The sequence below is a fragment of the Dipteris shenzhenensis genome, chromosome 31 (genome assembly GCF_047967505.1).
Source record: "Dipteris shenzhenensis isolate YYH24624 ecotype China chromosome 31, Dip_SZ_1.0, whole genome shotgun sequence".
NCBI classification, from domain to species: domain Eukaryota; kingdom Viridiplantae; phylum Streptophyta; class Polypodiopsida; order Gleicheniales; family Dipteridaceae; genus Dipteris; species Dipteris shenzhenensis.
This window is the reverse complement of record NC_141626.1, coordinates 35,636,402-35,708,490: the sequence shown is the minus strand read 5'-3', so window position 1 is coordinate 35,708,490 and position 72,089 is coordinate 35,636,402. Positions and strand designations below refer to the sequence as shown.

At 42.6% G+C, this 72,089-nt stretch overlaps 1 protein-coding gene across 1 annotated transcript; it reads left to right on the top strand.

The window, feature by feature from the left end:
- The first annotated feature begins 44,120 nt into the window (after positions 1–44,120).
- Positions 44,121–67,389, top strand: LOC147881396 (ADP-ribosylation factor 1-like). Its single transcript, XM_087370228.1, has 6 exons — positions 44,121–44,315; positions 47,109–47,179; positions 65,752–65,871; positions 66,559–66,677; positions 66,810–66,891; positions 66,989–67,389. The coding sequence occupies exons 1-6, from the start codon at positions 44,168–44,170 to the stop codon at positions 66,992–66,994; spliced, it is 546 nt and encodes a 181-aa protein (XP_087226354.1). The 5' UTR covers positions 44,121–44,167; the 3' UTR covers positions 66,995–67,389.
- The last annotated feature ends 4,700 nt before the right edge of the window (positions 67,390–72,089 follow it).

Below are 72,089 nucleotides of genomic sequence, written 5' to 3'. Positions count from 1 at the left end.
AAAGGAAAAGAAACTTTGCAAGTAGAGAAAAGAAGTCAACTAGCTAGTGCTTCAAGAAGCAAATCCAAAGCATTAGGGGAGAAATGGGGTCTCAAAGCGCCCCATAAGGAATGGACTAAGAAATGGATTAGTCCTAATGAAAGGGCCATGGTAGGGCCCAAAAATTCCTAACCCGCCCTCACCTAGGTAGGTTAAGCCCACAAGTGACCACACCTCTTACACAACCCTTACTCCTAGGTGGGAGCCAGCAAATTCAAAATTCAAATTTTGAATTTTGAATTCCCTCCCTCCTTCTCTCTCCTCCCTCCCTCCCTCCCCCTCCCTCCTCCTCCATGCTTGCTCCTCCAAGTCAGGTATGATTCCCCCCTCCCTCCTGTTCCTCCCTCTTCCTCCACACCTTCTCCTCCTCTGTCAAAATACTGATTGTGCTAAACCTAGTATACAAAAGATCATTGGAAGAACTAAGGATGCTTAAAGAACACTAAAAAGACATGAGAGGGAGATAGTCGTAGGCACACTCAATCTATTGCAATATATGTACTTGAACAATACATGGAGGCTTCTTACAGAGAGAGGCTTTTAGAATAGCCAAACCATGTGGGATCCTATGATCCACATATCATCTAGTGGTAGTCCTTTCACATCATGTAGTCCCCATCCTGGGGTGGCTACTTTAATTCTTTCTACACCATACCTTAGCATCTAATTTATGTGCACATGGCACCATATCTCTGTTCAGATACCAAGCTCCACTCGTGATATGCCAGGGTGACCGTTGTGCATTTATGTCACCAACTTGTTAGCTACAGATGCGGTTGGTACACCACCCATGAATAATAGCTAGATGACAGCTATCTTTATGTACTCTAATTAGTGGCTTAATTAGTATGCCACCTTAGTTAGCTGAGTTTGGTTTGAGACCCACATATAGGGTTCACCTATTCTTTTGTACTTAGAATTCTTTTGGCTTTCACAACTAAGAAAAGGAAAACTATTTTTAGCCTCCACCTTTGTGTATATTCCCCCGTTGTGTATGTGAGAAAGTTGCAAGTGAGACTCCTTCCTTCTCACCCACTCTCTTCACATGGTATCAGATCTCGGTTCATGGTAAGGAGCTCAAGAAAGCAAACCAAGTTTGCAGTGTCCTAGTAAGAGGATCAGTGTTGCTTTCCTTTTTTATCGAGTTTGGGTGCAAATCTCTGCAGGTAGCATAGCCGGAAAGTGCAAGAGTGCACTGTCTCAGATTGGAATGCCCTTTGACATGTGGCGAGAGGGCAGTATATGCTACGAGAGAGGGCGAAGCCTTTGGTGAAATTATTTTTTTGATTCGAGGCCATTTCGAGGCCCATTTTGGTGGCGGAAGTTTTCCATAGGCACTCATGAAAGTGCCATGTTTTTGCTGTGTGACCACTGTTCTGTAGGTCATTGAAAAGTTATCGCAGAAATTACATCGTATGCCTGTGCGCAAAGATATTGGGAGTGACATAATCATTCTTATTGCCTGTTGATGCATAATCATCACTAGGAAGTGACTCTATGGTCAAATACCACTCTCGTCAGTTTTGCAGGTTTGCCCTTGTGAGGCAGAAGTTGTGTTTTGTTTTGCAGTGACAGAATATTTTGCAGTGTTCTGTAATGGCGTCTGATGCTCTTTCATAGATTGTCACTGAAAAGCTTGACAAGAACAACTTCCAAGCATGGAAGTTTAGAATGACGAATTTCCTTAAGGGAAAAGGCTATTGGGAGTTCATTACTAGAGCTGAACAAGAACCAGTTATTCCTAATGTTCCCAATCAATAGGAGTTGCAGGCATTTAAAGGTTGGCATGAGAGAGCCAGCAAAGTTATAAACTGGCTACCTATCAATATTTCAGATTTTATGATTGATGCACACAGGAGTTGCATAATGTGCAGAGAGAAAATATGAGCATTAATGACTACCACATGAAGGTGAAGAAGATTGCAGATGCACTTACTTCTATTGGGTCACTAGTGGAAGATGATGATTTAGTTTCTATGACCTTGAATGGTCTAGGAAAGGATTATGCACAATTCTGGACATCCATTGCCGTCCGTGAGAATTTTCATGATTTTGAGGAGTTGATTGCTCTTCTAATTTCTGAAGAGCAGAGAAATGGTGGTGCATCTTCTTCAGGAGAAACTTCAAAAGAAGCTATCTTCTACTCAAATGCCAGAAGAGGTAGAGCAAGTCGATTTGGAGGCCGTGGTAGAAATCAGAATATGCAACAAATTCAAGAAGACCAGTCCTATGGAGGAGGACATGGTAACTTTAGAGGCAAGGGGAGCCAAAGAGGTCGTGGTGGATGGCAGAGAGGCCAAAATGCAAACAGCAATGTTGAATGCTACTACTGTGGTAAAATGGGTCATATGGTTAAAGACTGCTATAAAAAGCAGAATGACATCATGACTGGAAAATTGCAGCAAGGCAATTATGCATCCTCTAATAGGCAGGGTGATGACAAAAATGAGCATCTGTTTATGGTGCAGCACATGACCAATTCTGTGACAAGTGCAGAAAAAAGCAATGATGTGTGGTATGCTGACTCAGGCGCATCAAACCACATGACAGGTCATGCAGAATGGATGCAAGATGCAAGGAAAATGGAAAGACCAGGATTTGTAGAGACTGGTGATGATACTGCACATCCTATTGTGCAGATTGGTAAAATTCCTTTGTCTATGCAAGATGGAAAAAAGAAATACCTGTCTGATGTATTTCATGTCCCAAATATCACCAAGAGTCTGGTTACTATTGGTCAAATGGTTAAGCAAGGCTTGCAAGTCAGATTTAATCCTCATGGATGCTTTGTTGAGGATATGAAAAATAAAGGTCACTTGATAGCAAAAGGGAAGAAGAAGGGCAGGATGTTTACATTGGATGCGAACATGCCTGAATTGAGTGTAGCAATGTTTGCACATGGGACCGGTATAGTTGCAGATATTGATATCTGGCGAGGTGAACATGGGAAGGTGACATAGGAGTGAATAGGGGTGAACTAGGGGTGAACAGGGGTGAACTAGAGGTGAATAAGGGTGACAGAGAGGTGAACATGGGGGGGTGGCATAGGAGTGAACAAGGGTGAACTGGGGATAACTAGGGGTGAAAGGGGTGACCTAGAGGTGAACATGGGTGAGAGAGAGGTGAACATGGGGAGGTGACATAGGATTTCCAGGTGACCTCCCATGGGTGAACAGGGGGTTCAGGTTTTCACCCCTGTTCACCTCTCAGTCACCTCCCCATGTTCACGTCTCTATCACCCATGTTCACCTCTTGTCACCTCCCCATGTTCACCTCTCTTGGAGGTTGTCATTATTTTGTCACTTTTATTGATGACTACAACAGAAAAGTTTGGGTGTATTTTATGAAAAAGAAAAGTGAAGTGTTTGGGCATTTCAAATCTTTTAAAGCTATGGTTGAAAAAGAAATAGGCCTGCAAATAAAATGCCTGAGGTCAGATGGAGGCGGAGAGTACCTCTCAAATGAGTTTGTAAGTTTCCTGCAGGAGCATGGCATAAAGCAGCAATATTCATGCAGTCATACCCCACAGCAAAATGAACTTGCAAAAAGGAAAAATAGGCATATTGGAGAGGTATCTCGTGCCATGCTCAACGAAAAAGACCTGCCAGATTATTATTGGGCTGAAGCAGTTGCTACAACAGTCTACATAATGAACAGGACTCCCACTGGAGCGATACATGGCATGACGCCAGAAGAGAGGTACACTGGTAGGAAACCAAATATTTCTCATTTAAAAGTTTTTTGTTGCATTTACTATGTTCATGTGCCAGATGAGTTAAGATCCAAGTTGGATCCAAAAGTTGAGAAGTGCATCTTTATTGGTTATTTTCTGTAGCAGAAAGGGTATAGATGCTATAACCCTTCTACTCCTAAGTTTACAATGAGTAGAGATGTTGTTTTTGATGAGATGAGCAGCTGGTATAAACCAGTAAATCTGATTAATGATGTAGATGCATAAAATGGTAATGCTGCACAGAATTCACAACAGCAATCACAAAATATTAGTGGATCTATAGTGTCCTTTAGCAGTGGTTCACATACTTCGCCATGGACAAGCAGATTCAGGAGGATCTCCTCAAAGCAATGTAGGTAGTGGTATGAAAGTATCACAAAAAGGGAAAGAGAAAGTAGATCAGCCCATGGTTGATGTGAATGCAGGTCACTCTTATGTTGATGGTGAATCCAGTGGCTCAGAACAGAGCCTTGATGATGAGTTGGGTATTCCTTCTGTTGTTACACCTGGAGTAAGGAAGACAAGGGATGTTTTGAGAGCACTTGGTAGTGAGCCTGTTTTGTGCAGGTCTACCAGAGCTAGGTATCCTATGGATAGGCGAAAATATGATGGATTTACAGCCATTCACTATGCCTATATGATCAAAGTGATACATGAACTAGAACCCACTTCTTTTGAGCAAGCCATGGGAAAAGACAAATGGGAGAAAGCCATGGATGAAGAAATGGATGCCTTGGAAGCAAATGCTACATTGGAATTGGTGCCTTTGCCTAAAGATAAGAATGCAATTGGCTGCAAGTGGGTTTATAAGGTGAAGCACAATGCAGATGGTTGTGTGAACCAATACAAGGCAAGATTAGTTGTCAAGGGGTATGCACAGACATATGGCATCGATTATGAAGAAACATTCAGTCCGGCTACAAGGATGGCAATCGTTAGAGCATTCATTACTATGGCTGCATCCAAAGGATGGTCTTTACATCAGATGGATGTAAAGAATGCTTTTTTGCATGGTGTTTACAAGAAGAGGTCTATATGGACCAGCCACCAGGTTATGTTCATGCTGTTCATCCTGAGTTTGTTTGTAGGTTGAAGAAAGCCTTGTATGGCTTGAAGCAAGCACCCAGAGCATGGTATCTTGTATGGCTTGAAGCAAGCACCCAAAGCCTTGTATGGCTTGAAGCAAGCACCCAGAGCATGGTCGGACAGGATAGGACAGTATCTTGTCACTATTGGCTTTCAGATTTCCAAGGCAGATTTCTCACTTTATGTGAGAAAAACAGAGAAAGGCATTATGTTGCTTGTCATTTATTTTGATTATTTGATCATCACAGGTGATAGTGATGAAGATATCCTTCATGTGAAAATGCTATTGAAGTAGAAGTTTGAGATGAAGGATTTGGGAGATCTGTGTTACTTCTTGGGCATTGAGGTGATTAGATCCACAAGTGGGATATGGCTCTTACACAGGCAGTATGGATTGGACCTCCTATCCAAATATGGGATGACAGGCTATAAGCCTATTTCAGTTCCTTTGGAGCAGAATGTGAAGTTGAGGACAGATGCAGGTGAGCCTCTAGAAGACCCTACTATGTATAGACGCATAGTAGGAAGTTTTATTTATATGACTATTACCAGGCCATATTTGAGCTATGTTGTTGGGTTGGTAAGTCAGTTTATGCAGGCTCCAAGCAAACTGCATTTGGATGCGGCTAGATGCATACTGAGGTATGTGAAGTCCACATTGTAGTATGCACTATTTTATGAGACTAGGGTTCAGATACAGTTGCATGGTTACACTGATTTTGATTGGGCAAGTAGTATTTCTGATAGATGATCTACCAATGGATATGTGTTCTCTTTTGGGAGTGCTGCAGTCACTTGGAGCAACAAGAAACAACCTACAGTTGCCTTGTTAAGCACAGAGGCTGAGTATAGGGGTGCAGCAATGGTTGCATGTGAGGCAGCTTGGTTGCATAAGCTACTTTATGATATGCATCAGGGGCCAGTTGTCATTTATTGTGACAACATGAGCAGTATACACTTGGCAAATAACCCAGTCTATCATGCTAGAATAAAGAACATTGAGGTGCATTATCACTATGTGCGAGAGAAGGTTCTAGTAGGTTTTATTGATCTAGTTTATCACGTAGCTGACATTTTCACAAAGGCATTGGGTGCAGAGAAGCTGCACAAGTTCAGAGACCTGCTTGGTGTGCAAGAATTGGGATTGAGCTCGAGGGGGAGTTTGGATATCGAGCTTCACTCGTGATATGCCAAGGTGACCGTTGTGCATTTATGTCATCGACTTGTTAGCTACAGATGCCGTTGGTACACCGCCCATGAATAATAGCTAGATGACAGCTATCTTTATGTACTCTATTTAGTGGCTCAAATAGTATGCCACCTTAGTTAGCTAAGTTTGGTTTGAGACCCACATATAGGGTTCACCTATTCTTTCGTACTTAGAGTTCTTTTGGCTTTCACAACTAAGAAGAGGAAAACTGTTTTCAGCCTCCACCTTTGTGTATATTCCCCCATTATGTATGTGAGAAAGCTGCAAGTGAGACTCCTTCCTTCTCTCCCACTCTCTTCATAATCTCAACACCTCCCCTTGGTGCCATGATCCATTGGTTACTACAAGGTGGTCAAATATCACTTACAAATCCATCACCTCCCGTTAGTGCATACCTTGCTACTTAAGGTGATCAAGTGTGGATTTTACATGTCAATACCTCCCCTGAGTGCTTACATGGCTACTTGCAAGTGGTCAGGTTTGATTGTAGTAAGAATATAGGCTAAAAGTGGCAAGGTTTGGATATTGGTACATTTTGTTGTTGTTGCCATTCTGCTTGAAAAGGTGCAAGCTCAAGTAAGCTATGAGAGGAGGATTTGCAACATGGAGAAGAGCGGCACAAGAAGTTTAAAATAGATAAGAGGCCATGGAGCCATGTTCGAGCACCTGTACAGCCTCCACCAAGAGTCAAGAAGCCATACAGAGAGCGAGGGTTGTAAGGGAGATTAGACAGCTACACAAGAGCACCAGCAACTTGATCTTGCATGCTCCCTTTCAATATGTGATATGAGAGATAGCACAGGGGTACAAGGACGATGTGTGCTTTAGTACAAAAGCTATCTAGGGGCTCTCCAAGAGGCTATGGATCAAGTCACCCCCTCTTTTTTTGAGGATGCCAACTTGTCTACCATTCACACAAAGCACATCATGGTCATGGACAAGGACATGGCTCTGGTGAAGCAGCTAAGCATGGACCCAAGCTTCAAGCCCTAGAATATCTTGGAGCCCACCCTTAGGAGTTACACTACCCCTTCCCTTGAAGGCACATTGTTGTATCCGAGTCTCAGAGGGAGACCTTTTTTAATAAAATATATCTAGATTTTGTACATTATCACATTGTTGAGTATATTCACCTTGTTTATGATTGACTTTACTGTTCATTTCAATGTTTATTTTGAGTTCAAAATGGCCAAATTCATGTCACAGTGCATCTTGGGCATTTTGGGCTCCTTGTGACATCCTAGACACTTTTTCCTTCTGCACCACGGTGAAATTCCTCCAAGATTTGATAGAAATGATCATTAGAACACACAAAATTGGTGAAAATCATACGAAATTGGCTAGAAATGCATCAAACTAACACAATTTAAAGGATGGAACAAATATACCAAACCGTAACATCAATGAATTAAAAAAAATACAACGGAATAAATATTATAAATTCATCAAGAGCATCGATGACTTAAAACAAATAAGAAAGACATGTACCCATTAAAGTCATGTATCCATTGAAATATATGTTTATCTTTTAGAATATATTACAAGAGGCCTCATAGGCTATCTTTCTTCTTAGCTAGTTCTATTACATTGAGAATAGGGGTCTTTGAATCCCCTAGTAAGCTCATAGATGCAAACCTAGTTTCAATAGCACTAAGATCCTCCTCTCCTACTGCTAATGATATAGTTGTTGCAGTCAATTCCCTGCCATGAATGTTTGATCCAAAAGCATTGATAGAAGCCAGGCGATGTACCAAAATGACCTTGTTGGCATTCCAGGTAATTTTGGAGTACCCGATAGCACGTGACAATGCCTTGCATTTCACCAGGTCTATAGGCCCTTGAGGAGAAATTTCGGTGTGGAAGACCATGAGGAGTTCTACAACTTTGCCGAGGTCATGAGCCAAATGCACTACAAACATTACCCCGCCGAGATGAGACTCCATCAACCTCAAATTCCTCCTAAACAATTCAACAAACATTATAAGACCAACAAACAAATTATACCGAAGACCATCAAAATTCAAAACATTGTTTTAAATTTACCACTACAGCGTTGTCGACCTTTATCCCTTCCTCATTTGCAATGTTGATGGATCCAAGTGTTGTGTGATGCTCCATCTGAGAGGTGGAAGCTTTCTCCTATCCTATCTTCAAGATGGAAGCTTTCACATGAGAGGGTTGTGCATCATATATAGACATGTCTGCATCCCTCAATGAAACCAACATCATCAGGAGAAGGCCTTCCATTGTCTGGTCTTTGGAACCTAAAACACGCATCAACATCGAGCCCAAATAGAACTTCAAGTGCCTTCAATAGTCTCTAACATCAGATTCTTGCTCTACTCTTACTAGGGGCTCTTGGAGTAGTCCCAATGCTTCAGCTGCTTCTCTCTTGCATGGTCAATACTCTCTTCCGTGTACATGTCAAAGTCTAGTCTAGGGATGACGATATCAACAGTTCTGCTAGAGGGGGTGCTAGACGATGAGTCTTTTTCCTCTAAAGAGAAGAAATATGAATGTCATCTCCCATAAGAGGAATTTAGTGCCTGTATTTCCCATGATCCCTACTTCTAGGAGGTCATTCACTTCTACCATCCTAAACCCTTCCTCTATAAGATTATCACAAAAGCGGGCCAAGTGTTTCACAAACTTGGGTTTGTCTAGGAATAGATACTTGATGTAATCTATCGGAACCCATCTCTTTGAAGAGTCATCAAGTGTATATGCAAAATCATTGAATTTCTCTTGCATGTAGTTGATGGAATTCATACTTGACTCGCATATATGTTCCTAGGACATCTAAACTCCTATCAAACACAAAAAATAGCTCTTCCTCACAACTTGCTAATGCAGTTTGTGAGATGAAATCATGGAACAAAACTCTTACTAAATCTATGGCAAATGGCAACTATGGAGTGACTTAGTTTTGAGGGTGGGAGTTTCTATGGCTCTTTAAAAGTGAAAGTGAGAATGTAATGTAAAAATGGCTCTTACCCCTTTAATTTGAATGTCCATCATCTTTTGAAACAAGAACTAGGATTTGGCAAAAATGTAATGCTGCATTAGTCAAACACATTGTTAACAATCTTCAAAGTTGCAGGGGAAATGAAATTGGCATAATGCATGCACTTCTCTACACGTCGACTAGTCTTTCCACCATTTAAGGTGAAGTTGAAGGACTCTCACATGCCATCCTCCATGACCAATAAGTGTTCTCGCACATCCCTTAGAGTCCATTACAATGTGATATTCACATTCTTGACATCTCCCTCATCAACATCAATAGACAAACTTACCCCCATATTGTCTTCATCGTTAGAGTCAAGGGGAAGCCACCGACTATTTGTTTTCAGCCAGTGCCTTAACTAGAAAGATAAATACAACATTTGGCATGATATATAGTATATAATAACCACATTGTCCTTACATGCATGACATTGAAACATATCACCCTTTTTGAAAATAAGAAGGAATAATGTGTGGAGGCATAAACCAAGATAACCTTGCTTATTTGGATCCAAATGTGAACTTCATGGCCATGCCCATATCCTTTGCAATCTTGTCCGTGTATAGTTGCAATGTCTACAATCCACTATAATCCATGGTGGTGCAATCACATTGAACTTGCCTATGAATGAATCAACTGGTTTCCACTCCTCAAAGTTTGAAGAAGGGAAAACATCTGCCATGAATAAGAGCTCTTAGAAACCAAACAAAAAATTTCCAAATGGACTCATTACACTTACAAATGAAAAACGTACATAGATAGAAAGGCTCACAATGTGATGGTATGCTAGATTTATTGAATGATGGAGGCAGCTACATATCTTCTCCCATGTAGACATGTTGCACTTTTGCAAGCCATCCTTTCTTCCCAAACTTGAACTTCAAGATGCGGCCCTTCCACTCATGCAAGATATCACCTCTCTTGCTCTTGGGAAGATCATGTGGACGTTTGACAAATCCTTTCATTGCTATCCAGTCATTCAATCTATAGGTGTAAAGGATCTACTCATCCAACACATTTTTGGTGTTGTGAAAGACACAAGAGGTTATAGCATTGCATGGTCTTGTATCCTTGATCTTCACCATGCTTGCAGAGGTTGCAACACCAAGAATTGGACTCCTACAGAGGGCAATGTGGCTCCAATAGAGGCACAAAAGAGGGAGAGGGACAGAGCAGCACCAATAGAGGCACGGGAGAGAGAGAGAGAGAGAGAGAGAGAGAAAGAAGAGAGAGAAGAGAGAGAGAGAGAGGACAGAGGGGAGGTACACAGTAGCAGCAAAAATTGGAGAGAGAGGGAGAGAGAGAGAGATAGGAGCTGCAGTAACCAAGCCAGAGCAAGAGGGAGTAGATAAAGAGGGGGAAGAGGGAAAATGTAGGCAAGAAGCCTCAAAATTCAAAAATGGACAGAATGGAAGCAGCAGAGGACCTAGAAAGAGGGGGTAGAAGAAAAACTTGCCACAAAAAGCCCACAAGATCATTCAAACCAGATTTAGGCTCATGTGGGAGAGGTGCACATTGGAGGAGAGTCAAACGTAAATTAAGGGGGGGGGAGATGTTTTGGGTGATCCCTAGTGTAATGGGAACAAATAATAGGGGCTCTTTGTAGGCCTGCCCACCCTCCACCTCAACGTACCATTGCCCACACCTTCTAGCACTCACAATGGTACACCTCAAATCCCTTTATAATCCCTTAAAATTACAAAACACTAACTGGAGGCCCTTTTGAGACCCCATTTCTCCCTTAATGACCCAATCCCTAGTGAGAGAGAAAATAGGAGCATGTTGATAGGTTTTGCTCTTTCCCCTCGGGTCATTTTGATGAACTTTAAGAAGAAAAGAAATAAAAATACTTCCTAGTGATGCAAAGTATATCAACACACTATTCAAAAAAGTGGACTTGTGAAAAGTCCAATTTTAAAAATGGACTTTTAAAAACTCCAAAAAATATGAATACACTTGTAATGCTATTTTTAAAGCTAGAACATTAATACATGACCAATTCTCTTAGAAAGGTGGTGTATGCATACACCTTCTTGGTGTAGAAATACGCCTCCTTAGGGGAGAGAGAGAGAGAGAGAGAGAGAGAGAGAGAGAGAGAGAGAGAGGTGTGTGTGTGTGTGTGAGAGAGAGAGAGAGAGAATTTTCCCTTCCCCCCTAACATATTGCATATGCAATAAGTTGGTGGGGGATGGGTGGAGGGGGAGGGGGTGGGGTGGCAGCAATCCCCCACTTTCCTTCCCTCCCCAAACGTATTGTGTATGCAATAGATTGGAAGTGGGGGGGGGCAGCAATCCCCCCCCCCAACCTATTGTGTACACAATAGCTTGGGCGGGGGGGAGGTAGCAATTTTTCCCCATCCTATTGTCTATAGAATAGGTTGGGGAGGGGGTTGGAAATACCCCCTCCTCTATCCCTCCTCCCCTACCTCCCCTCCTCCTCTATCTTTCCACCACATCCCCCTCCACCTCCTAACCTCTACGTCCTCAAGATCGGCAACACCAAAGAGAGAGAGAGGGGGTGGGGGGAGGTAGCAATTTTTCCCCAACCTATTGTCTACAGAATAGGTTGGGGAGAAGGGGGATGGCAATAACCCCTCCTCCATCCCTCCTCCCATGCCTCCCCTCCTCCTCTTTCTTTGCACCACCTCCCCCTCCACCTCCTAACCTCTACCTCCTCAAAATCGACAACACCAAGGGGGGGAACGGGGGGGGAGGGGGGGGAGGGGGAGGAGAAGAGAGGAGAAGAGAGAAAGAGAGAGAGAGAGAGAGAGAGAGAGAGAGAGAATAGACTTCATTGGATATCAATAAAGAAATTCAAAAAACTTAATAGTTGGATCTTGTCGTGTATGCAATAGTTTTGAAAGCAATTCGTCCATGTAATTTTTTGAAAACTTTTCCAATTTGTGCAATAGGTTGAGTTGAGGAGAGAACCAAGACTATTGAAGAATAAAGGAGGGACCAAAGGTTATGCTACTTATACTTATCTAAAGTAAAAAGCTACCCTAGACCTAATTTTTTGTGCCTCCCATAAAATCCCTACTCCCTCCTCATTTTCAAATCTTCCTCCTCCATCACTCTTAACTCCTCCTCCTCTCCTTTCTCTCATATCTGTCCACCTTCTCCATCTCCCTTTTGTGCCTCTCTCTCTCTCTCTCTCTCTCTCTCTCTCTCTCTCTCTCTTAGGGGTTAACTAGGCACCTATAGTTAGCTCTAGTGCTAAATAATACCTAGAGGGGTTGATTGTCATGGTCAACATCCTAAAGCAGTTATTCAGTTACATGCATGTAGCTACTAGACTCGTACATGAGAGCCTTGTAAATGGAATAGAACTCGGAGATAAATAGGATTACAATGATGTTTTATCTATCAGTTTTACTGTAACCTTTTACTGTAATCTGACAATGATGAATGAATGGAGATCATTTTCTACTTTGTCTCTACTATCTACAATACATTTCTGAATTGTGATTAGTTTCAACTTGTATCTGATTGTATTCCAATTCTATGTTAAAGCTTTGGATGGAAGTATTTGTTTAAGGTCTGATGTAGAAGTGCTCTAGGTAAAACCACCCTAAACACATTTGATAGGCTTGCATCCCATAAGGGAATGGGCAAGTAGAAAGTATGAATCAAGTGTTGGTGAAGACCTTGATTCAATTTTCGAAGGAGAATGATGATGTAAGAAAGACGGCTGGGCATGGCTAAAGGAGGAAGAAGTCATTTCCATACTAGAAGAAGATGATCAAAAGCAAGAAGCCTACCTATGGTCGTAAAGTACAAAATAATCTACAAGCAAGTAATGTGAAAGATAGTACATAAAGAAGATCATAAGTTCCTCGATCGAGGGTGTGATCTTTCCCTTCATGGAGGATTGGGTAGCAAATGTCGAACACATGAGAACAGGAGACTCCTACCCGAAGAGGTCACACTTATTTTACCATGGCGAGAGTCAAGTCTGAAGCCTCGAGTCAAACCGATATCCAACAACAATAACAAGCTGGAGAAAGCAGTGAGGATGTCACCTATGTTTTGAATAGGGAAGGATCCTCTATAGATTCTACTTGGAGTTCAGAGTATTTAGAAGTGGAGGAATCAAATCCAAGCCTGTCACCATCAAAAGTTTTCATCAAAATGACCTATGGATCATATATAGCAGCACAAGTTTGTGTTGCAGCCCGAAGAAATTTGTTCAATCCATTGCCACCTTAAGTAAGAAGGAGACAAACTGGTCAAACACCTATCATAATGGCAAATCCAAATCCACTGGTAAAAGCTACAAAGTTCGAAGGGAAAAAGGGACAACACCCTGACAGATATGTAGGGCAGTTCGAAACCTAATGGATTGCAAGCGGTTTCTAGGGATTAGCAAATGCAATAAAGAAGGAGCTATTTGCACCCACTATGGAAGGGAGAGCAATGATCTGGTTCATGCAATATGGACCACACTTTGCTACATATGAACAATCTTTCTTGGGAAGATTTCACCAGGAAAAAACACTGACCAACTTGTTGGAGCAAATGATTTCAATAACCTGGTGGAAGCTTCTCGAAGGGCAGAAAAAAGATTTGGAGCATCAAAGAACGAAGAAAAGAAGGTAAAGAAGAAAAAACACAATGACTCTGATTCTGAATCAAAAGAAGAGGAAGACTCTGACTCAGATAGTGAGGAGAGTGATAGTTCAGAAGGTTCCAACGAAGCTTCGGATGAGAAAGGAGAAGGAAAGAAGAGGAAGAAAAACGGAAAAGACAAGAAGTCTAAAACAAAGGGTAAAACGAAGAAAAAAGAGGAAAGGGATCCTAAAGAAGACTCTAAACTTGAGAAGATAATTAATGAACAACTGGAGAGTATGGAAGTAGAATCAAAGAAAGAAAATGTACCATGTGACTACTGTGGGAAAGATAATCATGATAAAGAAAAGTGTTGGTATAATCCAAGTCATAGGGGGAGGTTATGTCCTCATCTGTAGCCAGCAACACAAGCTACCCAAAAAGTAGTTGGTTCGAGAGTTGGTTAACCAAGTGGGAGCACTAGCTAACCCAAGATATAACATGTCTGCATTTGAGAGAGAGGTTGGTTTTAGAAGAGGAGGGAAGGGAGAGAATGTTGAGAGCAAGCACAACCTAACCCAAGATATAACAATGCAACACCTAAAAGACAACAGGACCAGAACTGGAATACGCACCAAAGACAAAACAGTCAAGCATGCACTTATTGTGGCTTGAGGATGGACATCCTCAAGGCCTTGAGTGTGAACTGTGGTGTAAACACAAAAATGAAAGAGGCATATCCATTGTGAATTTTCCCCCCAGACTTAATGTAAAGCCTCCACCACAACCACTGGCAGGGGTAAATGTGGTCATTTTGGAGACAATTGTGGAGTCCAAAGAGACCTCCCAGGAGAAGACTACAAGAATAGTCACAAAGGTTCATAGTAAACATGATATTCAGTATCTTGAATGTGAGTGTTATTATTTAGAGTGTTGGAAGGAAGCTAAGGTGTCCATGGTTCAACCGAATACTGAGGCGTTAATCATCACAAGAGCGGGATCTAAGGCTCAAGGTCAAGCAAAACACCCATTGGCATTTGATCCGAAACAATTGGTGGATTGGGAGGAATAGCAAGAAGTCAGGGATGCAGCCTAAAGGGCTATATACAAAGCAAATGAAGCAAGAAAGATAGAGGAGAGGAGTCCAGTAAAGGATACGAGGATCCGACACAGTTCCGACAGTCATTGGAGAACAGTCAAACAGTCTAACAGTAGTTGAATGTAGCAACTATTACTGAACCATTCCTTTTACCTTTTTGTGATACTATGTTGGATGTTGTGGTAGGCCATGAGTTTTATAGCTCTTTGGATGGATTCAGTGGTTAGAATCAAATAAGAATGGCTCAGGAGGATAAATAAAAAAATGCATTTGTCATGGAATGGGGAGTATTTGCAAGCAATGTAATGACTTTTGGTCTGAAGAATGCTCCACCAACTTTCCAGAAGTGGTATCAAGAGGTGTTTGCAGATTACCTTATTTCTTTCATGAGAGTATTCCTAGATGATTTTATAGTTTTTGGTAAAAGATCAGATCGTTTGGATCATCTCAAATTATGTTTTGAAAAATGTCGGATGGCTCGTTTGAGCTTGAATTCAAGTAAATGTGCTTTTGCTATGGAAAGAGGTGTGTTATTGGGGCACATTGTATCTAAGGATGGAATGGCTTTCATACAGAAAGATTTTTTGACCTCGTCATCCCACATCTGGTGTCGGATGGGACTCAAACTTTGCAAGAGGATGGAAACCAAAGGGTTTAGGATCTGTGCAAATTTTGAGCCTGATCGGACAAATGGACATGCTCCTTCAGAGATGCACATTCTAATGACCCATTCCTTATTTTGCTCCTTCATTGATGCAAGGAGGTGCATAGAGAAAAAATGGGCCCTCTAACCTCGCCGTGCATACATACGGTGTGGGATGGGACTCAAACTTTGCAAGAGCATGGAAAACATAGGGCCCTAAGAATGTCAAAGCATTGTCTAGATTTATTGGCCAAATCAAATGGCATAGCAGATTTTTGAGGTATCTCTCACATGTATGTATGCCACTCACCAAATTGACAAGAGAGGGACTAAAATATGTATGGGGATTGGAGCAACAACAAGCATTTGATGTTTTAAAGAAGATGTTAGTAGTAGCTCCTATCCTACAACCTCTAGATTGGGAGCTACCCTTTCATGTGTTTGTAGATGCCTCTGATGTGGCAGTTGGAGCAGTATTAATGCAAAACAAGCATTAAAAATGGTTCCAACCTATTTATTATGCTAGCAGAGTGTTGACAAATGCTGAAAAGAATTATATAGTCTCATAAAAGATAAGCTTTGGGAATGGTATATACTTTACATAACTTGTGGGGCAATAACTTGTGTTCCAATGAATTTTATTATGGGGACTTGAGGATTGCTGCAGAACACAAGTTATCTCCTAAAGAATCCATGAATTTCAAAATTTAGCAATTGCTGAAGTTAGATGAGGATAGAATTATTAGTTCAAGCATTTTGGAGATCATTCAGAGAAGAAGACAAGCTTGGATTAATAGGAATATAAAGTTCAAACTATTCAAAAGAGGTGATTTGGTGTTGATGTATAATTCTAAGCTTGGACCTCATTCAGGAAATTTGACATTGAGATATGATGGACCTTATAGAATTGTGGAAGTACTCAGTCAAGGAAAATTTCTAGTAAGTGATTTGCATGGCAATACTTTTCCTAAATCGGTCAATGGTTTTAGGCTTAAACCATACTTTGGGAATGATCCAACTCAACCAAAGCAGAAGGTGGTTAGAGCCAAAGTATGTGAAAATACAAGCATGGGAGCAGTAATGATTTGCATTTGTAAGGTGGAAAATACAAAAGTAATGTTGACAGTACATTGCTAGTAAGTTTAACAAATCCAATGAAAATTCGACTCCCTTTTTTGTCAGTATAGAGGAATATTGGAATGGTTTTATTCATGCATAAGGAAATTGTGGCAGTGTTCCTGGAGAATTAAGCAAATAATAGAGGGCTACATGGTGGATATGTAAGAAAATAATACAACGTCTGTGCTCAACAGATAACAGGATCTCGTACACAAGAGAGAAAACAAGATAGTATGGAGAATCAAAAATTTGATTACTATAGAACTGATACAATAGATGGCACTACCTCCCAACTGTGCACTCCTATGAAAGAAGCTTCGATGGCATGCTGGAAACAGTAGAAGACGGAGGCTGGATGCTAAGGAATCAGGGTTGCTGTAGCCAGTGATGAAATGGGCTTCACGGGCTTGCTCTTATATAGCCACCAGTCGTAGTTGGCTAGGCTCAATTAGGTGACTGACCCAGTCTGCCCAAAACGGTCGACTGGGGGTCGGTCTCGAAATAGGCCACCAACCATACGATAGAACCAGTGCGCAAAACAAAGCAACTGACCTATAGTATATGTTCGGCCCAGAGCCATTCGAGATCATCTGAGGCTCCAAACGGGCCCTGCAACCCGAGAGTGGGCTGCCCCGAGAAATGCCTCGCCTACCCTCAGTGCGGTCAGTCAACAAATGCCTTCTCGCACTTGCATGTAGCCTAGTTGGTGGTGTGCCAACTCTATCTAAAGCCGTCTAGCCATCAGGCCACACATGGCCCCCAGTGTCCAAACTAGGACCTGCCGGATAACCGAGCTACTAAAATGCCTTCTCCTCATATGGGGGGCTTATAAGTAGAGTTAGCTAGTTCTCGCATAGTTACTTGAGAGTGGAGCATTGATATCTAACAGGATGTTGCAATCCACGAGATTAGGGTCTGACTATAGGAGGGCGGTCCGACCGTGTTCCAACCAGTTTGGGTTCCGCTCGACTGCAGACACACAGATGATCTGACTTTGGTCCACGACATGAAGCTAATCTGATGGTTGTCCAACTTGCAGATGATCCAGTGGGGGTTTGGATCTGAATCTGATTTTGGGGGAGTTCTGACTTATGTTCGACACAGGTCCTAGTAAGATCATAACAAGTGTTGTATGGTTGCACATGGAGGTGATATGTGGCATGAGGCGAGGAATTTTCATATAAAAGGTTCACCTGGAGATGATATTTTGCATGGATTGAGAAGCCGACCAAGGGGCGCAATTATTCTATAAAGTGATGACCGACTGTGGCATCCGAATATAGTACATAGGCACATGCACTCTCAAACTATGTGTGGGAGAGCTCTGAGTCCTACTCGACTTGTCGGAGTGCAATGGCTTGTGATCTAAAGGAGTGTTGTGAGTACTGACTGTATCGACAGTAGCTTGGCTTCATTTTCACAGGGATATATTCCTCACGCAGATCTTTGACTATTGTCAGAAGTTACTAGAGTGGAAGAAGCTGATCTACAATTGTTGAGTGAGATCGCTAAGATAGAAGTGAACATGGGAAGGAAGCATGCATTGCAGCCAATGCGTAAGAGTCCACAGGTCAAGGAGATAGTTAAGCTAGAGCCAGAGATAGAGATGATTGCCGAAGAAGAAGATGATAATTCTTTTGAGGAAATTGTTTCTCCATTGATGAAGAAACCATTCGGGAAAGGTGCATTCAAAAATTTCCAAATTTTGCTAGACCTAAAATTCCATTCGAATTGGTTGGAGGAGGTTGGCTTGATGGAGTGCGCCGGTCTACCATGGAATATTTGGAAGGTGCAACTTGAGGCAATAGTGCAATATGAAGAATTTTAGAAAATGGGAGGACTCATAGCTCTAGGTATGGTGACAAATTATATCTCATGCATTTCAAGTGCCATTGATTCAAGAAGAAATAGCTTATGGTAAAGATGTTGAGGATAACATGCTTTGGGAGTTTGGTCAACCAGCGAGACAGCAAAAAATTATTTTTTGATGTGTACAATGTCCAAGATTCTATGAGAAGGCAGTAGCTCAATGGTACCTCGAGAGGGTGGACCTATTTCTTGTCAAGACCAATACAATGGCAAGGGAAAGCTATTCTATACTGAGAGCAGCGGAGAAGGGTTACAATATTTCATGGGCCGACATAATCTATAATAGGTTGATGATGGAGGTTGGTAAGAAAACTCTAACAGGTACCAATAATCACTCAAAAGTTGGTCCATTTATTACAACTTTATTTGAGTATGGGAAGAGGCCTTCAGTAATTTTAAAGGAGATGCCAAAAATGAATGAAGAAACTAGAACCAAGGCAAAAATAGATACATGCATGCAGAAGGCATCAACAGATGAGGAGAAGTGGAAAGTAGTTGAGGATTTAAAAGAGGCAGAATATACTACTAAGAAAGCACACAAGATGGTGTTTGGAAAAAACTTACCACATAGTTTGTGGGATGTACCGATCGGAGGCAGTGAGCTTTTGAAGAATATGCAGGAGACTTGTAAAGAAAGGAAGATTAAGTTCAATGTCAAAAAAGCACTGGCAACTAATCCCATAGAGCAGTTTGCTAGTACTATCTGAACTAGTGGTACAGCAAAGCATGACACAAACATAAGCCAGTGGAGTAGGGTTGGAGTACGGTTGTTTGAGAAAGTGTCTATGATAGAAGTAGATCATGCCATGAGGGTGTTAAAATAGTTTTAGGAATAGCAGAATGAAATGCAAGTAGGGTATTCAACCCAAATGGAAGCTTTACAGAAAGATAAGCAGAAATTGCAGAGAAAAATCAATGTTTATCAATAGGAAGGGAACCAAATCAAGGAGTTGAAACAACATTTTTTGGATCGAAAAAAGGAGTTTGAAAAGTATAAGCTTCAGAAAAGGAAAAGGAGATTCAACAGCTCACTAAATGGTTGACAATGCAGAAAGAGTGTTTACCAACAGTACAGAAGTGGCTTAGTGAGATGAAGGATGCATTTTTCACTCAATTGCAGAGATTATCTAAAGATTATGTAGATTTGCAAGTTGACACAGTGATTGCTAAAGAGAGAATTAAAGCATTAGAAGGTGTAGAGATTCAGCTCAAGGCCATGACAGATGAAGTGGATGGAGTATTTATGACAGGAGCAAAAATTGGTGAATTGAAGTCTCAACTGATAGAAACATCACAAGCACACATGGCATGGTTATTTATTGATATGGGTAATTCGCAACCTATTGTAGGCGAGATCTTTCCATTCACATCATGTACCATGATAGACATGGGCTCCAGGGTTACCTCAAACTTCAGAGTTAAGTGCACATTTCATAGGATATAAGGGTGTGGCTTGTTCTAGAATTGATGAAGGCCTCTACTGAACAAATTTTCTCCCTACACAATTGAGAATCCACTTGTACCCTAGTAGGGACATCCTCCAAGGGGTTAACCCTTCTATAAACACCTTACAAATTGTTATTAACTTTGAATTCTTTGCTTTATCATGCCAAGCCTTAGCTCCCTCTATCCCTTGTCAGTTCATACAAGCAACTTCCTTCTTAAGCTGCTTTTCACGATGGATGGCCTATAGCGTCTGGAGAGTCAAGGGACCATAATAGCATTTAAGCTTGCTGCGTTAATATAACTATCCATCTCACTACCTTCCAGGGTCGCAATTCTGCATGACCCTTGTGGTGTTATCTCCATGACCCAAAAAGGGCCCATTCTTCGATATTTCAATTTGCACTTCGTGTTTCTCACGCTGTATAGTAACACAAGATCACCTTCCTTTAAATATGTGTTTCGTAGATTGCAGTCGAACCACCTTTTACAGTGTAATTTCTCAACCTTTATGCCATAGGCCACTCTTAGTCTGGTTTCATCCAGCTTTTCTAACTGAATCAGCCTTTTGGGAATCGCCTCCTCGGATAATCAATCTCTAATTGCAACTCTGAGGCTTGGAACAATAAATTCCGTTGGCATGACCACCTCCCCCCCAAACGCAAGGTTGATAGACATGTTGTTAATGGTGACCTTATATGACATTCGATAAGCCCATAGTGTCGCGGTAAGCCTATGCTCCTAGTCATTATGACTGGCCTCAACGGTGCATGTCATCGTGCCGCTCAAGATTTTGTTTGAGCTCCTGGCTTGGCCATTTACTCTTGTGTAATAGCGAGTGGACTTCCTATGAAGGATTGCTCATTAAAATCTGGATTGTATCATTAATAAAATGTGTTCCTCGATCGCTTACTATTTCCAATGGGAGGACGAAGTGCGAGATCACTTCCTCGTATAGAAATTTGGCAGTTTTCCATGCACATGCCTTCTTAGTGGCCTTGACCTCTGCCCACTTCTTAGTGGCCTTGACCTCTGCCCACTTGGTGTAGTCTATGGCCACGATTACGTATCTGGATCGATTATGTATCGGGCCCAAGTCCCCTTAGCTACTAGACGGATTGGTCACATGAAATCAATGCCCATACTTTTCGAAGGGCTAATCCGTAAGTACTCTTGTTATAGACATATAGTCTTCATTGTGGGGAATGGAGGCCCGCTGGTAGGGTCACAACATTTAACAAACTTGGCCACATTGGCAAAGAGGGTTGGCCACCATAACCCTACTTGGAGCACCTTACAAGCTGTAAGTTCCCCAACAAAGGGACCACCTATGATTTCCAAATGGGCTTCGTCCAATACCTCCATAGATTCATCCTCACAGATGCATAGATCCAATACCTCCATAGATTCATCCTTGCCCATGATGCGATAGACCTAAGTAGCTATCAATTGATAAGGAGCCGTGTCCTTGATGAGTCTCATGGCTCAATCTTTATTAAGGGCCTTATCTTGAGGAAATCCGTTGGCTAGGAAGTGCTCAATCTCCTGTGCCCTTTCTAGTATTACGTCAATCAGGAATAGAGGGGCATCCAGAAGATCATCTTCTACTCTCGTAATCGGCTCTCCATTGGGGATATAGGACATGTGATCTACCATAAAGTGAGTGCATCTGTTCCTCACAACAATAGAAGTGAAATTGAACTCCAAAAGGATGAGCATCCACTGTGTGATGCGTCTGGTCATGTATGGTTTATTGACCAAGTAAAGGAGTGCCTCGTGATCTACAAAGAAGACAAACTTGCTAGCCAACAAGTAATGTCTAAACTTTTTGACTACATACACCATGCCGAGTCCTTCTCACTCCATTGTGGTATAATTCATTTCAGCCTCATTTAGTTGGCAGCTTGCAAAATATATTGGATAGTCCAAGTTGTACTCACCTAGTTGCACCAACACACACCCTATTGCAAATTTCAAAGCATCGATATGGACATGAAAGACCATGTCCCAATTAGGTGCTTGCAAGATTGGGGATGAGGCCAAGACATGCTTGAGGGTTTTGTAGGAGGATTGACACTCTTTTGTCTAGTAGAAGAGTACCAGTAGTTTGTACAATGGGTCAGTAATCTCGCCATCATTGTATATGAATCTACGAAAGTAGCCCGTGTTCCCTTTAAACCTTTGTACACCCTCTGCATTGGTGGGTGGGGGTAACTCCAAGATAATTTTAATTTTATTATAGTCTATAGAGATCCAATTCTTGGACACTACATGTCCCAAGATGACCCTGTGTTCAACCCATAACTAGCACTTCAAGGGATTGATGGAAATCGGTAGAGATGGCATCTTTTAAACACTAGCCTGAGATACTTGAGATGGTCATCCCATTTGGAATGAGCGCATAAATGGTCTAGGAAAACCTCTAGGATGTTCCTTAGGTATTTCTTGAATGTTGCAATCACAAGCCTTTGGAATGTAGCAGTGGGGTTAGTGAGTCCAAAAAACATCACCTTTGAAGAATAAACCCCCCATTTTATGGAAAAAGTAGCTTTGTGCTGGTCCTGTGGTGCAATGGACACTTAGTTATATCCTGAGAACTCGTCCAAGAAGCTATAAGCTTCCTTGCCAACGACCCTCTTCAAAACATGCTCCGTAATAAAGGGCAGTGGATCACTAGTGGTCTTTATGAGTCACAGCATTTACTTTTTTGAGATCTATGCATACTCTAATCTTACTATTCTTTTTCAGCACTATAACATTGGGGACACCCAATCCATACACTCAATCTCATATATGAATCCTGTGTCGATCAACTTTTGTATTTATTTTGGAATTGGTCGTCACATACTTTGGATTCATAGGGTAGGATCTCTACCACACCGGCCTTATATCATCCATCATGGGGATCGTGTGCTTCGAGCAGCACACCCTTTATGTCAGTATATTTCCAAGTGAAGCAATCTTGGAACTCCTACAACATGAGGGTGACTAGGGCTTCCTCCTGCTCAGGGGAGAGGTCATCGGCTATATAGACTAGTGTAGGGTCTCCGCCGTTTGATGCAAGGTCCACTTCCTTGACCTTAGCCGAACGGTCATACCTTGATGCTTTCCTTTATGGGTCTCCTCAACAATTATCTTGCAGTCTTGGATTGTATATGCCTTGATGTGATTGGGGACTTGACGTAGATCAACCTCCTCTTCCTCCTCATCTTCTAAGACCTTCGGTGAGGGCTGCTTCTCTGTGTAAGGAGTCTTGGGGGTTTTTTCTTTTGGAGGCTTATCCTTCTATGGTGGACCAACTTCTAGTGGGGGATGGGGGATCGGCTATATGTAGAGGTATTTCCTCTACTTTTAACAGTACTAAGGGAGCCTTGACTCTATCTAACCTAGCTCCCTAATTAGTTCAAAACTCGTGGTGCACAATTTCAGCACCCACATACCTCAACCAATGGAGGTTTGTCCACTTTCTGCACCCCTTGGACGTCTTTTGGTGCCCTGGTGATGTTAATCATATTTAGGGGGACTATTTTTCCAAGCACTTGGGAATTATTGTCCGCTGTTTTTGTCCCTGTCCCCTCAACTGCATCTATTGTAGCGAGGACATGCATCTCATTTTGTGAGAACTCGGGCTCTGGTAGTGGATCATACCAGTGCTCATCTCAGTCCTTGCCCAAGTCCTTCTTGTTACATGATTGGTATACATTCAAGGAGGTGTTTCTCTAGGTAGTATCCGACTAAGCCACCACGAATAAGTTGCCAATCAGGGGATGGGCCTTCCATGTCTAGAGGTGTTGGTCCTGAACGATTTTATCATCCTTGCATAAATAGATACTATTTGAGGACCAATTAGGGACCAATCCTGCCACACACACATGATCTTCCCAAAATAACATCGTAACCATCTGGCTTCCCATGGACATCCATTACCACAAACGAAACACAGTAGGTGAGGCCAAATGTTTTGATCTTAATGTCCACCTCAACACCCATACCGGTTGGGCAATTGCTCCATCGACTAATTTGATAACCAGGTTGGTGTTTTTGAGGTCAAGCCTTTCCCATTTATCCTAGCATTAAATAATGATGATGCTTACACTAGCTCCTCCATCCAAGATTGCCGTGACATTCTTACTTTGGTATGTAATTGGGAGCATGGTGTTGATGTCGTCACTCTCGATGCATTGGCCCAACTAATTAACTAAGATCTTTAATAGGCCAGGTTCCTCCATGGATCTTTAGCAGGTTTGTCTCCTCTATGGAGACTTCCACTACCTCAGCGACCATTTCTTGGGGGTTGACCATCTATCCATTCATCTAGTCAGATAGGTCTTTCCAGAGGATAGGATCCCCTCCCAATAGGGCTGCTACAGGCATTTTAACCACTATGGATATGAAAGATGTATTTCCTATACTTTGGACGTGGGTACGATTGAGCGAATGATTGTATGTTTCCTTGAAGAAGGGATAATTGACATTTCCTTTCTTGTAGTAGGCTCAGCCATCCTGTACAAACTTGATGTCCCCCAGTCCTTGTAGTTGATAGGTCTCTGTTTGAATACTTCCTTAGTGATTTGTCACACTTGATAGTTACTTTGAGACCTCTCAACACTTGCACCAACTAGTTAAGCTCGTGGGGGGACCATTCCCAAACTAAGATTGATGCCATGAATCTAGTAGTCAAGGAAGACTATTATAGAGAGGTCGAGGCTAAGGGCAAGACCGTGCTGATGCAAGTAGTTTCTCTTCTCTCCATTGAGTCTTGGAGAAATTAATGCAAAATATTTACAACCAATTAGAAATGAAATTGGAGTTGTCTCCTAGTAGATTAGCATGACACTATTGAGGGTCTTGGGGCTTTTTGAGAGTAACATAGGGCATGCAACCAATTTCTCTCCGTTATGTTTTTATCTACTACCAAATCTTCAGCAAACTCTCATTTATGTAGAAGGCTGTCCATCCAAAAAATATGCTAATGAGAGGTTCTGAAGGAGGATTCAATGGAGTCTTCGAAGGTGAAGTTCAAGGACTTAAAGAGAATAGAATAGAAGACAATAAATAGATTACCCCAAGCTCAATATATTGTTGTCTTCCCAACGTGTGTGCCAACCTCTTATAGATGCAGAAAGATCAACAATTTCTAGAGTCAATGATTTCTCACTACTACACAAAATAACATAAAAGAAATCCTACAATCTTCAAAGAATTGCAATATTGTCGTTGTTCCATAACTTATAGCATTCTCTTGTGTTTCTCATTGAGAAAAAATATGGCCGTCTTTCTTATAGGTTTTTAGTTCAAAGTGAGCTCAACCTTTCCACTTAGGCACACTCTCCAAACTTCAATTTATAATCACCCATTGCATGGCCGACAATGCAATTGCATATACTATTTGTTGCCTTGCCTCTTGAGGCTTTCCTTTGCCTTTTTCCACAATTGTAATTCAAGCTCAAAAGCATGTAGATTTGCCAAAATTGCGTCCTCTTATAGATTTAATTGTTCTCCACTAAAGGTCTTTAACTCTCCATGAAGGATTCAAGCGCGAGCATTCCATGGATGGATCTGTGTGGAGTTGATGCTGGGAAGCCATGTGCAATGCCTCTTGGGCATCATAACATCCTTGCTCAATATGAGCTCCTTATTGCACGCCTCCTTGATATCTCTATCATTGGTGGGTAAAGCCGAAGAAAATCATTCATCACCATCCTACATGAGCCATGTAATATGCCAATCATAAACCACCCACAACTTCTTCTAAGCTTGATGGAGAGTAAGTATAAGCTGACAAACAAACACAGATAGAGAGAGAAAGAGAAAAAGTTGCCAAATATATTGGCTACACAATGTTTTGGTGTGACCGGAGTAATTGGTGATGATGGAACTATGTCAATGGATTGGACGATGGAATGGATGCAACAATGGATGGAAAGATTGATGAAAATTCAATTATAACAGTAGGCTATGGGAGTGTCATCAATCATTAGCATGCTACTATCCTCTATTTTCATCCACCCTATCAAGTTGTTTGTTGCCACCTTGCCCAGGCATGCCAACTTTGATCTTCCATCACCTCCATGCTCCAACTTGAAATTTTTAATTGCCTCCTGCACAAGCTTGATTTGCAGACACCGCTCAGTGTCCTCCGTCAAGGTCCTGAGACTGAAACTATTTTATCCCAAAATGGGAACCCATTGCACAAGGCTCGGATGTCTAATTGTAAAAACTTCGATCATAGAATAGTTCAATATTGGAGTTCCCACACTCTCCATGTCTATTTGATAAAAGAAAAAGAGTGGATCCTATTCAAGGCGACGAGATCAAGCTTTGTAACAGGAGCAATTTGTCTAGCCCATTGGAATAACACCTGTCATCGAGTTTGCCCATATACAAAGCAACTCGAGTTGCATGAGCACGCCAAGCTGAGGCGGGATGCTTCCTGAGAGACGATTGTAGGTGAGATCGAGCTTCCTCAAGGCTGAGGTATGTTCATGAATTTGGAGTTGGTTAGCATCTATGCGTATATTATGAGAAGAGATGTTTATAGTTTTGCTTACAATACAAACGGCTTCTGTATGACTCTTATTATATTAAGCAGCTTGAAACATGTGAGCATGCCAAGTAGAGGCGGGATGTTTCCTGAGAGATGATTGGAGGTGAGATTGAACTTCCTCAAGGCTGAGGTATGTTCATGAATTTGGAGTTGGTTAGCATCTCTGCGTATATTATGAGAAGATATGTTTACAGTATTACTTACAGTACAAATGGCTTCTGTATGACTCTTATTAGGAATAGTTTGGCAAAGCGACTGGGACAGTACCCAACAATCATTTTTGCCAAGTAACAAGATCTAAAGTATTTGGAGCAAGCTGAACTTAGGAGGAGCGAGACAGTCTTGTGCAAAGAAGTGCAATTGGAGATTGTATAGAAGAGAGGGAGAGATGGGATCATGGTGTTGAGATATCGAGCTCCACTCGTGATATGCCAGGGTGATTGTTGTACATTTATGTCATCGACTTCTTAGCTGCAGATGCGATTGGTATACCGCCCATGAATAATAGCTGGATGACAGCTATCTTTATGTACTCTAGTTAGTGGCTCAGTTAATATACCACCTTAGCTAGCTGAGTTTGGTTTGAGACCCACATATAGGGTTCACCTATTCTTTTGTACTTAGAGTTCTTTTGGCTTTCACAACTAAGAAGAGGAAAACTATTTTCAGCCTCCACCTTTGTGTATATTCCCCCATTGTGTATGTGAGAAAGTTGCAAGTGAGACTCCTTCCTTCTCTCCCACTCTCTTCACATGGTATCAGAGCTCGGTGTTGAGATATCGAGCTCCACTCATGATATGCCAAGGTAACCATTATGCATTTATGTCACCGACTTGTTAGCTGTAGATGCGGTTGGTACACCGTCCATGAATAATAGCTAGATGACAGCTATCTTTATGTACTCTAGTTAGTGGCTCAGTTAGTATGCCACCTTAGTTAGCTGAGTTTGGTTTCAGACCCACATATAGGGTTCACCTATTCTTTTGTACTTAGAGTTCTTTTGGCTTTCACAACTAAGAAGAGGAAAACTGTTTTCAACCTCCACCTTTGTGTATATTCCCCCATTGTGTATGTGAGAAAGCTACAAGTGAGACTCCTTCCTTCTCTCCCACTCTCTTCACATGGTATCAGAGCTCAGTTCGTGGTAAGGAGCTCAAGAAAGCAAACCAAGTTCGTGGTGTCCTAGTAAGAGGATCAGTGTTGCTTTCCTTTTTTTTTGGAGTTTGGGAGCAAATCTCTGCAGGTAGCACAGCCGAAAAGTGCAAGAGTGCACTATCTTAGATTGGGATGCCCTTCGCAGTGTATATATGCTACAGGTTGGGGCAAAGCCCGCGGTGAAATTATTTTTTTGATTCGAGGCCATTTCGGGGCCCATTTCGGTGGCAGAAGTTTTTTGCAAGCACTCAAGAAAGTGCCCTGTTTTTGCTGTGCGATCACTATTCTGCAGTGACAGAATATTTTGTAGTGTTCTGTAATGGCGTCTGATGCTCTTTCACAGATTGTCACTGAAAAGCTTGACAAGAACAACTTCCAAGCATGGAAGTTTAGAATGACAAATTTCCTTAAGGGAAAAGGCTATTAGGAGTTTATTATTAGAGCTGAACAAGAACCAGTTATTCCTAATGTTCCCAATCAACAGGAGTTGCAGGCATTTAAAGGCTGGCATGAGAGAGCCACAAAAGTTATGTACTAGCTGTCTATCAATATTTCAGATTTTATGATTGTGCATATTCAGGATGCAAGCACGCCGGAGGCATGGGCTACTTTGACAAAAATGTATAGCACAAATATGCAAGCCAGGAAAATGCAGCTCAAGCAAGAGTTGCATAATGTGCAGAGAGAAAATATGAGCATCAATGACTACCACATGAATGTGAAGAAGATTGCAGATGCACTTGCTTCTATTGGGTCGCCAGTGGAAGATGATGATTTAGTTTCTGTGACCTTGAATGATCTAGGAAAGGATTATGCACAATTCTGGACATCCATTGCCATTCGTGAGAATTTTCCTGATTTTGAGCAGTTGATTGCTCTTCTAATTTCTGAAGAGCAGAGAAACGGTGGTGCATCTTCTTCAGGAGGAACTTCCAAAGAAGCTGTCTTCTACTCAAATGCTGGAAGAGATAGAGGCAGAGGTAGAGCAAGCTGATTTGGAGGCCATGGTAGAAATCAGAATATGCAGCAAATTCAAGAAAACCAGTCCTATGGACGAGGACGTGGCAACTTTAGAGGCAGGGGCAGCCAAAGAGGTCATGGTGGATGGCAGAGAGGCCAAAATGCAAACCACAATTGGAATGCTACTACTGTGGTAAAATGGGTCATATGGTTACAGACTGCTATAAAAAGTAGAATGACATCATGACTGGAAAATTGCAGCAAGGCAATTATGCATCCTCTAGTAGACAGGGTGATGACAGAAAAGAGCATCTATTTATGGTGCAGCACATGACCAATTCTGTGACAAGTGCAGAAGAAAGCAATGATGTGTGGTATGTTGACTCAGGTGCATCAAACCACATGAGAGGTCATGCAGAATGGATGTAGGATGCAAGGAAAATGGAAAGACTAGGATTTGTGGAGACTGGTGATGATACTGCACATCCTATTGTGCAGATTGGTAAAATTCCTTTATCTATGCAGGATGGAAAAAGAAATACCTGTCTGATGTATTTCATGTCCCGAATATCACCAATAACTTAGTTTCTATTGGTCAAATGGTTGAGTAGGGCTTGCAGGTCAGATTTAATCCTCATGGATGCTTTGTTGAGGATATGAAAAATAAAGGTCGCTTGATAGCAAAAGGGAAGAAGAAGGGCAGTGTTAGGGTAAAGGGCAGTGTGCCCACCCACTTGTACAGTGCCCATGTATACTCATATATATATGATAGAGGAATAAGCTGGAGTAGCTTTTGCTCCACCACTTTTGGTGTGTTGGTGTCTCCTCTTATCCCTTTGTGTGTGCTCTCCTCTCCCTCAACTAGTATCAGAGCCCATGGCGTTCGATCTACGAGGAGCTCGGTGAGAGGAGAACGGGCACTACTTCGAGAGATCTATTGGGAGCTTGGAGATGGGTGTGGCATTGTATGTGTTGCCTATTGCATGAAGATGGAGGTAGCTCGACTTGGTGCTTAGTTAGCTGGTGCCTGGGATATGCAATTGCGTTGGGCATTGTGGAGAAGGGACTGTAGACGTGTATGAAGAAGCTCAAAGGTCTGCTTCGATGGTGACTATTTGACATAAGAGTCATTGATGGAGGAGTTGGGCATCGTGGGTGATGACCACGCTGTTAACCTTCTCTGCTCTGAGGATGCCTTCGGATGTTTATCAAACAACGATAATGGAAGTTTCTTCGAAGAAGGATAGACGAATGCCTCTACAAAGGCCCTATTGTTGGATGATCCAACAAATCGCTCTAATTGCCGTGGGCTATGAGTTGCTTAATAGGAGAGGATTCTTACTCTCAAAATTCAGAAATGTCTCTCTTGAAACTCTCAAGGAGAGAAGTCTCTTTTTTTTTTCTCTCTCAATAATCACTCTCCATACTTGAAACACAGCAGGTTTGACGATCACAGATCAGTTGAGTAGCAAGTTATGGTTGATATGGCAACCATAGTACTTCATGCATCCATGACTGTGTTGAGACTTGGTTCTCACATGTTTGCCATTGGGGCTACACTTCCAGTTCTTGCTTTCGTTGCAGTGGGAGTTGGTAGCATGATTATGGTAGATTTTGGCAGTAGGGAAGTAGTTGTGGACATCAGGTCCTTATGCTTGAGAGTGCTCTCAACGGAAGCAAGAACGGAAGAAGAAGAGAGAGAGAAACAGAGAGCCACACAAGTTTTGGTGGGTGCAAAACCACCCTAATCTTCTTTTTCATTCATTTATATATGTGTTTGAGTATTGTACATAACCGGGGTAAAGGCACAGTGACCTTTAACCCCCACAACCTCCCACTTAAAGGACAATGTGCCTTTAAGGGAGAACAACCAGTGAGCATACTATCCAATGCCCATCAATACACGACAATACTCAAACTGCTGACTAGGTAGACTCTTCGTCAGCATATCTGCAGGGTTATCATCTGTATGAAACTTGACAAGCTCTATGCACTTGTCCTCAAGTACCTCCCTGATGAAATGGTACCTGACCTCAATGTGTTTGGTCTTTGCATGAAAGACCGGATTCTGTGCTAGCTGAATAGCACTCATGGAATCACTATGCAATGTCGGTACACCTGTATGAATCCCCAAATCTCCCACTAGCCGATCAAGCCATATAGCCTCCTTGCAACCCTCTGTGGCTGCAACATACTCAGCCTCTGTGGTAGACAAAGCAACACACTTCTGTGCGCGAGACATCCATGACACTGCACCGCCTGCAAAGGTGAACACATAACCGGAAGTGGATCTCCTACTATCCACATGCACTGCATAGTTTGAATCTGTGTACCCAAGTACACGCATGTCTCCTTTACCAAATCAGATGCACATCTCCTTGGTACCCTTCATGTACCTCATGATGCACTTAACTGCCTCCCAATGCCTCTTTCTTGGATTAGCCATATATCGGCTAACAACTCCCACTGCAAATGCAATGTCTAGTCTAGTAGCTATCATAGCATACATAAGACTCCCAACTGCTGATGCATAAGGAACCTTGGCCATCATGGCCCTCTCCTCATCTGATTTGGGACTATCTGTATGACTCAGTTTCACATATGGAGGCAATGGAGTACTCACTGCCTTCCCCCCCTCCATATTGAAATGCAGCAATACTTTTGTAACATACTCTTTTTGTGAAAGCCAAAGGAGTTTCCAACTCCGATCACGCGTGATGCGCATACCAAGAATATGACCTGCAAATCCCAAATCCTTCATATCAAAGGCCTCATGCAACTTGGCCTTTAATGCATCTAGCTCATAAGTATTCTTGCTAGCGGCCAGGATTATCAGGCTACTATCCTTGGCCCTTTTAGTGTAGAGGCAGTGATCAATTTCACTCCTTCTAAAACCCTGGGACCGAATGAAAGCATCAAACTTCTGATACCATTCTCTAGGTGCTTGCTTGAGACCATAGAGACTCTTCTTCAGCTTGCAAACTAAATGCTCTTTGCCCTTTTCTTCAAAGCCTTCCGGTTGCACCATGTAAATTTCCTCATGCAAATCCCCATGCAAGAAAGCTGTCTTGACATCCATCTGCATAAGCTCCATATCCTCTGCTGCCACTAGTCCAAGCATGCATCTAAGTGTGGTCATCTTCACAACCGGAGAGAATATCTCATCAAAGTCCACACCCTTCTCTTGCTTGAACCCTTTTGCAACCAAACGGGCCTTGTACCTAGGCACATCATCACCTGTGACCTTCATTTTGTAGACCCATTTACATGGCAATGCTTTCTTTCCATGTGGCAAAGAAACCAAGTCCCAAGTCTTATTCTTCATAAGTGAACTCATCTCTGATTGCATAGCATACTCCCACTTGCGTTGATCCTCATGCATCATAGCCTCTCTATAGCAAGAAGGCTCCCCGCAATCAGTAAGCATCACATAGTCTACCCCTGGAACAAACCTATCAGGTGGTCTAGACACTCTAGATGATCTTCTCAAGGGCATTTCAGCTTGCTGTCCCACCTGCATATCAGCCACATTTGGCTCATCATTTCCACCAATAGATGATCCATCATCTACCCTTGATTGTATACCTGTGGGAGTACTTGGTGGTACCATTTCTTGCACATTTGGTGCATGGACAGCTTGCTGTCTATCAACATATGCAGGTGGATTCACATCCTGGAAAGTGATTCTCCTCATTTCCACATCCCGCATGGGTGCCTTATGCATCTTCTTCTCATTGAAGACCACATCATGGCTGCGTATGATCTTCTTTGCTTCTGGATCCCAGAGACGATAGCCCATCTCTCCACTTTCACCATAACCCAGAAAGATGCATTTCCTAGACTTAGGATCTAGCTTCTTTCGAAGCTCTTTTGGCACATGTGCATATGCCTCACACCCAAATATATGCAAATGAGAGTAAGAGGGCTTCTTGCCACTCCATGCCTCTTCAGGAATACCACCATCCAAACTCTTACTAGGTGATCTATTGATCACATGCACTGCAGTCTTCATTGCCTCAGCCCAAAAACCACCAGAAAGACTTGCATTGGAAAGCATGCATTGCAACCTTTCTTGAATGGTACGGTTCATCTTTTCTACAACTGGATTTTGCTCTGGAGTACGAGGGGATGTGAGCTCCCTCTTAATCCCACGTGTATCACAGAAATGTTGAAAGTCATGAGAGAGATACTCTCCACCATTGTCAGTCCGTAGGCATTTAAGTGTTCTACCTGACTGATTCTCAACCAAGGCCAGCCATTTCTGAAATACTTGGAACACATCACTCTTCCAAGCTATAGCATAAGCCCACACTTTCCTAGTTGCATCATCAATGAATGTCACATAGTATTCAGCCCCGCCTAATGACCGTGTAGGCATGGGACCACATACGTCTGAATGCACCAAATCAAGCTTTTCAAACTCTTTCTTTCCCCTTCTTTTATGGGCTGAGTTAGTCTGCTTCCCATAGAGACAATGCTCACAAAATTCAAAATCAGAGAAACTCAAATGCGGTACATAACCCAAACGGCATAAGAGTTTCATTCCATTTTGGCTCATGTGCCCCAACCTGCAATGCCACAAAGAAGTGCTTGGCTGCTCGGTTATTGCAACAACATGATCAAATACCCCTGATACATGTAAGGGATACAAAGTCCCACACTTGGCACCCCTGGCCAAAAGCATAGAGCCCTTTTGAATTTTCCAACTCTGAAAGCCAAAAGTGGTGTGAAAACCAGCATCATCTAGCTGACCTACTGAAATAAGACTCTTGGTCAGCTTAGGTACATGTCTCACATGTTTCAAAACAAATGCAGACCCATTTGCAAAAGAAAACTTTATGTCACCTGCTCCCACTATGTCACATGCATAGTCATTTCCAAGATGCACACAACCTGTCTTTCCACTGTCATAAGTGGAGAACCATTCCCTATGGGGAGTAACATGGAATGAAGCACCAGAATCCAAAATCCAATCCTGGGAATATGCATCATCTGAAGTGGCAAGCAACTCTGCAGATAAACTAGACATGAAGAGAACGTCATTGTCACTATCATGTGTGACTGCATTGATCTCCTCGATCTTCACTTTTCCTTTGTCCTCCCTTGGACTCTCTTCCTTTTGATTTGCACCCCAATTTGCATTCTTTTTCTTATCCTTTTGCTCTCTTTTCAGCTTGTAGCAATCCTTTTTCATATGGCCCTTCTTGCCACAATGGTAACACTCAATGTTCCGTGCCCTGGATTTGCTATGAGACTTCCCTCTTTCTTGGGACTTCCCCCTGCCCCTTTGCACATTTAAGGCTGCATCCTGCTTGTTGCCATCCATAGACTTCCGTCTAATCTCCTCAGCCAACAAGCTACCCACAACATCATCAAATTTCAGTACTCCACCAGGTGCAGAGTTACTGACAGCTGTACGGAAGGTATCCCATGAGGATGGCAATGAACATAAGAGAAATATTGCCTTAGTCTCCGCATCAAAATTCATTTTCTGAGCCTGAAGCTGGCTGAAAATAATATTGCATTCATTCAAGTGAGAAGCAATGGAGACCCCTTCCTTCATCTGCAGCTCAAACAACCTCTTCATGAGGTAAACTTTATTAGAGGCAGTTTCCTTCTCATAAGTGGCACACAGTTTCTTCCACAAATCTTCCGTAGTCTGCTCATTTACTACTGTGAAATAAACTAACTCTGCAAGATAAAGTCTAATAGTAGACTTTGCTAATGCATCCAACTCATTCCAATCATCCTCAGACATATTTGCAGGCTTAGCTTCAATCCCTGCCAAGGGTTTAATTTGCCTCTTTTGAATAAGCACATCCCTTATTTGTTCTTTCCACAAAGAAAAGTTTGTCCCATCAAACTTTTTAATGTTGAAAAACTCCTTTTCAAACATGGAAGAGGATGCCATGATGCAAATAAAACAAAATCCCAAATGCTAGTGCCTGCAAGAGAGAATCACACCAAATACCAGGTGCACCCAAATGTGTATGCCACAATAGAGTGAAATATCACCAAAACTCAAAGCTCAAAGTATCAAAAGATGCATCTGACTCATGTGCATATACTATGCATCCATATGAGCAAATATGGCCCAAAAGAAAATGCCAATAAGTGCCAAATGACTCAAGCATTAACACCGTCCACTGGCATATGCATCAATAATATCTCATCCAAGAGAGCATAGCACTATCAATGCATCACCTGCAATGTGTCAAAGCTGTCCCTCAACATAAAATAGCATCCATGTGCAAAGCGTCCATAAAAAATAGCATCCCACAAGGCAATTTGGGCCTATCAGCGCATCCAATAAGGACCGTAATGCATCCAAATGGCCTATAAATCATCCACTGCAACCCAATGCACACCACGAATGAGCGCACACTGCTCAAACTGCAACCAGAGTGATTTGCATAAGGTATGCTCAAGAAATCATGGTCCCACAGTAATGACCGCTGTTGAAAAATAGAACCTGAGATGCCTCAAAACATGGGCACCATTGCATAATCGAAATCAGCAAGAAAATCTGCAAATATCTCTCTTCTGCCAGAACTCCAAAATCCCAACCGATGAGTGAGAAATGGGAGTCAACACTTATCCACTGCCATGTGGCATAAATCTAAGGTTTCAAAACCTTAGAATGAAAAATGCATAACAAAGAGACGAAATCGAATACACAGAGATCTATAACTCTGAAAATCCTCCACCGAATCACGCAAGAACTGATAGGTAGGGGTTTTTGGGCGTCCAGAACGCAATGGGACAGACGGTTTTGGAAACCGTGGTCTCAATCACTGGGTCCAACACACGGACTGAAAAACGTTTTTGGAAACAGAGCTATTTGTAAACTCCACCGGAGTGCAAATGATGAGCAACATAGAAGTTTTAGGACCTCTTGAGTCCACCGGAACTAACAGATCTGCAAATGGTTGCTCCAAACTTGAGTTCCAACACCCGGGCAAAAAACGCAGAAACTGACACAAAGAGCCAGAAATCTAATGAAATGATCCCGGATTCAAGAATGAAGGTGTTTCCAAGCTCCTAAAGTGAAGTGGACACCAAAAGCAAGCAATAATTGCCTCTACAAGTCAATACGGAGTCTCTGTCATCGAACAGAACAGGGAAAAGCTCAAAAAACGACTTTTTCTTTGAAAGCTCTTAACAGGCTCTCAAAACCACTTCGAAAAGCCAAAGTGACTTTTCCAAAGGTTCCTCCAAGGTCTCTGCACACTCGGATGCAAGTAAAGTCACCCACAAAGCTTCCCACAAAGCTTCTCCTTCCTCCCACAGAGCTGCTGAGCTTCAAGCATTCATGCACGCTCAGCTAGATCACCTGGGCTCTGATACCAGTTGAGAGTGCTCTCAACGGAAGCAAGAACGGAAGAAGGAGAGAGAGAGAAACAGAGAGCCACACAAGTTTTGGTGGGTGCAGAACCACCCTAATCTTCTTTTTCATTCATTTATATATGTGTTTGAGTATTGTACATAACCGGGGTAAAGGCACAGTGACCTTTAACCCCCACAATGCTTCTGAGAGCAGCACGCAGGTGATGCAGGTTGGGTAGACCAACAGAGGTCTATTGTAGGTCATGTGCTTATGGTCACAGGTGGTACAGAGACATTTTCTCTGCATAGTGACAGTTCGGGTGCTATGGACTTAGCAAAGGAGCACGTGGTGGTGAGAGTTCACTCTCCTAGTGAGATCTGGCATGAGATCTTGGTTGATAGGCATCTACAGCTTGTCATTTTCTATCCTGCAAACCTGATGTCTGCTAGTAGCTTATCCTCTATGCACTTTGCACATTGTAAAGTGCCGATGGGCATAGGATGACAGTCTGGTCATCTTGTTTTTCAGCCTAGGGCTGATTGTATTATATTTGTACTATACTCCCTTAAAGACACACTGCCTTTAAGTGGGAGGTTGTTGGGGTAAAGGGCAGTGTGCCCACCCACTTGTACAGTGCCCATGTATACTCATATATATATGATAAAGGAATAAGCTGGAGTAGCTTTTGCTCCACCACTTTTGGTGTGTTGGTGTCTCCTCTTATCCCTTTGTGTGTGCTCTCCTCTCCCTCAGGCAAGATGTTTACGTTGCATGCGGACATGCCTGAATTGAGTGCAGCAATGCTTGCACATGGGACTGGTGTAGTTGCAAATATTGATATTTGGCATAAACGCATTGGTCATGTTAATGTACGACGACTTAAATTAATGCAGAGGCCCAAAATATTGTTGCAGGATTGCCTAAGTTCAAGGTTGCAGAAATGCATAAGGTATGTGAAGCCTGTCAATTTGGAAAACAGGCAAGGAAACCATTTCCTAGACATGTTCAAGAGAGTAAGAGGCCATTGGAATTAATCCACTCTGATGTGTGGACTACTAAAGCTGCAATATATAACATGTATTCTTAGCAAGAGAGTAAAGTCGCTCCCTTTACGGAGCATCCACCGAAAGTCTCTCTATTATTCTTGCGGCCAGAAACAAAAGCATTGGCACTTTACTTATGGGCGCAACAACTAGCTTGCAACCGCTCACATGCACGCAACATCTGAGCGGTCGAATCACAAGAGAGGCGACGGCTGCAAAGAATTAATGAGAGAGTGATAGAATTCAAATTCGGTATGAGTGCGACAGCAATAAGCACGAGTGCGTGCTTGCATCCACGTCGCTACTACAACAGCTTAGAAGTTACAGTTACAATGCGAACGGCGATTTAGGTACTCAGAGATTAGAATATAGATGCATCGTCTGCAAGCGAGGAGTTGCAACAGCTTGCAATGCTTCGGCCAACACCATAACTCCAAAAGCTTCGCTCAAATTCAAGTCATCGTGGCTGTCATTATTTTGTCACTTTTATGACTACAGCAGAAAAGTTTGGGTGTATTTTATGAAAAAGAAAAGTGAAGTGTTTGGGCATTTCAAAGCTTTTAAAGCTATGGTTGAAAAAGAAACAGGCCTGCAAATAAAATGCCTAAGGTCAGATGGAGGGGGAGAGTACCTCTCAAATGAGTGCACAAGTTTCCTACAGGAGCATGGCATAAAGCAGCAATATTCATGCAGTCATACCCCACAGCAAAATGGACTTACAAAAAGGAAAAACAGGCATATTGGAGAGGTATCTCGTGCCATGCTCAACAAAAAAGACTTGCCAAATTATTATTGGGCTGAAGCAGTTGCTACAGTAGTCTACATAACGAACAGGACTCCCACTACAGTAATACATGGCATGACGCCAGAGGAGAGGTATACTAGTAGGAAACCGGATATTTCTCATTTGAAAGTTTTTGGTTGCATTGCCTATGTTCATGTGCCAGATGAGTTGAGATCCAAGAGCTGAGAAGTGCATCTTTATTGGTTATTCTCTGCAGCAGAAAGGGTATAGATTCTATGACCCTTCTACTCATAAGTTTACAGTGAGCAGAGATGTTTTTGATGAGATGAGCAGCTGGTATAAACCAGTAAATGTGATTGATGATGTAGATGCACAAAATGGTAATGCTGCACAGAATTCACAACAGCAATCACAAAATATTAGTGGACCTATAGTGTCCTCTAACAATGGTTCACATACTTCACCATGGACAGGCAGATTGAGATCAGGAGGATCTCCTCAAAGCAATGCAGATAGTGGTATGCAAGTATCACGAAAAGGAAAAGAGAAAGTAGATCAGCCCATGGTTGATGTGAATGCAGGTCACTCTTATGTGGATGGTGAATCCAGTGGCTCAGAACAGAGCCTTGATGATGAGTTGGGTATTTCTTCTGTTGTTACACCTAGAGAAAGGAAGACAAGGGATGTTTTGAGAGCACTTGGTAGTGAGCCTATTTTGCGCAGATCTACCAGAGCTAGGTATCCTATGGATAGGCTGAAATATGATGGATTTATAGCCATTCACTATGCCTATATGGTCAAAGTGATACATGAACTAGAACCCACTTCTTTTGAGCAAGCCATGGGCAAAGAAAAATGGGAGAAAGGCATGGATGAAGAAATGGATGCCTTGGAAGCAAATGCTACATGGGAGTTGGTGCCTTTGCCTAAAGACAAGAATGCAATTGGCTGCAAGTGGGTTTATAAGGTGAAGCACAATGCAGATGGTTCTGTGAATAGATACAAGGCAAGATTAGTTGTCAAGGAATATGCACAGACATATGGCATTGATTATGAAGAAACATTCAATCCGGTTGCAAGGATGGCAACTGTAAGAGCAGTCATTGCTATGGCTGCATCAAAGGGATGGTCTTTACATCAGATGGATGTAAGGAATGCCTTCTTGCATGGTGATTTGCAAGAAGAGGTCTATATGGAGTAGCCACCAGGTTATGTTCATGCTGTTCATCTTGAGTTTGTTTGTAGGTTGAAGAAAGCCTTGTATGGCTTGCAACAAGCACCCATATCATGGTCTAACAAGATAGGACAGTATCTTGTCAGTATTGGCTTTTAGATTTCCAACGCAGATTTCTCACTTTATGTGAGAAAAACAGAGAAAGGCATTATGTTGCTTGTCATTTATGTTGATGATTTGATCATCACAAGTGATAGTGATGAAGATATCCTTCATGTGAAAATGCTATTGAAGCAGAAGTTTGAGATGAAGGATTTGGGAGAGCTTCGTTACTTCTTGGGCATTGAGGTGATTAGATCCACAAGTGGGATATGGCTCTTGCAAAGGCAGTATGGAGTCCAAATATGGGATGACAGGTTGTAAGCCTATTTCAGTTCCGTTGGAGCAAAATGTGAAGCTGAGCACAGATGCAGGTGAGCTTCTGAAGACCCTACTATGTACAGACGCATAGTAGGAAGTTTGATTTATATGACTATTACCATTGAGCTATGCTATTGGTTTAGTAAGTCAGTTTATGCAGGATCCAAGGAAACCGCATTTGGATGCGGCTAGACACATACTAAGGTATGTGAAGTCCACATTGTAGTATGGACTATTTTATGAGACTGGGGTTCAGATACAGTTGCATGGATACACTGATGTTGATTGGGCTGGTAGTATTTCTGATAGACGATCTACAAGTGGATATATGTTCTCGTTTGGGAGTGTTGCAGTCACTTGGAGCAGCAAGAAATAGCCTACATTTCCCTTATCGAGCACAGAGGCTGAGTACAGGGGTGCAGCAATGGCTGCATGTGAGGTAGCTTGGTTGCATAAGCTACTTTATGATATGCATCAGTCTACAGATGGGCCAGTTGTCATTTATTGTGACAACATGAGTAGTATACACTTGGCAAATAACCCAGTCTATCATGCTAGAACAAAGTACATTGAGGTGCATTATCACTATGTGCGGGAGGAGGTTCTAGTAGGTTTTATTGATCTAGTTTATGTTAGCACAGAGGATCAGGTAGCTGACATATTCACGAAGGCATTGGGTGGAGAGAAGTTATGCAAGTTTAGAGACCTGCTTGGTGTGCAGGAATTGGGATTGAGCTCGAGGGGGAGTGTGGAGATATCAAGCTCCACTCGTGATATGCCAGGGTGACCGTTGTGCATTTATGTCACCGACTTGTTAGCTACAGATGCGGTTGGTACACCGCCCATGAATAATAGCTGGATGACAGCTATCTTTATGTACTCTAGTTAGTGGCTCAGTTAGTATGCCACCTTAGTTAGCTGAGTTTGGTTTGAGGCCCACATATAGGGTTCACCTATTCTTTTGTACTTAGAGTTCTTTTGGCTTTCACAACTAAGAAGAGGAAAATTGTTTTAAGCCTCCACCTTTGTGTGTATTCCCCCATTGTGTATGTGAGAAGGCTGCAAGTGAGACTCCTTCCTTCGCTCCCACTCTCTTCACACATGGATGGAGAAGCTGGCCAAGAGAAGGAGTCAAAGAGGGTAGAAGAGGCCAATCCAATGATGGAAACAAGAAGAAGAGAGTAGGAGTGTTGCGAGGTTGAGAGCTTGGCAAAAGGGATCGAGATTGAATGCCACGATTACGATTCGCGAAGGTCGATTAGTCTACTTTTCTTGGAGTAAGATTGCTGCAAGTTCTTTCAAGATATCTCTAGCCCCTAAACTTTTTGTGCAATTTGATTCTTACATGCAAAAAGCTACATAGCCTCTGTAGCGAGGTTAAGCTCTAGTAGCATCAATGCAAGGCGCTTTGTACAATCGCTTTGTGGACCAAAAAGCATGGCAGACTACTGTTATTGCCTATAAGGTCACATTCAGTCTGTAAGGCCATTGCTTAGAATCTAGATGCATCAAAATCCAGAGTTGGGAAATCTGGTCTACGTGATGTGGGGATTTTTTCCCATATTGGGTTCTCGAATCAAACCCCAAAAGGAGCTAGGTCCAAGAGGACTCAATGCCGATCTTATTTGAGCACCTGTGTTGACATCATCGAAGGAAAAGTGTAGCCTTGATGCCATTCTGTAGATCTTGGTGGGAGATAAAAATGAACCACTAAGCAAGGGCCGTGGAGCTTAAAGGGAAGAGGCACAAAATGGAAGTGACATAGAGACGTAAAGAGATTATATTGGTCAAGGTGGGTTCACAAAAATTCTTGCATGTTCCGATGGGATGAAACATTTTGTATTGCAAAACAAATGTTTGAAATTTGCTTTATGCATAATCAGTCCACCTAAACTCGCACATAGATGAACTTCAACTTCTACTATGCAACATCCTGGAATGCTCTCCAAATTAACTTGCTTGGCCTTTTCATGATTAGAGGATTCCACAAAGTTCGGAGCATCGCTCCACCATCCACGATGCTCACTGTTGCGTTTCGGATTGTCAATCTTATCATTCTTAGCATGGAATAGTTGGAAGGAAATGAAGTCTATTGCCTCATCAAGTTGATTTCCTATTGTGTGTACAAATTAGAAGATTGATGCCTTCGAATTAAACTATTCAATGTCTTTTGTCATTCAATCGTTAGCTGTGTTTTTATATTCTTTGAGTATGATTCAATGTCTTTTTCATTCAATTGTTAGCTGTGTTTTTATGTTCTTTGACTCTTCAAAAATCAGCTTTCAGTAGCTTTGCATTGGTTGCTATCATCTTTGATTCGTTCGTTCGTTCGTGAGAGAGAGAGAGAGAGAGAGAGAGGTGCATTGGTATAAAAAATAAATTGGGCTTTCCTCTTCTCCTGTGTGCCCCCCAATAATCACCTGGCTAGAGTTGGCCACATAACCCCTCTAATCCATTTCTCTAAGAAGCCAAGTCTTTGCATGTTACCCTTAAAAAAAAGACCACTCTACTATGTCATATGCCTTCTCAACATCCAAAAGAAGGATGGTGAGAGCTTGTGACTCCTCCCTGGACTCGTCGACTGCCTCCTAAAATGTGAAGATGTTATCTAGGATACTCTCCTCTTGGCAAAACCTGTCTACATCTCATGGACGATGTCTAGTAAGTGTGGTCTCAAATGCAGGCTCAAGACCTTGGCCAAGATCTTGTAAGCCATGTCAAGAAGGGTGATCAGCCTCCATTGGCGAATAGTTGACCTATCTCCCCCCTTTCGAATTAGGCATATCCAGCCTCTCCTCAAAGATTGTAGAAGGGATACGAAGTTGAAAATCTCCTGGTAGGCTAGCCTGAGTGGGGCAGAGATGTGCTCCTAGAATACAAAATGTGGCGGTGTCAATAGATGCCGTTAACATATTTTACTTGTGTAGGAAGACTATGAAGGATTTATCCATTGGGAGCATCAAGTTCGTTTAGGTTAGAGTTGATTTATCTAGTTAGTGATGTCTAAGTGGAATGCTACGTTTGCTAAATTGTTCAATCCATTGAATGCTCATGAACTTTTGGATCAGCCCTTTGTTCGTGCTCTTGCTCTGATGAGATTGTGGTTTGCAGGCCACCTTGGATTAGTTGAGATCATCTTAGTGAGTAAGTTCAAATGGTAATGAAGGTCACAAAGAAGGATTCAATGGTTCGTCAAATGTAGATTTTGATTAGAATATGAAAGGTTGAAAGCATTCCTCACCCACGTCTCCAATAAATGTAATGCGCTTAGACATGTGAATGTTGAAGTGCCAGTCCCTTGTATCGCTAGGCGGCCAATGGATGAGCACACTGTTAAATTACACGGTGCAACGTAATAGAAACTGAACAAAGAATAGAGAGTACACAGTAAACTGGAGAGGAACAAACTTTTCCTTCAATACTGATGTAGTACAGATGATGGCTCCATCCACTTGTGCGCTCACAGTGGAGCTTAGATGTTGATCTAGACAGATACTAAATGAAGAGCTACTAGCTGGAAGATCTGATCTGATGCAATGAAGTGGGGAGGTCACCTCTTTATAGCTATGAGGGCGGTAGTCAGATCAACGTAGTTGGTGGAATTGACCAGTCGACCTAGTTGGTGGAGCCGACCAGTCAACCTAGTCGGTGGAACCGACTAGTCGTCCATGGAATATTCAAGGAATATTTCCTATACCATCGCCTCGAGGGCTCCCGCCCCCGAACCCCCACCAAGGGGGCCGCTCGCCCCCTTGGCACCCCCCAATTGGGGGCTAGCTGGCCCCCAGGCCCCAGCAAGAATAAGGGGCTCCCACACAATCACCTTTCTACCATCACCGGTCCCATTGATAGACCTCATCTGACATGCAAGTCAGGATCCATCCAGTGTCTCGGGCTCACACATGGCTTCTCCTCATATGGGGGCCTTACAACTTGAGCACCTTGGACCACTGGTGGTTACCAGGACGGTGGAGCATTGAGCATATCTAATACACACAACGCCTAGTTAGAGGGGATTTCAAAAGACATTGACTTTGCATTAGCTCTAGCATTGCTCTGTCTCCATCAAGGGAGGAAATCATAAGTCCACTTGGTTTGGAAACTGTCTCCTCATGCGTGGACATGCTCAAATCGATTGCAAACCGCACATTCCTATTTCTAGACCACACCACTCAATAACAAGGTGCACAAGTGCATGTGGGCACGACCTCCTAGTATAGTGGTAAAAAGGCGATGGGCTATAATTGTTATAGGATGATCTCCATAAATGACAAATGCAAGTAGGTGCCCCCGATTAATATTATTCCTCTATTTGTATTAGTAGCGCCAATTGATGGAAAATTAACCTAAGTATAACACGTAAATTTTATGAAATGTGCGAATTAACGTAAGGTCAGAATTGTCAATTCGAGAAGGTTCATCTATCAGCTCCCGTCCTGAGTGAGTTCGAGAAACTTCAGATTGAGAAACTTATGCAGCAACCCTATGAGGGTGAAGGGGGATTTTGTGAGGCAGAGTTGTCTCTTGCTCACCCGGCTCCTTCATCACTCTGTCCCTCTTTCTCCCTCCGGGCTTCCTCTCCCTCCAGGCTCCCTTCATCAATTGATCCTTCCTCTCTCGCTCTCTCTCCCCCTCCAAGGCTCCTTTTCGCCTGTCTCTCCATCCAGGCTAATCAACAAGGCAAAGAAATTAATCAACGCAAACTACTAAGCATGTAAACAAAAGAGTAAATGACCTTCTCTAGCCTTCCACTGAGGGAGGAACCTCTCCGTCGAAACCTCTCACACACCCTACGAGAATGTTCTTCACAAAATTAGGAATGGGCTGCAAGTGATTGGAGCGGAGAATCATCACAAGAATGGTAGATACGAATTTTAGAAGAGGCAGATGATTAGTGCTAAAATAAACCCGAGTTACTCTTCAAGAGGTATATAAAGGGGGGGGGAAGCATTTTCATTGTCTTGTGAGTTTTTCTCTTGTGTCTTGCCCTACATCTTCAACATGGGGCTCACTTTCACGAAGCTCTTCCAGCGCCTGTTCGCCAAGAAGGAAATGCGTATCCTCATGGTTGGCCTCGACGCGGCCGGTAAAACCACCATCCTTTACAAACTCAAGCTTGGGGAGATCGTCACCACCATTCCGACCATCGGTACGCCTCCTCCTTGATCTTTACCCTATCATGTTTTCTTTTTATCGATGAAACGTTTGTGGCATTTTGTCTGAACGATTCCTCCCCGAGGGAGACCGCATCCTCTGGATCTTCCCGCCTTGCCTTCTGGGTCAGTTCTCGACCACGTTCAAAACGCGAGCCTTTTCAGAATTGCCTTGTCCCGTTGCATGTTAGGTTTATCTACGTGGAAGACGTTGCCGATGTGAATGACGCATATGGTTTATACCGCAGATTTTCCCAGAGGGCGAGGTTTGCAGCCTTCCGCTGCGTCCTGACCTAGAACATCTCATGTTTTTCGTTAGATGCACAATCATGGTTTTGTAGGGTGTAGTATGTTGCGCCAATCCGTACCAAGCAATTCCTTCCTTTTTATGTAAAACCGAATTACGTACTGACCGTTAAATCTGTTCCACTAGATCCATAAAGTTGTGGATCTGTGGAGGCGCTGGCCATCTAGAGGTGCTGACGCGTCGTTTCTTCGTGTTTAGCCATTTTTTCAAATTTCATATTGTGAAGCAATTATAAGTAATTATCCATGTCTGCGCACGTGTGAGCTTGCATTGGGGTGCGGTGGTCCTTTTTCGAAGGTTAAGATCTTATTGCTCATTATGGTTTTGCTTTGGTGGTCACTGCCCCACCTGTTAACCCCCATATGAGGAGGACATGGGGGCAGCAGACCTGGTTGCGCAACTTTGAGTTATAGATTGGGAGTAAACAAATGGAATGGCTGCCAAAATTGCAAAACCTTTTGTGTGAGGTATGGCCCTATGTATAGGCTCTTGGCTAGGCCCAATCGTGGGCAAGTGACCCTACTTAATGCTCGACCAGTTTGCCATTTGTTGGTTGGTTGATTTGGTCCGTGGTCAGCATTGATCTGACCAGGGTCAGCTGTAGAATAGTCTACTGAGTGGGCTTGCTTGGGGGCTTCCAGCGCACCCTCACCTATATAAGGAGGGCTTTGTGAACTTCAAAAGAAGCAGCAACACAGGAGGAGGAGAGAGCAGCATCTCAGTTAGCAGCCTTCCTTTTGCCAGTCCTTGCTGGACGTTTGTAGTTCTCCTTGACAGGACTTTTGCCACTCTAGTAGGGATGGCTATGTGTTTCCAAATTTGTGGATTCATCTTTATGCACTTGTTCATCATAATGATGTCGTCTATTTTCAAGAGCATGGTAGGGAAGCTAGAAAAGTTCACAAGGGGGATTCTTTGATTGGAGATTTGAAACTCTTATATGCAGCAATGGCCTAATCTGGTTTCGCTGTTTTCCTATTGATAGGAAAGAATTTTTTAAGATAGCTAGGCTTCGTGAACTTTTTGGATGAGAACTTTTTTCCTACAGTTTTTATTTGGAAGGGAAGTTGGCTCATCGGATAAGTAAGAAGGCTGGTCAAAAGGATTTTATGGTTTGGAGAACTCATCCAAAGACTAAGGACGTTTCTCATTATTGTTGTAATCCAAATTAGGTAGGAAAGTGAAAAGCAATCTTGTTAGGTCTTCACATTTTCCTAATGATGATATTCACAACGTTGTATCTACGTCTATATGATGCATCATCTTCCTTTCTTATTCCTCAAATTGGAATTTTTTTGCTTATATAGACTATCGTTCTTGTTTTTCAATTTCTTTTGGTTACCTGTTTTTTCTTCTCTTTCGTTTTCTCTTTTATTTTTTGTGTAGCTTTTTGGACTACAGAACAAAAAAATTTCTTAATTTGTACGCTTGGATATATTCTAGTCGTACAAAGGTGTGTGTGTGTGTGTATATATATATATATATATATATAGTCCTTGAGTGTAAGCTATAATATTGAGGTTTTAAAAAGGCTTCTATATATTTTAGAAAACTTTTCTTCTCAAGATCTTCATTTAAAAAATCAACAATTGAAAGGTTCATTAGGCTAATTAAACTTTAGTATGATTGAGATGGTTGATCAACTTCTTGATAGAAATTTTAGTACAAAGCGATTGTATTTAAAATTTACCCATATGTTTACCTCACACAAAACACTTCCAGGAATTTTAGTTCTCTAGTTCCTTGATAGAAAAGCAATATCAAAACATCTACATATAAGTAATGTTGAGAAGTCTTAAGAGTGTGAATGTGTGAGCATGTGCGTATTCATTGTTGGGCGGTTGTCACACATGTGTCTACAATGATTTCCATGCATTGTTGGCTGTTGATGAAGTTGTTGGAATGTGATAGTAATTTTTAACCTTGTGGGTAACCATTCTGAAGATGCAAAAGTGCAATTCTTGTTTTGCAACAATTCTTGTTTTGCAACAATTCTTGTTCTGCAAATATAGTGATGATAACAAATAGTAATAGCCTTGGCTATGCATGCGAGCTATAATTTATGCTAGATGGTTTTTAACCTTGTGGGTAACCATTGTGAAGCTGCAAAAGTGCAATTCTTGTTTTGCAGAGATAGTGAAGTTAACAAAAATGAAATAAATAAAAAATATATATCTAGTGAAGGTGCAAAAGTTGTTTTGTAAGAAGCATGCAGACTACTGCGTCACTTCACTATGCATCGGAGGTAGATGTTTGTGTTCTACATTCATTAGCAAATTTTTGATGACCTTTGCTTGGATTGTATAAAAATCAGTGTTGTGATTATAATTCACATGTATTGTATTATCTCACTGTATTATCTCACTATAATGGCCCCCCCCCCCCCCCCCGGTCCCCTCTCCCCTCCCTCTTTCCTTCCCTCTTTCTTTGTGATGTATTTTGTAGCTCCTTGCTGAGTAAGCTTTGTGACTTTACTGACTAGGTTTCAACGTAGAGACTGTGGAGTACAAGAACATAAGTTTTACTGTGTGGGATGTGGGTGGTCAGGACAAGGTAAATTTGTCTCATAAGTTTAATGTATCTTGAAGCTATCCTTTGATGGAAAAGGGAATTCAATGCATCTTTTCATCTAAAATGATCAGTTGTGCCAAATGGTTTACATGTTGATGTATGAAGATCAGCTGTTCCAGGAATTATTTAAGGAGTTTATTTAGCCTTCTTGAAAACATCTTTTTCATTGAATTTCTCATGTTAGCCTTTTTGAACCTAAGTTGAGATGGAAGTACTTTTGGTAACAATAGCAGTCAATAACATTAATCAAAATGATAGGAGATGTAGTAGGAAACATTGAGATAGGCAAGGGAAGAGAACACTCTTATCTGATAAGAGCACATGCGGTGATCAGTATAGGTTTGGCATGTGATCTAGATCAACACACATGGGGCTAGCTAGCTTATGTTAGTGTTAGTCCTTTTTTAATATTCAACCACACAAACAAAGTGGGAGTGTATATTTTGAAAGTATCAAAGCAGAGATGAATGCCATTTTTGAATTGTCCTTTCAAGTATAGGTGGAGCCCCTTCTATAAAACATGGGAGAGGGCTAGCATTATTTAATTTGGGATAAATGAGCTGCCCTATGACACACGGCATATTCACATTTTCTTCCCAACACCTATAGAATTACAATAGTATGTAAATGGAAAACTCTTACAATGTGGCCCCTTAGTACACTAAACAGGGTCTAAAGCTAATTGCCCTAAGGATCATTCGCCCCACCCATTGTTGTGTTTTTAGACATGTGAGAAACTTGTGAAGAGATATATTTGGTTTCTTAGCGAGATTGAATTCGAATATGAGACGTTAAGTCGATATTGATTAGTACATATTATATAAATAACAGCATAAGGATTCTCTATAAATTAAGTCGTTTTACTACTAACATCTTTGCAATGCTCATCAGTAGGTTATCTACAATATTCATAGCATGTTTCATGTAGGTTAGTGGACTTATCGAACTGCTCTCGTCCGTTCCAAGTGCATGCTAGGGAAGCGAAGAAAGTTCATAAAAACGATTCTTTGATTGAAGATTTAAGACCTTTATATGCATCAATGGCACAATTTGGTTTTGAATCCTTTCATTGTTTTCCTATTGAGCATATAGAAGGGAAATTTGATAACTTGAAAGAAAAATTTGGGCTTGAGAACGTTTTTTCTCGTCATAAGAAATCAACATTTTCTTAGTTGAAAGTATTGCTAGAGAAGTTTCTAAAGTTTGAAGTTCTTGGTCTTAAAAGCACTTCCATTTTAAGAAAAGAGCTTATGATCACTATACTTCTCCTAGTCTTGATAAGATGGGTTTGAGTTCTATATTGAAATCACCTGAAGTTATGAGTGCTCTTTCTTATTCGGTTAGAGGAGTTTGGAAGCATCTCGTGATTGTGTGAAAATATTAGAAAACATTAGGACAAAATTATGCAGACATTGCTAGAAACCTTACAATGCATGGAAAGCCCATTCTTAGTAGCCTGCGTTGTTAGTTAAAAAGTTTACTTATTTCGTTGATAGTTCTTTAGGACATGTCGTTACTGCAGATAGTTTTGTTCTTCTTACTGCGTTTCCAAGGGAGGTTTTCTTAAAAGACACAAAATGTTGACTTTTTCCTTCTAAGGATTTGTGCCTATCAAAAGCCATAGTTTCAAAGTTTGCTATCCACGTAGAAGAATCTTTAGTGGTCCAATGTCTCTTCTCACATTGAAAATCGACACTTTGAATCTAGTTCTTTATTACTCAATCTTCTTTTGGTTTAGAAGTTGATATTTATGATAAACAACAACATGAATATGTATTCAACATACGAATGCCTCACATCGACTCAAACATCTCTAATATAGCTAAATATGGATTAATGAGTTCCCAATTCTACACTTCTCATATTTGATCGAAAGTGTATTTACGAGTAATTTAATCCTTTTGATTTTCAGAAAGGGCTATAATACAAGTAATGAAGAAACTTTGCTCTATCCTATATTATAGTCGTTATATCTTTGGAGTTTTGGCTTTGGCTATGTTTAGGATCCTTGAACTTTGAATCAAAATCTAAGGTCGGGAGCTTCAAAGCCCATTTTCTTTTTAGTTCTTAGGTTGGTTCTATTTTTTGAGGTCATTTACTCTTAGGTTCCTATTTAGTTTAGTTATGTGTGTCTGTGTGTGTGTGTGCGCGCGTGCGTGTGTTCATTTTCTACTCGTCTCCTTTGTGATTGGCTACTGATTCATGCATATCTACATTGGTCAAGTCATCCTCCGGATTGTGGAAATACTCGCCGTTTATACATCATTCATTGGAGCTGTGTCTTTGATCCCCCGTTAGCTCATCTTCAGTCTACAAATTGGGTATCTCCCCCATAGTTGATGATTGGGGTTTTACACTTTCTTTTCCACAAGCCAGGAGGCAATTTTGTTTGGGGATGGATCACAGGCCTATTTGGTCTATTCTCACTACCATGCTGCACCCATTTCAGCATGTCCCCTGCTTATTTACTAATCTTTCTTTGATGGATTGGAAGTTTGATTGGGGCATTCCGAGGTATTCTCCTTTTTCATTTGTAGATCTTACTGCCAAGAAAGCTGATCATCTTCTACTCCCACAGCTATGGATTCACGAGTGTGGGCTTTTTATTTGGCATCTTGACAGACCTCGTGCTTGGTGGAATGTTTATTTGGCTCCCATCTTCATCCGTAGGTCATTACACCTTGCGGCGTGCAGTAAAGAGGGGAAAATGCTTTTCTAGGAGTCAAGAGGTCTAGGTTAGTTAGGGACAGCCCCCATCGTTCATGGTCTAGACAAGACTCGGTAAGGACACCAGGAGCACCAGTGAGCAGTCCAACAAAGGGGGGAGGGTTCAGAGTCCCACCCCCGCCCCCCCAACCCCGCGAATCCTACAGACACTTCCATGTGTGCCATGACAGCCATGCTGCAGGCTATGATGCAGATGCAACAACAGTCTGAGGCTCTCTTCACCCGCATAACCCAGCTTCAAGAGATGTGTGAAGATCGTTAGTAGGCCGCGAGAGAGCACGAAAGGCTAGCTTGGGAGGCAAAAGAAGAACGCGATCGGGAGGCTTGAGAAGAAAAAGAACACGATCGGGAAGCTCGAGAAGTCGAAAGGGCAGCTCAGTAAGCAAAAGACGACCACGATCGAGAGGCTCGAGAAGCCAAGGAACTCCGGGATTGCGAGTCTCAGGAGGCCAAGGAACTTTGAGAACGTACTGCTCGAGAAGAGGAGGAAGAACGGGACTGGTAGCTGCTTATTTCTCTACTCCAATCAACGGGGGAGAAATGGAGAGACTTCAACCTTCGGCTAAGTCCTCCTTCAGGAAGCTCAACTTCACACGGTATGAAGGTAAGCGGGAACCCTTAGTGTTGACTTCATGGCTCAATCAAATGTTATTTTTCAGTGATGCCTACGAAGGAGGACAAGCGGTGCATCCTAGCATGTATGCACCTCACAGGCGAGGCAGTCACCAGGCGGCTCAAGTGGCAGAAGGACCACTATGATGTAGACGAGGAGACACCTTTCTATAGCTGGATAGAACTTGTGAAAGATCTTCGATCACGATTCTTGCCACCGCCGTACTTGGATAGGCTCCAGAGTCAATTCTACGAGCTACACCAGGGAGACATCGAGACGGTGAATCATTATGCCAATAAATTCACGTAGGTGTTTATACAGTTGCAGTTGGAGGATAGTCAAAAGCTGAGCAATTTCCCCATGGGCTGCATATAGACATCCTGTGGTAAGTCAGAAGTTTTAGGCCATGGGGTTATGAGAGTGCATATGAGCTTTCTCAAAATTTTGAGCTCATGCACTAGGGTCAAGGATCCAAGCAGGTCAATGGTAAGAAGTCCTAGGATTCCACACTTGGTGATGGTGGGAATGGGCAGTAGAAGAAGAGCTAGATATGGCAAAGGATAGTAATGGCTATGGCGGGTACTTAAGAGAACCGATGCTTCCATTGTCATGTGCTAGGCCATATCAAGGAAGATTGTCCGTATTACCAGAAGCTTCTAATCATAGGAGTTGCATCAAGTGGTTCTACAACAGTTTCAAAAACCTCAGTAGTCATCGAGGAGCTTGATGACCAACACACTACAGGGACAACCTCGGTTGTCATACATGAGCTTGAGGCTCAGCAGAAGGGGGAGCCTCGTCAATTTCCCAATATGTTTCAGTTTGGTTGGCTGCAGTCCAATCCTAATTGAGTACAGAAAAGGAAAGGAAAATGTGGTTGCAGATGCCTTGTCTAGGATGTGGGCTTGCAATTTGTTTGCTATCTCTACCATATATCAGGAGTGGATTCATGGCATTCAGGAAGAGTATATGCTCTTTGTAGAAATGGATGCTTAAGTATGTGTGGGGGTGTGGATTTGTATGCGTGAGAGCATATGTTTATACTATGGTCTACACCCCTTGTTGGACGTTGATGACATCAGTGGGAAGGTCATAGTAGCTCGTCCCTGCTATGCGTGATGAAGTTTCTGGTTTTCAACCTTATGATCATGAGATTGAAACTGCATTGTCTTTTGTGTTGTTAGAGGATGAGTTTGGGCATGTTCTTGTTTTCATATGGATATATGTTGTATCATTATCAATCCAAACGATGGGGATGCCGTTTAAGGATAGAGGCTGGCTGAGAAGTAGCGTCCTCGTTTGGAAGTCCTTTCCATTTGATGTCTTACTTAATCTTTGCTTTGTGAGTTTTTCGTAGATGTTTATTCTTATAACCCATTGTTTTCTCAAGTGTACACTCTATCTGTTGTGACTCATCCATATGGGGGAGGTCAACTGTAAGAATCAATTCAGGTCCAACATGCTTTTTCAACAAAACACTTGGAAAACATTGTGATCCTTGTAGTGGGAAGTAGTAGGCAAGTGTTCCCACATTCCTAGGGGCTTTAAAGGGACCAAAGAATATGTGAGCAAATTTCGTATTTTTGTTTCCTCGCAAAGGAGCCTACCTATGCTTATGTAATCCAAGGTAAACCCAATGCCCTTTTTAGAACTTGTCCTTCTATTTCGATCAACATAGTAACTTAATTCTTACTTGGGCTTTCACCATGTTATGCCTTGCAAGTTGCAAGATTCCATGCATCTCCTCAAACACTGCACTATGTTGTGTTTTTAGATGTCACATGCACCCCTGCACTTCGGTGCAAGGTGACACACTAGGAGATTTTGTCATATGTTGTGACCCCTTTGTGAGCCCTTGTCCAGGGACAGTCAGGCACAAGCTAGGTAGGTCAGTCTCTCAGCCTTAGGTCAAGTCAGTAAGTCAGTTCTTGTTCACTAGTACCCACTGGAGAACAGTAGGTTAAGTGTTTCCATCTTATAGTTTAGGTCTTAGCCTAGGTTAGGAGTCCCTTTAGGGCCCCCAAAGGCTGGACAGGTAAGCAGGGAAGGCAGCCTGCAAAGGCTGCCCAAAAACTCCCCTGGCAATGGCTTTTTATAGGCTGGTTGTAGGCCAACCAGTCTGTAAAACAAACCGACTCAGTCGGCTGTTTACAGACTGGGTTGGCTCAGTCCAGCCTTATAAAAGGGCCCCTTGGCTGCCCTGTTTTCTCATGCAGTTTGTTCCTGCCTTCAGTTCTCCCACAGCTCCACTTCAGCCTCCTGTGCAGCCCTTGAGATCCTCAGATCTGGCCCTGTTCTAGCCTCAGTCCCTTGGCCATCAGTTAAGCCTGATCTGAAGGTGACCACGCAGCACAACAGTTGGAGGTTTGGACCAGCAAACGGAGAGAGGTTTGGACACTGTTTCCTCAGCTCTCTGAGCTCTCTTTTCCAGTTTACACAGCTCATTCTCAGCTCTATATTTCAGTCACCTCTCAGCTCCCTCATAGGATCTATCACTTCTAGTTTTCACTCTCTCACTCACGCAGTAACCCTGCATTCCGGTAGACAGCGCAAGCCTCTTCCTTGCCTTGCAGAAGCGTCCTACATCGTCATTGTGGACAGCATCAAGGTCTCGGTACTAGTCAGCGTTGCCTCTCAGGTCTTTGGGTCTGTTATACGTGTGCACATTGAGCTCTTTAGAAGCACATCCCGTGCTCTCTTGAAGAGTGTTCTTTGTATTTCGCAGTTCTCCAAGTATAAAGCAAATTCTCCCCTGATTGGGGGAGGGGGCCCTCAGTGGGTACAGGGACCCAATCGGTTGTGGACTCTACTCTCTCTCTACCCTCATCTCCTTTCTCTCTCTATGGTAAACGACGCTCATTCCTCGCTAAAGGTTTAAAGGTCTTGCTATGAATTACACAATCAGATAACCGTTGCATGTTACATTGGTATCAGAGCTTCGGTCTGTATCCAGCTTGACTACGGCGAGTGTATGGTTGTGTTGAGATCCGAAAGGACACACAATCAAGCGCCATGGAAGGGTCAGGAAAAGTTTTCAACCTTGAAGACTTTGAAGAGGAGAAAGACTACCAGCAAGATACGCTTTCGCCAAATGCTCAAGAAGTGATGGCGATCTTCTAGAGCAGAATCGGGTCCTGTTGCAGCAACTCGAAGAACATTCATCCCAGCTGGAAGAAAGCAGAAGACAGCTGGATCAGACAAAACGTTTGGAGGAAAAAGAAGCAGAAAACCCACTGGAAGAAAGAGGAACCACAGATTTTGAAAAGCTGCTTTTGTTGATGAGTGAGGAACGCAAAAATGAGGAGGCACTGTGACGCGCAAAGCTCGCCCAGGCAGAGAGGCAATAAAAGCTAGACTGAGAGGCGATGTTGGTCTTTGGCAACAAAAGCTAGATCGAGAGGCGATGTTGGTCTCTATGCAGGCAAGTTTGAGCACAGCGGCCGTTTTGCCACAGCTTCGCCATCGACAAAGGTAACACTACTCGCTCAGTCCACTCCAAATTTTGTTAAGTATGATGGTAAGTGTGACCATTCATTAATTTTGCAATTTATTCATCAGTTTGTAGCTCATTTTTCGTTAGCACGGATTCAAGACGAGCAAGATAAAGTCCATCTTGCAGCCCCTCATCTTACAGGTGAGGCGGTGACTTGGTGGCAGCATTGGGCTAGTAAGCATACTGACCCAAAAACGTTTAAGACGAATTTCGTTTGGGCAACGTTTGTGGCCGACCTCAAAGCCCATTTTCTCCCACCCTAATATATGCTTAACTTGGAGGATGAGTTCGCTCGTCTCTCCTAGAATGGTCTACCTGTGTTGACATACAGTAATAAGGTCATCACACTGACGCAACAGTTGGGCGTGACGGAGAGCACCAAGATGAAACAATTCATTCGAGGTTTGGACACGAACATACGTTTTACCATTTGAAACTTCGATCCGTCGGATTACGAGTGGCTGCTGACTTTCGCACAGAATCAGGAGATGATGCTGAACGGGGGAAAGCCCAAGCAGGTCCAGAAAGATTCCAAAGCCTCGCAGCAGTCAAATAACACAGTGGGTAGATTAGAAGAAGGATAACCAGTTCCAAAAGAAAGACGGCCAGGCTTCTGGTCAAAAGGAGTCCAAGCCAAAGATGACTCCGGATGAGACGACTAAAGCAAGTATTACGGGAGGCTATCTACAGCTTGATGAGTAGAAGCGGTATCACCAAGAACATCATTGCTTTCATTGCCACATCGCTGCGCATGGCAAGAAGGATTGTCCGAAGTGGCTTGTCGTAAAGGTTGCGAAAGCATCTACTTCGTCCGTCGCTAATGTATTCGCGGGATTTTATATTGACTCCTTTGATGGGGTGCGACATGATCCTCGGGATTCCGTGGTTCCGTGAGCATGTTCCGATGTCTGATTGGCGGCAAGACACCTTACGATTGTGGAAGGTTTACCTGAGCCCGTCGTGATACGCTATGATCGGAGCATACCAGGGATTCCATTAATCTCTCATATTCAAGCAAGTCGCGCCGCCCGCAAGGGTGCCATGTGTGCACTTGTCTATGTCCAATGCCAAATCATTGCAGTTCAAGCGGCTCCTCCGATGGGGCAAGCAATGGTGGATCTACTCCAAGAGTTTAAAGACACCATGCTCCAGGACGTTTTGTCACCCCAGTTGCCTCCCAACCGGCTGGAAGACTATCGCATCGATCTACTTCCTCGATACCTCCAAGTAAGTTCCCTTATCGACTTTCAAAGTCTATGGAGGGGGAGTTAGAGCAGCAATTGTCTCAATTATTGCGCGCAGGGTTTATTAGACCTTTTTCTTCGCCTTTTGTTGCACCCATTCTATTTGTGGCAAAGAAGGATAAGTCCGCACGACTATGTGTCGACTACAGAGGACTCAACAAGCTTACGATAAGCAATAAGTTTCCTATGCCCCGCATCAAGTACATCTTGGAAAGACTATACATACAAAGGTGGAGGCTGAAAATAGTTTTCCTCTTCTTAGTTGTGTAAGCCAAAAGAACTCTAGTACAAAGAAATAGAAGAACCCTATATGTGGGTCTCAAACCAAACTCAGCTAACTAAGGTGGCATACTAAATGAGCCACGAACTAGAGTACATAAGGATAGCTGTCATCCAGCTATTATTCATGGGCGGTGTGCCAACCGCATCTACAGCTAACAAGTCGGTGACATAAATGCACAACGGTCACCCTGGCATATCATGAGTGGAGCTCAATATCTCAACAGAAGGTGGTGGTAGCTAGTTGCAAAGAGGTCAGGGAAATCTTTGAACATTTCTAGGAACTCGCCTTAGCATATTAAGGATGTGCGATGTGCCCTACAGTTATTACGTGATAACTAGCTATATCTCAATGCAAAGAAAAGTGAATTCGGATTGTTGGAAATTCAGTAGTTGGGCTACATCATTAGTGCTCAGGGGATTTATTGGACCCTGAGAAGATCCAAGCTATCACAAGTTGGTCTGTCGCCAGGACGGCCCAAGAGATCCGATCCTTTGTGGGTTTGTGTCAAGCATACAGCTCGCACATGGAGGGTTTCTTAACATACGCAACCCCTCTTACATATTAACTCAAGGGGGTAAAGACACGTAGACAAAAAGTTCAAGTCACAGACAAAGCTTTGTAGGCCTTCCACGACTTGCAACGGTTGATCACGACAGCACTAGTTATGAAGATCGCCTCTTGGATGATCCATTTTTGGTAATCACAGACACTAGCAATGTCACCATAGGGACAATTTTATAGCAAGAAGATAGGCTCGTGGCATACTATGGCAGAAAGCTTAACGATGCCGAAAAGAACTATTCAGTGTATGTTAGAGAACTCCTCGGTGTCATCTAGGCATTAAAACATTGGAAGCCTTTCCTATACGGACGAACTTTCACGGTGAAGATAGATCACCAAGCCCTTAAGTGGCTTCAAACAATGCCTAGTACGCAATGGAGTGATCGACAACAGCGGTGGAGTCAGATATTTCAGCAGTTTGGGGGAATGGTCGAGTATGTTGCCGGCAAAAACAACCCCGTTGCAGATGCTCTTAGTCGGAAATGTTCCATCCAGACCATTGAGCAGGCCACTGTGCTCGAAATCAAAGGAAAGGATCTTGATAGCATGAAGGCACAGTACGTGGAGTCAGTAGAGTTTGGCACGTAGTTTTAGTTAGCCACGACGCTTGCTCCAGGCCATTATTCATTAGAGGACGGTTGGTCTTTCTATAAGAAAAGGTTATGTGTACTTAAAGACAAACGATAGTTGCTTCTTCATGATGCCCATGACGCCCTTATCGGTGGTCATAGAGGTATCAACGGGACTTTGGAGAAGTTAGAGCGCTATTTCTACTGGCCAAAGATGCGGAAGGACGTATACGGCTATGTGTAGAATTGTCAAATATGCCAAAAGGTCAAGGCTTCCCACAAGAAAGCAGCAAGCTTACTTATGCCATTGCCAATCCCCGACGGTCCTTTCCAAGACATAGGTATGGATTTTGTGGGACCACTTTCAGCATCCGCAAGTACACGTAATACTCAATGTCTTACTATTGTTTGTCGCTTTAGTAAATATTGTATGCTCATTCTCTGAAGATGTAGCTCGTTTGTTTATGAAGTATTGGTATCCCATTGGAGGGTTGCCAAAGACCATCACATCCGACAGGGACTCCAAGTTTACGTCTAACTTTTGGCGAGCCTTGTTTGATAATTTTGGTACTAAGGTGCAGATGTCCAACGCTTCCATCTGCAATTGAATGGCGAGACGGAAAAGTATAATGGTATGGCATTTGATATTTTGAAATCATATTGTCATGATGCTCATGGAAAGTGGGAGCAGTTTCTTCCGCTTGTGCAGGCCATTCTAAAGGATACCTATTCTTCGAGTATTGGTCGCACACCTTATGAAGCGGCATTTGGATGGCAATTTACCTCACTTCCATCCGAATGGTGTCTCCATTTCTTGAAGCCAACAAAACCACCGAATCCATGGCAGAGATTACGGAGTCCGTGAAAAGTTGCATCGTATACACGCCAAGCTAATAAATCCAGACGAGATGTCCAGTATAAAGAGGGTCAATGGGTGTATTTACGCATTATCAAGCAATGATTGAAGCAGGTGGAGAAGTTACGCCTACCAGACAGTTGGACTATGCACAACGTGTTCCATGTAGCTTGGTTGAAGTCATATTTTGGACCTCCTCTTTCAGAGATTTCCGACGAGCAACAACCTGAAGTTCTTGATGAAGCCGAAAGAACAGATCCTTCTTCATAAATTCAAGCATGGGTTAGGACGTAGGATTAGGGAGTTTTACACCAAGTTCCGTGATCGAGGTACCCATGAAGCAGTGTGGTTGGACGAAGATTTTTTTCTAGGAGTTTTCCCAGATATTGGCGGACTACTTGGAAGCAATGAACCTACCGCCAAGTTAAGGAGGGAATGTCACATGCACCCCTGCACTTGGGTGCAAGGTGGCACATTGGCTACATCGACACGTGCATTATAGTTCCCAGATAGGAGATTTTTTCTTATGCTGTGACCCCTTTGTTAGCCCTTGTTCAGGGACAGTCAGCACAAGCTACGTAGGTCAGTCTCTCAGCCTTAGGTCAAGTCAATAAGTCAGTTCTTGTTTACTAGTACCCATTGGAGAACAGTAGGTTAAGTGTTTCCATCTTATAGTTTAGGTCTTAGCCTAGGTTAGGAGTCCCTTTAGCGTCCCCAAAAGCTGGACAGGTAAGCAGGGAAGGCAGCCTGCAAAGGCTGCCCAAAAACTCCCCTGGCAATGGCTTTTTATAGGCTGGTTGTAGGCCAACCAGTCTGTAAAACAGACCGACTCAGTCGGCTGTTTACAGACTGGGTTGGCTCAGTCCAGCCCTATAAAAGGGCCCCTTGGCTGCCCTGTTTTCTCATTCAGTTTGCTCCTGCCTTCAGTTCTCCTACAGCTCCACTTCAGCCTCTTGTGCAGCCCTTGAGATCCTCACATCTGGCCCTGTTCTAGCCTCAGTCCCTTGGCCATCAGTTCAGCTTGATATGAAGGTGACCACACAGCACAACAGTCGGAGGTTTGGACCAGCAAACGGAGAGAGGTTTGGACACTGTTTCCTCACCTTTCTGAGCTCTCTTTTACAGTTTACACAGCTCATTCTCAGCTCTATATTTCAGTCACCTCTCAGTTCTCTCATAGGATCTATCACTTCTAGTTTTCACTCTCTCACTGACGCAGTAACCCTGCATTCCGGTAGACAGCTCAAGCCTCTTCCTTGCCTTGCAGAAGCGTCCTACATCGTCAGTGTGGACAGCATCAAGGTCTCGGTACTAGTCAGCGTTGCCTCTCAGGTCTTTGGGTCTGTTATACGTGTGCATAGTGAGCTCTTTAGAAGCACGTCCCGTGCTCTCTTGAAGAGTGTTCTTTGTATTTCACAGTTCTCCAAGTATAAAGCAAATTCTCCCCTGATTGGGGGAGGGGGCTCTCAGTGGGTACAAGGACCCAATCGGTTGTTGACTCTACTCTCTCTACCCTCATCTCCTTTCTCTCTCTATGGTAAACAATGCTCATTCCGCGCTAATGGTTTAAAGAAGGTCTTGCTGTGAATTACATGATCAGATAACCGTTGCATGTTACATTAGAGGATGAGTTTGGTTAGGGTTAAGGGTAATTTCATATAGTAAGAAATAAGTAAAATCTGACAGGAGGAGATCTATGATGACCACCGTGAGAAAATACAAAAGTAGGGAAATGTTTTGTCTAAGTGACAAAACCTTACCCTTTACTAACTGTAGTTATGTGAACTAATTGGGGTTGGGGGAAAAAACCTCTAAAGAGGAAAAAGTGCCCCTAACCTACTTATTACATTACATTGGTCACTGCTAGAATATAATAATAATTCTAACACCCCGTTGCAGTGCCAATGCCATGTACAAGGAAATGATCAATCACCAAAAGGAGATAAGTTCAGGGCGCTGCGAAATGCCTTTTCACGTGGAAGTGCTTTGGTGAAGATGTTTGCAACATTGTCATTTGTTGACACATAGATCATACCGATCTCTACTGCATGCAACTTCTCTCTGAAATAGTGATAGTGAACCTCAATGTGCTTCGTGCGAGCATGAAATAGACGATTCTTTGCCATTGCTATAGCACTCTGTATATCAGTGAGAATCAGAGAAGGACCCTCCAATAAAAGACAAAGATCAGCAAACAAACGACGCGGCGAAACACATTCAACTGTCGCTTTGAAAGCTGCCCTGTACTCAGCTTCACATGAGGAGGTAGCCACTGTAGATTGTTTCTTGCTTAGCCAAGAAATGCAAGCATGACCTAGAAAGAAACAATTCCCATTGGTGGTCTAGTATCATAGTCTCCAGCCTAATATGAGTCACTGTAAGCATGCATTTGCAAGTCACTCCCTCGGGAAACATCAAGCCAAAAGACTTTGTACCTTGCAAGTAACAGAAGATACGTTTTACAGCCTGCCAATGCATAATCTTTGAGCTGTGCATATACCTGCTCACCTGAGAAACTGAAAACTGAATATCAGGTTGAGTATTGCAGAGATAAATGAGGCATCCATCAGCCTAGCTATAGAGTGTGACATCAATTGATTCACTTGCATCATGCATTGTAAGCTTCAGCCCCGGCTCCATGGGAGTCGACATGTTGAATTTGTCCAAGAGCTTTTGAACATACTTGGATTGTGACATAACAATGCCACGTTTCTCTTGAATAAACTGGATCCCCAAAAAGAAATGTAACAAGCTCAAGTTTGACATATCAAATGTAGCTTTTAATTGGACTTTGAAATCTGCAGTTACTTCCTCATTTGATCATGTGAGCAGCATGTCATCTACATAAAGAATGATGAACAAAATATCCCCCCCCCATCCTTCTTGATGTACAGGGTGCTCTCAGTTGGACTATTGTGCAGCCCCTTGCTAGTTAGAAAGGCATCAATTTTTGCATACCATGCACGTGGGGCTTGTTTCAGCCCATACAAAGCCTTATTCAGCTTGCATACTTGATGTGCATTTCCTGAAATTTCAAAGCCCGGAGGTTGTTTAACATAAACCTCTTTCAACAAGTCTCCATTAAGGAAAGCTGTTTTAATGCTCAACTGATGAACATTTCATTCAAAATTTGCAGCCATTGCTATAACTGACATGATGGTGGTCATCCTAGAGGTAGGAGCAAAAGCCTCCTCATAATCTATGCCCTTTTTCTGAGCATATCCTTTTGCAACCAGCCTTGCCTTGTACCGATCAATGGACCCCTCTAGCTTTCTTTTGACTTTGAAAACCCAACGTGTACCTATGGCATTCTTGCTTGGTGGCAAATCCACGACATCCCAAATCTGATTTTTATGAATGGATTGCAATTCATCGTGCATGGCATTCATCCAATGCACATTATCCTTTGTTTCTTCAAATGTCTCAGGCTGCTCCTCATCAAGAAGAGTACTTGCATAAGTTGATTCAGCTGAAAGAGCCCCCCTTGTGTTCCTTACTACACTACGAGTCCTGCCAGGCAATGGAGCCTCAAGCTCACTCTCCCTGAGAGTCTGAAGCAACCAATTTGGGACTGTTTTGGCTGCGTGTATCTATTGAATTTCTTGCCTGACAACTTCATCCACACCCTAAGGTTGTACTAAATCAGCTGGGGGCTGAATCTGTACATGTGGATTTGGCAGAGGTTGTTGTAAATTCTAAGTTTCAGCGGGGGAACCAAACGCTATAGGAAGCATCCCCTCAAACATATCATCTGAAGAGGCTGGAATCTGAAATTCAGCTTGCGTATGTGTAGAATTATTAGAGAATATAACATCTCTACTAACAAAAATCTTGCGTGTAGCAGGATTGTAGAGACGATAGCCTTTGCTTTGTGAACTATATCCCACACAAATGGATTTGAGTGCCTTATTTGACAACTTGTGTCTAAACTCCACAGGCACGTGGGCATATGCAACACAACCAAAAACTCTGAAATGGTCCACTGAAGGCTTTCTCGCATGCCATGCCTCATAGGGAGTGATTGTCTTCAAAGCCTTTGTAGGAGCCCGATTCAAAATATAGTGGGCACACGTGAGGCCTTCTAGCCAAAACCTGTGAGGCAACTTCTTACTTGTGAGCATGCATCTATCCATCTCCATGGTACTGCGATTCTTCCACTCAGCTTTGCCATTTTGTTGAGGTGTAAGCCTCACTGTAAGCTGATGCATGATGCCTTTTTCTTTCAAAAATGTCTCAAATTCATGAGACATATGCTCCCCTCCTCGATCTGTTCAAAGTGTTTGCACCTTGAGTCCTGTCTCATTCTCAACCATAGCGACAAAGTGTTTGAAATGCATAAACACTTCTGATTTTTCCTTGAGACCATAGACGCATGTGTAGTTGGTAAAGTCATCTATGAATGTAATAAAATAGAGATAACCCCCAAAAGCAGGTGTCCTCATGGGACCGTAGACATTAGTGTGAATAAGCTGTAATTTTTGTGTAGCTTTCATTGCACCATCCTTTTTGAAGGGAAGTCTATGCATTTTGCCAAGAATGTAGACTTCACATGCATGAGGAGGAGGCGACTTCAAAGGAGACAATGCATCAACCATATCATGCCTTTGAAGTGTCATTAAGTTGCCATAGCTCATATGCCTATACCTTGCATGCCATAACTCCGCATTCTGCATCGCAGCAGTGGGAAGGTTGATTGATAATGCAAGATGGGATCTTTTTTCATATAGATCAAGCTGAAAAAGACCCCGATACAAAGTGCTAGACAACATCAAAGCATAGTCATTCTCTTTGTCTGTGACGGCACACTTGTCATCATAAAAAACAACCTGAAATCCTCCTCTATTGAGTGAGGACACTGAAAGCAAATTCTTCTTTATCCCTGGCATATAGAGAACATCTGAAATTCTGAAATCTGTGCCATCAGTGGATGTGAGAATAATGTCTCCCACTACACACATTGAATAAGAAGAATTATTCGCACAAGTTACCTTCTTTTTGGTGGGTGGAGAATGCAGAGATACAAACACACTCTTCTTGGAAGTGATGTGCTTTGAAGCACCACTGTCAAAATACCAAGTATGAAGTGTCTCATCAACACTAAAAGAGCATGCATCCTTTGAAGGATCATAATTGCAAGTCAAGAAAGCATATGGGTCATCATCATTAGTGGCTGTAATATCAGAACTACCCACTGAAAAATCTGAAGTGCAAGACAAAAAGGAATAGTGCTCTTCAACAAAGTTGGCTGCAACATCTCCTCCATCATGAGAATGTGGAAATGATGCATCTGACACAGCCATACCGGAATCCCTTTTCTTCTTTTTGGTGGGTGGAGAATGCAGAGATACAAACAGACTCTTCTTGGAAGTGATGTGCTTTGAAGCACCACTGTCAAAATACCAAGTATGAAGTGTCTCATCAACACTAAAAGAGCATGCATCCTTTGAAGGATCATAATTGCAAGTTAAGAAAGCATATGGGTCATCATCATTAGTGGCTGTAATATCAGAACTACCCACTGAAAAATCTGAAGTGCAAGACAGAAAGGAATAGTGCTCTTCCAAAGTTGGCTGCAACATCTCCTCCATCATGAGAATGTGGAAATGATGCATCTGACACAGCCATACCGGAATCCCTTTTCTTCTCTTTGGCTATGCGCTTCTTGCACTCTCCAATATAATGACCTAGCTTCTTGCAATAATGACAGATGCTCTTCTTTTTTTGCTTATTTGTATCACCCTTTGCGCTCTAAGAAGGCTGTCCAGAATCAGCTTTATGCTGATGTGTGGGCTGATTGGCATGTGGCTTTTGCTGCCCTTTACCCTTGGGCTTGAACTTGGAGAGTATAGCATGCTCGCCAGCCCGGGTTGCCATATTTCTGCGAGTTTGTTCCTCTTGCAACAGAAGTCCTACCAACTCGTGAAAGGAGAGAGGATTGCTGCCCCCCTCAATGACAAATTCAGCGACGTGTGAAAACCGAGATAGGACTTAGAAAGAGAGTTCAGAATGGTGGTGATCATCTCTGAATTCGGAATGACTTCATCAATATTCAGCAATTGTTCCCTGAGGTCCTGAAGCTTTGTGAGGTGAGAATTCATGGAATCTTCCTCCTCCATATGCGTATGGGAAAGTTCTCACTTTAGAAAGGAAACCTTGGTGTCATTTTTTGCTGCAAACATACTCTCTAGTATCTCCCAAGCTGCCATAGATGTCTTGCATGACCGAATATGAGGTATAATGAACCTCTTGACAGAAAGAGAAATTATTGAAAGAGCTTGTGCATCTCTAGAGTCCCATCTTTTCTGCTCTGTTGTGGGAGCTCTTGGAGCGGATGCTCCAACTACTTGTGCTACATTTGTACCTCTACCCATGCCTGCAGCTATAGGAGTGACACGAAGGAAGTACGGACTCTTGCAAATGTATTGAATGCAAGAGCGTGTATTCGTACAGTGTACGGATACTTGTACAGTGCACTGACAGCAGATGTACGGAACAATACAACGGATGTACGGCGGCGCAGATGTACGGGCTGGCGCATGTATTGTACGGCCAGTTGCATGTACGGAATGCGACGCTGATTCGTATGGCAGAAGGCAGTATGTTCTTGGAGCAAATGTACGGAATGCAGGCTGTACGGCCGCCACGAGTCTGTTGGCGCAGTTGTACGACGGTACGTACTAAAGGCGCAGCTGTACAACGACCTGTACGGGGACGAGGTCTGGAATGCAGGGCCGTACGGGAGCAGGAGCTTTGTGAGCTTGAGAGCTGAAGCGTGGGCTGCTGTACGGATGTACGGAATCAGTCCGTACAGAATGTATGGACGGGCTGTACGAACGGGAGTTGGAAGCAAGGGGTTGTTGAAGGTCCGGGATGTAGACTCTGCTCTGGTACCAAATGAAGGAAAGAGGGAGAGAGCAAGAGAGTGCTGAACGTAAGTTGCAATAGATGAAGTGAGAAAAATACAAAAGCAGGGAAAGGTTTTGTCTAAGTGACAAAACCTTATCCTTCACTAACCGTAGTTAGTGAACTAACTGGGGTTAGGGGGAAAAACCTCTAAAGAGGGAAAAGTGCCCCTAACCTACTTATTACATTACATTGGTCACTGCTAGAATATAATAATAATTCTAACAGTTTTGAGTACTTATTTGTTTATATTTTAATAGCGAATGAGAAAGTCATGTTTATTTTGGTGAACTCCCCAATGGGAGGAACAGCATGAAGCCATGATGTCCCAACCTCTTCTTAGGGGAGGGACAGCACGGTGGTCCTCCCATTGGGGGATAGCACACCGTCATGCTGTCCCTCCCCTGAAGGGAGTCGCCAAAATATATACAACTTTCTCATTCGATGTCAAAATATAGCCAAATAAGTACTCAAAATGATGTGCATATGCCATCCAGATTCATTCAGAGGTTTGAAGTCTTCACAAATGCCATCCAAATTCATTTAGAGGTTTGAAGTCTTCACATTCCTCCAAATGAGGAACTTGTGCAAACATATTTCCTTTTGTCCCCAAACCCCCCCATGGGGGGAGTGAGAGAACTCTAGCTTAAAGGAAACTTGAAACAAAAAACCTCACAAACTCACTTAAAATAAACTCACTACGAAGATAAACTCTTTGTTGCGGGATTAAAAGACCAAGATATAGTCCATTATCTTTACTTTAAACTAGAACCGATCAGCATGCCTTGATGATGCCAACCAGTCAGTGGTTGGAAAGACAAGTTAGATGAAGCAAGAATTTTGAGCAGTTTGGTGTCCCAGCAGCAGAGAACATAGTGTTTGACCATAGTGGACCCATTTTGCAAAGTTTGTCATGTTGATCCGTGAAGAACACACTATCGACAACAAAGACACAGCTCAGTTGGTATCCTTGGAGTTAAGAGTATCAGATTGAGATTCCAAGTTCAGTAGGGGAGAGGTGCGAAACTTCTGTAGGCAGCTGAATTTTCTAGCAGTTTCATCCACAGTTAGATGGCCGGAGTGAGCTCTATAATTAGCCTTGAGGTGCATAAAGCGGGGGTTACATGTGCCACAGGTTCAGCTTGTGATCATCAGTCTTTAATAGTTGTATCTTTTGATGGAAGAGGAGCAGCTATCTTAGAGTTGAATGATAAAGTTGCATGCCTTGTTGATTGTCCCTTGCGTGCCTTGTAGATTTTAATTGGCTTTTTTGTGATAGTAACATGAGGTGTTGTTTGGAAGCAGATCCGGCCTTTGTGGAGGCATTATTTTCAGAATACTCAGGGTCTGATCTTTGTGGTGGACAGCAACGACAGAGATCGAGTATTAGAGGCACGAGATGAGCTTCATAGAATGCTAAACGAGGTCAGTTTGTTTTGATTTCCGCTGCAATAATGGAGTCTTCCAATTTATTCATCCAAATCATGTACAAAAGCGCTAAAATTTATTCATCCAAATCATGTACAAAATCATCTATCTTAAATGGTGCGTTGCCCTATCAGCTAGATTTAGACTTAGATGCTCGTTGGGGAGAGACTAAAATGAAAACGTTTAGACTTCACAAGCAGTTGTAGCTTGAATGAAGAGATTTTGGACTACCTTTTGATTAGCCTTCTCCTTTAGTGCTAGCCTTCGTCATGGCTGAGTCTGCCCTTCACCTCCGGAGTGCCGACAGAAACTCAGTACGAAGACTTTGTATAAATGGATGCTCAAGTATGTGTGGGTGTGTGGATTTGTATGTGTGAGAGCATATTTTTATACTATGGTCTACACCCACTGTTGGGCGCTGATGACGTCAGTGGGGATGTCATAGTAGCTAGTCCCTGCTATGCATGATGGAGTTTATGGTTTTAAACCTTGTGAGTGACTATCATGAGATTGAAACTGCACTATGTTGTGTTTTTAGAGGATGAGTTTGGGAATGTTCCTGGATTCATCTAGGTATATCCAAATCATGTACAAAAACGCTAAAATTGTTTGCTGATACAAAAGCGGAAAATGTACTTTGGGTTCTGAACTAGTTCCACATATTTTTGTGTTGCATTTCCTTAGGATGAGCTTCGGGATGCAGTTCTTCTTGTTTTTGCGAACAAGCAGGATCTCCCAAATGCTATGAATGCTGCAGAAATCACTGATAAGCTTGGCCTGCACTCTCTTCGGCAGCGCCACTGGTAAGTTGACATCATTTAGAATGTGTTGTTGGCCACCTGTACACATTGTCCAATGCTTTGTGAATGTCCTAGAAATGAGCTAAGTTCACAAAGGTTTGTAGCAAGCTTATATTTGTGTTTATCATCCTTCAGGTATATTCAAAGCACTTGTGCTACCTCGGGAGAAGGCTTGTATGAAGGGTTGGACTGGCTCTCAAGCAACATTGCAAGCAAGGTAGTCCTCTATGTTGAATCTATCATCCCAAGTGACTGACTCTCTTGACTCAAGGTAGGTCTTGCTCCTCTGACTGGTCCCCTCTGCATTGCTGCAGGCATGATGGTGAGCTGGAGACTCTGTATGGATCTCAATTTTTTGTGTTAAGAGTTATATGTGCTGTTACTATGTTGCTGGGGCTCCCATTGCTTTGTTAGGGAGTCCCTCTGTAGAAGTGTTTGTGGGATCTGTGATTCTATGGATGCATTTTATGTTGAATTGAAGCAAGAGCTTCAGAGCCAAGAGCATTTTATGTTTTCATGCAAATAGAGCTTGTATAAATTAATAATCTTGTATTGCAGTTCAAAAGAATTTTCTTTTGTATTGAAAATAACTGGAATTTAAAGGTACAGTCTTGCTCCCACAAGGGACTGGGTTTTCTCGTCATGTATTGCATTGGTTGTATGTTTTTGGCATGCCAAAGACAAAAGACTAAGTGATTGTTTTTCCTTTTTTCTACCTATGGGGAATGTGCAAGGGGGTTTAATGATATAAAACGTTGCTATCATGTGGGGATAGTGGGTGATTGGGAAGTGTGGGGATATGATGATATGCCTAATCTAAGGTGAGGTTGTCATGTCTCCAAATGTAAGGGTGAGGTTGTCTGATTTCCTTTCGCACGCCTAGTGAAATTTTCACCTTGTTTACTTGGTTATTTATAGGCTGGATTTCTCCTAGATCCGCCTAAAAAAGGGTTTCATAGGAGTTGAGGCTTAAGACTTAAATTCGATATCCAATTGATACGCACGATTGTGCCTGAAGAATCTTCGTTGAGGGTTGGAGACTATATTTACATTTGTGCAGATTAAGTATTCATGGAAGGTGAATGGACTGTCTTTCTAAATGCTGAGTTGCGTTTGGCTTCTTTGAACAAATATAGAGAACTGGTATGCTCCTGTCAATTTTAAATATTTGCTGCTCTTGCAGAGAGCTAGCTTTGCATGCTCTCTGAGCGATCACGACTTAAAAAAAGAAAAACCACCACGAAGTAATGTTTTTCTGGGAAAAAAAACAAAGTAATGGGTCAACGTTTGAATCAAGCTTATGATATTGATAAGTCTTTGACTGCTAGCTCGGGTCAAAGCTGAGCCTGCCATTTATTTCAAGAAAACTTGGGACAGTTTTTAGATGCCCGAAGCATTTGGTCTGCTGTTGGCTGCATTTGTGAGTGAATCCTTATAATAATCACATTATGCAAGCTCTTGCCCCCTACTCCCAAAAAAAAATGAAAAAAGGTGATGCCTTGTTTACTACAGCTGGCTGTGTGTGTGTGTGCGTACCCTTGCGGAAGCATTTGTAGTAGCCTTGTTTGAAGCAGTTGTTGTAATCTCTCTCTCTCTCTCTCTCTCTCTCTCTGGTCCTAAATGTATGCACATGCAGTCACACAAGAATGGATGCATGCATGTATGCACATGTATATTTACACATACATGCATGTGGAGTGAAACCTTAAACTAAGCCTCCCACCAAGAAAATTACATCCTCTGGTTAATTCACACCTTAGAAGTCATGGCCAGCGCTCGTTGGAAACCAAAACGCATTAAAGGAAACCAATTTGCAACACTTGAGTAAACTTTGGAGGTTGGAAACTCCGAACAGCAAGCCAGAAACGATGAGGTTGGCATTCAAATTGCTTTAGAGAGAGTGGGAGGAGTGGAAAGAGAGGACGTAACACTAGGGGCTAGAAATAAGGGCTAGCTCCTCTTGAAGGTAATACAACTGAGAGCCTAAAGACCCATATTTTCTATATTAGAAAGCATGCGTTGGGCTACTTTTTTTGCTTAGAATAGGTGAGTTATCCAAGAAAGCTACGCATTCTCTAAAGAACATGGGCTTTCTCCAAAAGCAAGTTCTTTTCTCTATAAGTAAGAGGCTTTTAATTGAAATGGGTCCTTTATTTAATGGGACCCTAGTTGAAACCGGCCTTCGATAAACATAAGGGTAGTGATCTTCTACTCAATCATATACTTCATAAACGGCCACAATGCAAGCTTTAGTCACTTCAATCACTTAGCACAACTTAAAAAACTTCAACAACAAAGGTGAGGCTTGAATGTCCTTGCTCAATGAAAATAGTACACAGTGCACCCATTGGTCCCAAATGCCTTGGTGCTCCTCATGGTATTTTATTTAATGCTTTTGTATGGAAATGCTTTATGATAGGGGTTCAATCTTGCATCGTTTCTCTTTGCAAATCCTCTACTTGTCTTAAAGGCATCTAATCCAAGTGTACCACTAGGATTTCCATTGGCGAGGCATACTCAGGCATCCATACCTCTAACAAATTGAGCTCAAGGCAGCCTCAAGGGCATCCACACTGACCTTAGGCCTTCCACAAGACCACCCTTGTCTCTGGGTTCTTGCTAGAACTTGTAGGAGTCCTGAAAAGATTGCAAATAGCACATGCATTGCAAAAAGCTGCAAAGCAGGAAAGAACAAGGAAAAATAAAACTTGGAGTCAACCCCTGTAGTTTGTGGCAGAGGGGCGAGCTCCTTACTGGCACTTATCCTTTGTCCAAGCTCTTCACAGGGTGTAGGTTTCTTTCAACAATTAGGAGAAGAGAGAACCGTTTCTCTTTGCAAATCCTCTACTTGTCTTAAAGGCATCTAATCCAAGTGTACCACTAGGATTTCCATTGGCGAGGCATACTCAGGCATCCATACCTCTAACAAATTGAGCTCAAGGCAGCCTCAAGGGCATCCACACTGACCTTAGGCCTTTCACAAGACCACCCTTGTCTCTGGGTTCTTGCTAGAACTTGTAGGAGTCCTGAAAAGATTGCAAACAACACATGCATTGCAAAAAGCTGCAAAGCAAGAAAGAACAAGGAAAAATAAAACTTGGAGTCAACCCCTGTAGTTTGTGGCAGAGGGGCGAGCTCCTTCCTCGCACTTATCCTTTGTCCAAGCTCTTCGCAAGGTGCAGGTTTCTTTCAACAATTAGGAGGAGAGAAATGAAGGTAGAGAGCGGAGGGTGAACAAGAAAGAGTTGTAGAGGAAAGATGGTCCACAGATATCTATCTCGAAATGATTGTCTCGGGATCTATGTCTGAGTTCTCTTAAGAGCACATGCCAAAAGCAGTAGGGAAAGTTTCTCCTGCAGCTTGCACTGGTCCAAAATAGCTCTAGAAGCCACCACGCAACTAGAAACACGTGTAGAAAGGCCAAGCATTACAAAAGACAACCTCGGGCATTTGTTGGAGGTAGCTTTAGTCACTTTAATCACTTAGCACAACTTAGAAACAAACTTCAACAACAGCAAAGGTGAGGCTAGAATGCCCCTGCTCAATGAAAATAGTACACAGTGCACCCACTGGCCCCAAATGCCTTGGCGCCCCTTATGGTATTTATTTAATGCTTCTGAATGGAAATGCTTTATAACAGGGGTTCAATCTTGCACTGTTCCTCTCTGTAAATCCTCTACTTGTCTTCAAGGCATCTAATTCAAGTGCACCACTAGAATTCCCACTGGCAAGGCACTCAAGCATCCATACCTTTGACAAACTGAGCTCAAGGGAGCCTCAAGGGCATCCACACTGTCCTTAGGCCTTCCACAAGACCACCCTTCCCTCTGGGTGCTTGCTAGAACTTGTAGGAGTCCTGAAAAGATTGCAAACAACACGCGTGCATTGCAAAAAGCCGCAAAGCAAGAAAGAACAAAGCAAAATAGAACCTGGAGCCATTTCTCACTGTTTGTGGCAAAGGGGCGAGCTCCTTCCTTGCACCTATCCTCTGTCCAGGCTCCCTGCAGGGTACATGTCTCTTCCAACAATCAGGAGAAGAGAGAAATGAAGGTAGAGCGTGGAGGGTGAATAAAAACAGCTGTAGAGGAAAGATGGTTTACAGATCTGCCTCGAAATGACTACCTCAGGATCTGTGCCTGAGTCCTCCTAAGAGCACATGCTAAAAGCAACAGGGAAAGTTTCTCTTGCAACTTGCACTGGTCCAAAACAACTCCAGAAGCCACCATGCAGCCAGAAACACATCATGCAGAAAGGTCTAGCATAGCAAAAGACAACCTCGGGCACCTGTTGGAGGCAGCTCTGTACATGTCCATACAGATTCCGTACAGATTTTTTTCAAAAAGTTAAAAAATGACTTTTGGCACTTCTTAGAAGTGTGTACTAGCCTTGGAACAGCCAAAACAGGCTTAAAATAGTTGAAAATAGGCTTGAAACAGCTCAAACAGTTCAAAAACTGCACAAGAACAACTGAAAACGTCCAGCACCTCAAGGAAAGTGAGGGGAGAGAGATGGAAGGTGGGGTAAGGGCATGCATACACGCATGGCAAATGGGACCTCCTTCTTGCCATTTGCCCCTTCATTAAAGTCCTAACCCCCATACCATCGGTTGTCCTTGGGCCTAACTTTTAGACCCCTCTTTTAAAGCCTTTGCCTTGCCCCTAGGACCTAGTGGTGCACCTAGACTTTGCCCCTAGGAACTTCTAGGAAGTGTGCACTTCCTCTAGCCAATCCCTCATGGCCAAACCATTACAAGACTTAACCATGGTTAACCCCGAGTTAAGCATAGGTTGAGTTACGAAGATACTTTAGATCACTTTTCATGTCCCCGTGACACTAGTCTTGTGCTTTTTCCCTTTAAAATGGGGAATTTAGCACTCTCCACAGTCCTTTAGCTTGCACAAAAAGTATATAACACTTTAGGTTAGTTAAATGCTTGCATTCTAGCTCTTAGACTATCTTTAGTCCCTTGTCGGCATTCCCATAGTTTTCACCAATCAATGTAGCCCAAAGAAAAATGAAACTAAATCTAGTTAGTTTGAGTCAACTTTCTTTGACCAAGCCAATATAAAAGATTTCTCTTTATTTCTTGGGAGAAGCACAAATGTGTGATGTCCCCTCGGCTTCTAAAAGTTTTCCACAACTAAATTGTAGAATTTGGGGGTACCCTTGAGTAAAAGTCTTTGTAGACCCACTTTGGAGGATCTCTGACAAAATATGAAGAGGGGAGAGGAGAAGAGTGGAGATGAGGAGAGAGGGCACAGCTAGAGAGCACACCATAAATGACTAACTGTACACTAGATTTAGTTGAAAAAATAGAATATATACAAACCCTTTTAGGGTTAGGGTTAGGGGATCTAACCCTTTCCTTTATAGCACTCTATAAGGTTAGTGCTATGCACATGAGATCACGTGATG

What these genes read in the sequence shown, in the direction of transcription:
- LOC147881396 (XM_087370228.1), top strand. Translation starts at nt 44,168, where the DNA reads ATGGGGCTCACTTTCACGAAGCTCTTCCAGCGCCTGTTCGCCAAGAAG. An exon ending in ATGTGGGTGGTCAGGACAAG is followed by an intron (nt 47,180 to 65,751) that starts GTAAATTTGTCT and finishes GTTTGGAAGCAG; the next exon opens with ATCCGGCCTTTGTGGAGGCA. An exon ending in TTCATAGAATGCTAAACGAG is followed by an intron (nt 65,872 to 66,558) that starts GTCAGTTTGTTT and finishes GCATTTCCTTAG; the next exon opens with GATGAGCTTCGGGATGCAGT.